This window comes from Rosa chinensis, chromosome 2 (assembly GCF_002994745.2).
Source record: "Rosa chinensis cultivar Old Blush chromosome 2, RchiOBHm-V2, whole genome shotgun sequence".
NCBI lineage: Eukaryota > Viridiplantae > Streptophyta > Magnoliopsida > Rosales > Rosaceae > Rosa > Rosa chinensis.
The window spans coordinates 6,499,707-6,569,579 of NC_037089.1; the positions used below are offsets into that span (position 1 = coordinate 6,499,707).

General features: G+C 37.9%; 7 protein-coding genes and 2 long non-coding RNA genes across 13 annotated transcripts; 2 read left to right on the top strand and 7 right to left on the bottom strand.

Moving 5' to 3' along the window:
- The first annotated feature begins 4,840 nt into the window (after nt 1-4,840).
- Nucleotides 4,841-7,799, top strand: LOC121051670. Its single transcript, XR_005806444.1, has 4 exons — nt 4,841-5,040; nt 6,416-6,493; nt 7,147-7,188; nt 7,298-7,799. It is a non-coding gene; the product is annotated as an uncharacterized LOC121051670 (long non-coding RNA).
- A 661-nt stretch (nt 7,800-8,460) lies between these two features.
- LOC112187622 (ectonucleotide pyrophosphatase/phosphodiesterase family member 3) lies at nt 8,461-10,463 on the bottom strand. The gene has a single exon (XM_024326497.2). It carries the CDS (start codon nt 10,275-10,277, stop codon nt 8,805-8,807), a length of 1,473 nt encoding a protein of 490 aa, XP_024182265.1. The 5' UTR covers nt 10,278-10,463; the 3' UTR covers nt 8,461-8,804.
- Nucleotides 10,464-14,588: 4,125 nt separating this feature from the next.
- On the top strand, nt 14,589-18,134 carry LOC112190162 (enhanced ethylene response protein 5). Its single transcript, XM_024329582.2, has 13 exons — nt 14,589-14,821; nt 14,909-15,045; nt 15,129-15,222; nt 15,351-15,440; nt 15,571-15,636; nt 15,775-15,864; nt 15,996-16,052; nt 16,337-16,398; nt 16,706-16,793; nt 17,004-17,080; nt 17,161-17,235; nt 17,335-17,440; nt 17,531-18,134. The coding sequence occupies exons 1-13, from the start codon at nt 14,654-14,656 to the stop codon at nt 17,660-17,662; spliced, it is 1,242 nt and encodes a 413-aa protein (XP_024185350.1). The 5' UTR covers nt 14,589-14,653; the 3' UTR covers nt 17,663-18,134.
- A 128-nt stretch (nt 18,135-18,262) lies between these two features.
- Nucleotides 18,263-21,827, bottom strand: LOC112190161 (glutamate-rich WD repeat-containing protein 1). Its single transcript, XM_024329581.2, has 12 exons — nt 21,570-21,827; nt 21,318-21,481; nt 20,927-21,005; nt 20,643-20,825; nt 20,426-20,524; nt 19,883-20,039; nt 19,691-19,797; nt 19,414-19,553; nt 19,236-19,308; nt 18,904-19,019; nt 18,692-18,809; nt 18,263-18,608 (listed from the first exon to the last, which is right to left on the bottom strand). Exons 1-12 carry the CDS (start codon nt 21,615-21,617, stop codon nt 18,477-18,479), a joined length of 1,416 nt encoding a protein of 471 aa, XP_024185349.1. The 5' UTR covers nt 21,618-21,827; the 3' UTR covers nt 18,263-18,476.
- A 1,596-nt stretch (nt 21,828-23,423) lies between these two features.
- On the bottom strand, nt 23,424-24,476 carry LOC121051941 (cyclic nucleotide-gated ion channel 1-like). Its single transcript, XM_040515584.1, has 2 exons — nt 24,204-24,476; nt 23,424-24,121 (listed from the first exon to the last, which is right to left on the bottom strand). Exons 1-2 carry the CDS (start codon nt 24,474-24,476, stop codon nt 23,603-23,605), a joined length of 792 nt encoding a protein of 263 aa, XP_040371518.1. The 3' UTR covers nt 23,424-23,602.
- Nucleotides 24,477-24,688: 212 nt separating this feature from the next.
- LOC112190158 (cyclic nucleotide-gated ion channel 1) lies at nt 24,689-27,685 on the bottom strand. Its single transcript, XM_024329575.2, has 6 exons — nt 27,584-27,685; nt 27,442-27,497; nt 27,261-27,333; nt 26,408-26,873; nt 26,107-26,286; nt 24,689-25,080 (listed from the first exon to the last, which is right to left on the bottom strand). Exons 3-6 carry the CDS (start codon nt 27,296-27,298, stop codon nt 24,775-24,777), a joined length of 990 nt encoding a protein of 329 aa, XP_024185343.2. The 5' UTR covers nt 27,299-27,333; nt 27,442-27,497; nt 27,584-27,685; the 3' UTR covers nt 24,689-24,774.
- A 6,700-nt stretch (nt 27,686-34,385) lies between these two features.
- On the bottom strand, nt 34,386-38,554 carry LOC112190159. 3 transcript variants are annotated; one of them, XM_040515582.1, is made up of 12 exons: nt 38,247-38,541; nt 38,082-38,138; nt 37,934-37,988; nt 37,778-37,851; nt 37,560-37,699; nt 37,357-37,480; nt 36,746-37,050; nt 36,411-36,663; nt 35,944-36,317; nt 35,620-35,742; nt 35,319-35,386; nt 34,386-35,233 (listed from the first exon to the last, which is right to left on the bottom strand). In XM_040515582.1, the coding sequence occupies exons 1-12, from the start codon at nt 38,269-38,271 to the stop codon at nt 35,230-35,232; spliced, it is 1,602 nt and encodes a 533-aa protein (XP_040371516.1). In that variant the 5' UTR covers nt 38,272-38,541; the 3' UTR covers nt 34,386-35,229. The 3 variants fall into 3 exon arrangements, with proteins under 3 accessions (XP_040371516.1, XP_024185345.1, XP_040371517.1); XM_024329577.2 differs by having other exon boundaries at nt 34,387-35,233; nt 37,560-37,690; nt 38,247-38,539; XM_040515583.1 differs by lacking the exons at nt 34,386-35,233; nt 35,319-35,386 and having other exon boundaries at nt 35,648-35,789; nt 38,247-38,554.
- A 6,620-nt stretch (nt 38,555-45,174) lies between these two features.
- LOC112190163 (GATA transcription factor 21) lies at nt 45,175-47,104 on the bottom strand. The gene is made up of 3 exons (XM_024329583.2): nt 46,650-47,104; nt 46,132-46,542; nt 45,175-45,909 (listed from the first exon to the last, which is right to left on the bottom strand). The coding sequence occupies exons 1-3, from the start codon at nt 46,878-46,880 to the stop codon at nt 45,520-45,522; spliced, it is 1,032 nt and encodes a 343-aa protein (XP_024185351.1). The 5' UTR covers nt 46,881-47,104; the 3' UTR covers nt 45,175-45,519.
- A 2,506-nt stretch (nt 47,105-49,610) lies between these two features.
- LOC121051942 lies at nt 49,611-51,548 on the bottom strand. Of its 3 annotated transcripts, none has more exons than XR_005807544.1 (3): nt 51,159-51,548; nt 50,811-50,937; nt 49,611-50,010 (listed from the first exon to the last, which is right to left on the bottom strand). It is a non-coding gene; the product is annotated as an uncharacterized LOC121051942 (long non-coding RNA). The 3 variants fall into 3 exon arrangements; XR_005807546.1 differs by having other exon boundaries at nt 49,611-50,223; XR_005807545.1 differs by having other exon boundaries at nt 50,097-50,937.
- Between the last annotated feature and the right edge of the window lie 18,325 nt (nt 51,549-69,873).

Below are 69,873 nucleotides of genomic sequence, written 5' to 3' on the forward strand. Positions count from 1 at the left end.
TACTGCCTCAACCCATGGACAAAGAAATAGGATATGTTCAAAAGATTCCTCTAAACTCTCACAAATTGGGCAAATAGGACTCTGAGCCAGCTTCCTTCGATATAGATTCAGCATAGAAGGAGCAGCCCCATTAAGAACCTTCCAAAAAAAGCATCTAATCTTAGGGAGAGTGTCTAGGCTCCAAATGAAAAGGGTGTCCACACCATTGCTCAACTACTGTTCAAATGAAAAGGGTGTCCACAAAACATTTTTTTTTTCGATGCTAGTATCCACGAAACAAACAACAGAGGCATTTTAAACATTTATGTGAGAGTCCCAAAAGGCCAAAAGTCTACATACAGACAGAGGAGGGTTGCTCCATCTACATCACAAAACTTGCGGTCACCAAACAACGGCACCAATAATATCAGTCACCGGGTTAGCGATCTTTTGTTGTAAGCAAGCACTGACAAATTGACATTTGCATGAATTGCATCCAGCAAAATTAATTCTCTAATATTTATAGGCAGAGTCTGCAATGAACCAACAAAATTGAACGTTATGGAATTGCTTACTTATGGTTGACCGTGAATTGAACGTTAACTGTAAATGTATTGGCGACATGGTGAAACAAGCTGGGTGTAATGGTATTTTTGCAGCAAAATATCTTCATACCCAGCTAGTCATCTGCCTCTCACGCCTCACAAATATCTGGTATCTGCCCTTACCGAATCTATCTTTCCCCTTACAGCTGATTAGAAGCAGAGAGAACAAAGCTATCCCGTAATCGGACAACCATCATTGTGGATCAATACCGTCGACTCCTTCGATCTCATCCTTGTTATGCAGATGAATCTTGATTTGTGTTATTGAGTTTGATTTTGTCACATAAGAACGCCCCTTCCTCAATGATAAATCGTTTGCGGTTTGGTGTTTTCTTCAGAGAGAATTTTGATGTTTTCTACATATGGAGGACGATGGATACCACTGTCACGCCCCGAATTTCAAATAAAGATATTTGAATCCGAAACGCGATAACTTAACCAACTTTTTGAAATTGCAAAGAAACTTTTTCAACTAACTCTGAGCAACAACAAAACGTCAATAAAGACTCAATCACTTAATTTGAATATCACATCAACAAGTGTTTACAAAACTCGAGAGAACTGATATACAAATGTAAACGCTCGCTTGGAGCATACCAAAAAACAGCAGTACACTAACAAAAATAGGTTCTGAACCTAACACTGCTGCCACCACGCCCTCGTACTCAACCCTAATGGTCCTCACCTGCAGGAATAACCGCTACACTATGGAATAGTGCACCAGGATTGCAAACAACAAACCCGGTAAGCTTTTTAAGCCCGTATGAGTAAACTCAAATAAAGTGACTCACGTCACGCATGCTTATAATTTCTCAACTCGTGAGAAGAATTAAAGCAACAATATTTAATTCCACAAATACATGCTTTCACCATCTTAGTCTAACAAAACAATATGCAATTATCACAACAAAAACGTCAAGTTCAAATTAAACAATAACATGCTCAATAATTTCAACCCAACTAAAAACCCACATGCTCTGTCTCTCAATTCATTTTCCAATCACTACAGATCACAACCCACAACTGTACCCACAATCAGAATTAAGCAAAATCAGTAGTCCCTGCATAGAAACTTATGGCACGTTTACTTACTTGGAATGGAAAATAATCATGAATCGGAGACAAGTGGAATGAGAGAAGAAAGGAATAGGTATTGATTCCGGAGGAATGATTCCTAAACCCATCTTCCCCCTTCGTAATCGAATTCCTGAGTATTCAAGAATCGATTCCTGATAAGGAGGTGAGACTTACATCCATTCCGATTCCTTCATGTGTTAGTAAACGCAGGAATTCTTTTACCCGGAATCATTCCGATTGCTTTATGTGTTAGTAAACGTAGGAATGTTTTTACCCTGTAATCATTCCCTTTCCTTCCAAGTAAGTAAACGTGCCCTTAGTTCAGGAGATTACAATAAAACAAACAATAGAATGAGAAGGAAAATCAATAAGGAAGTTAAACAACTCACACTAAGATCGATGATCATCCATCAACTCCAAACTAAAGTCGATGATCACCCATCAACTCCCAATAAATCATATTATCTCAACTCACACTCTAATATAAAATCAAGTCCCTCCTCAGACAACAAAAGAAAGCATACACTCGAAACTCTCTTTTAAAAACACGTACCCTTGAGTGCCATAACACAAAGTTATTCCCCAAGAAGTACAACTGCAGACAGACTAGAGCTCTAACTGAATCGTAACCTGTCACCTCGGCCGAGGTTCAGCCTTACGATATCTTTACACCCAGGTTTACCACTGTAACCTTCAGGCTTCAAACCTTTCGACCCTTAGAATAAAACCCAGGTTTACCACTTAACCTTCAGACTTCAAGCCTTTCGGCTCTCAGAATAAAAAATTTAAAGAAATCCCACACGACTCACAAATGTCACACCACAACTCCAAATCACTCTTTTATCAATATAAATCATCAAAAGTCTACATATCACAATGCCACACCATACAGATATATATATATCACGTAAATATATATATATATATACACACACGTAGTCATCCACTCAGGGATGTCACTAATACCAACTATAGTTTTATAAATTATACTTCTCGAAAATCATTTTATATCAAAACATTGTTTTAACTTACCCATGAACCGTTGTTGATCAAGTTCATATATTTTAAAACAAATAATTTGTTTCGATAAATACGATTTTTCATGCTAACAATTAAATATACTAAATTAAAACATAACTACTTTATCAACCGAAACACCGTGAGATTTACTCACCTCAAATCCAGCTGCGTCTTCAATACAGCCCAAAATCACAATCACAACAACCGTGCACCCAACCAAAACCGTCAATCACCTAATCAAAATACGATCCTAACTTAGCAATTGATTCATAACACACTTAAACAACGATCCAACGGTCGGATTCTCACGGATCACCCTTGGGATTATCCTATCAAAATTATACAAAGATCCAACGGTTGGATCTTTGCGGATTGCAAACCGAAGATAATGCGTAAAACTGAAACCCTAGCATGCATCAACTTTCTCCAAAATAACCTTATAATATATCAAAACGATCGTATCGATGCATAGATGAATAAACTGAAACATAACAGAAAAAGGAAGCTAGACGTGGCAGTGGACTGTCAACGCTTGGTCAACGGCGGCGGGTCAACGGAGGTCAACGCCGGCCAACCACCTCCGATGGCAAAGTGACCAACTACAAACTTGTTCATATTTAAGGGATGAGCAACTTCCATACCTGGAACTAAGTGAGATTTGGTCTAGATCGTGCTAGATCAAACTTGGAAGTTGGATTCATCTCGGCCGTTTGATCAAGATTCCAGATCCAACTAGAATTGCTGATTTTCAAACCTTGATCTTTCACTCCTCACGCAAAATCGTCCTACAAGGTAGGTATGAGGATGATCAGAAGGAAGAGAAGATCCCAGAACCGTGAAGAAATCGACCGGGAAGTCGCCAGAGACCGGAAACCGGTCGGGTCCCGATCGTACAACTGAGGGCCTTCGATCTCCCTCTGAGGTGTTCCACCGGTGAAACCAACACCAGGGGTCGACGACGGAGGCTGAGGCGCGTTTGTCCAAGCTGGGTTCGCCGCTGCTAGTGGCTGGAAAACGGAGATGGGTCCGGGTCGGGTCACCGTCAGGTCGCACGGAGTGAGGAGAGAGAACAAAGAGAATCTGGGGAAGAAAATGGAAATTTCGGAAGTTTTGGGATTTATGAAACAATCTCGGATTTTCTTATACTTATAAAAATTTCCCTAAATTTCAATCGCTCATAACTTTCTCATACGAACTCCGATTTCCGCGTTCCACATGTCCACGAACTTGTATCGACACTCTCTACGACTTTCGTGAAGGAATTTTTTCAGAGATACCCAACGAATAAAAATTCAACCCTTGCGCCCCCCCTAAAATGATGCTTCCTGAATAATTATTCGCCGGAAACACTTCCGCTCCACCTACGAGCCCCGAAATCGTCCGATAATCACTAAATTAAATTCCGGACAATAAATACGAATTTTCAGGGCATCACAACCACTATTTAGTCTTCCAACCTTATCTCCTTCTCGATGCACCCACCTCTCCCTTTCTCCCCTGAAAGCCCCTGTGGTTAATTCATACTTTACAGTTTCATCTTCCCTGTCATATGCGAGTTTGACGCGGTCAATCTAACGGAAACTCTGACGCCATCTCTTGGTCTACAAATGCGTTGGTTCATTGCAGCCTACTCCATATTTATTATACATACATCTAAAGTTGTACCCACTGTTCATAAGGGTCTGAAATGGAGTGACGCTTTTGCCCTCCCTTTTTTCCTTGAGTTACATCCCTGCCATGCAGTCTGAGTTAAAAGGCCCACCTTTACAGCTCTAGATATTTTCTGTCTCTCGCTCTCTACCCCGACAGCTGTACGGCTTCTGTGAGGGAGTTCAAGAACGATCCAGAGAACCATGAAGAGGATTAGTGAGAGAGAGAGAGAGAGTGGGAGAGAGGTGAAATTCAGGAAAGATAAAGAATTCATCTCATCATCTCAGCACGATGTTAGAGTAACTCCAACAGATTCCCCATATTTTGATTTTTCCCTATTTTGGAGAAAAATGAGTCTCTTTTGCTCCAACAGATTCCCTATAACTATCCATATTTTAGAGATAATGAGGAAAGAGAAAACCAAATTCCCTAAATTTACAGGAATCTCTAAAATTTAAGGAAGAATTATGGAGATTTTAGAGATTGCTGTAAAATAGAGAATCTGTTGGAGTTGGAGAAGAAAAAAAGGCTAAAACTTTGACTTTTACTTCCCTATAATAGGAAAATGATAGGGAAGTTTTTGGAGTTGATCTTAGTTGCTCTTCATCCCGAGACTGATCGGAGAGGCACACAAAGAAAGAAGTGGGAGAGGGATCTGGGTTTTGACTACAGCCCCAAATTTCTAATCGGAGAGGCACACATACTGAAGGTATTGTTTTATTGATTTCTATGTTTTTGGGTTTTCATTGGGTTTTTGGTTGTGGTTGCCTTTGAATTGATATGGGTTTTGATGTTTTAGCGGTATGGTATTGTTTGTGCTCGAGTTTGGGATTTGATTGATCGATTCGAAAAGGTTCAAGGTGAGGCTCTGATTTTGGGTGATCAATTTCAAAACTTTGGCTTTTGACTGCTATGGGTTTTGGGTGTTTTGTTTGTCCTGCAGTTTGGATTCTGGACTGTTGATTGAAAAAACTACAAGGTAGAGTTGTGATTTTTCGTTGTTTGAGAATTTTGGGTTTTGATTTCGAGAAGAAGGGGAAATTTTGGGTGGTGGGTACAAGTGATTTTGTTAGTCTCAAGTATTTATTATGTTTTGAAGGGGATGGTTTTACTGATGTTAGTGATGTGAGCCTGTGAGGGGCATAATTGCTGTTTTGCGATTGGTTTTTGCCGTTTCCTTCTTTCTTCTTTAATCATCTTTAGTATGCTATTAACTCTCCTCTTCGTCTCCAGACATAATATGACGAATCTCGGTGTTTGGATTTTGATTTGAGGAAGCTGAAAACTTATCTGGCTAATTGGTTTTCCATTCCTAATTAAAAAAATATCAATTTTTTGGTTTAATTGGTAAATTATTTTTTTCACGTCTTCAAATGCTCTGATCAATTTTCTGGTTTGGAATTTTGTGCAGCCAATTCGGATTTGGATTTGAGGTTCTCTATTAATCCTGGAAATTTCTCTTCTCAATCCTGGAAATTCCAATACTATTCATACAAACTGAACAAAATAAGCTTCATGTAGAGAACGAGAGGTCATATATGAAAGGACAGTTTGCACTAATGTTTAGTTTGAGATTGTTTTGTTGATTTTCTCACACACTGTACAACTGCATAAATTATTTCAAGCCTACCATGCTCATCTGTTTTTAACCTAGCCTTCTTAAATTATTGTGATTGGAGATCAAAATTTGTAGAATATGTGATTATTTACTATGAAACACAAACATACAAATTAGACTCAGTTCGGTTAAAAACAAGTTATGAAATAGATTGCTCATTTCGTTATGTGTACTCTTACTGTGAAATAGATTGCTCATTTCATAAGAAGTAAACTCAGCTTTAATAGGAGTTTAAAGCCTCAGATGCCGTATTCATTTTTCAACTTCCCTGATTTCCGGTTTACTTTCTGTAGAATATGATTGGTTTTGTTTATTACGTGTTTGTTTGTATTGCATTTTTTTTTCCTTTCTGAGTTGAGTGTATTACTGTGGCTATCTCTTGATGGTTTTTGTGTGTATTTTTTTTTATCAAGTAAACTCGGTCGCTGTGCTTTTTACAAGCTCTAATGTGTTGCTTTTCTCTTAGGTTGCTGATAACTTGCTTCATGAAGCCACTAGGAATCTAGAAAGTTTGATATTTTTCTCCCAGACCCTTAGAAGCAAGGTAATTCTCTCTCCCTATTGATGATCACTTCTTATTTTCAAGTGATATGTACCTTTATGTATTAGTGAATTATTATATGAAGAACAAACATCAATCAAACTCTAATCCCATTGGTTAGATACAAATATATGCCTCTTTAACACAATCAAACATAATTGAATATCTGTATGTGCTGTCTATAGATCATGGGAAGATGTACATGAACCTCAGTAATAATTTATTTAGAATTTAGATAGATTCAGTGAATGCTGGTACTACATGGTTTTGCCCTTCACAATTAATCAATCATATGATTTCAAACAGAATATTGTGATAATGATATGTTTAAGATCACACGTTTTATTAATGTGTCTCTCATTTCTATGAACATTGAAATTGTTGTTTAGTTTGTTCTGTATTAAATCATGGCATAGAAATATCGAATTATTTTGTATTCATGATTGGTATGGTTATTTTTTATGTGTTCTTGGGTGGTCTGTTTGAGTATGATCACATTTAATGTTTTTATTTTGGGTAATTTAAGAACTTTGTCTTTCAGGTTTTTGGATTTTTTTTTTTTGGGTGTTTTTATTTGCAGGTACCAAATTTTTTTTTTTCCGGCATTGTTTTATGTTTGATTCCAAATGCAACATTTTGCTATTTCTTCCCTGTAGGGATATATACTTTCACACAACAGCTGGCCTTTAAAAGATTAGGTAATCAAGATACTCTTTTTCGTTTTTATGAACTAAAGTTTGGCTTCCTATATATGATGTAATAAACTCAAAGCTGTTTTTGGCATTTCAATTTTGCGATTTTTGTCAGGTACTTCCAGTACAATAACACCATTGCGGCTGGAAGGCTTGCTGACCGAAGGGTACACATCAAGACTTTGGTTGGTAAATGTTTCCCTTGATATATTTAATGAATGACATGATCAGATTGAATTTGGTGCTGCATATTCACCTTCTTGCCTTTGCAATAGTTTACATTATTCTTTGGCTATACAAAATACTGTACTTGATGTACAGTAATAATCCCCCAGAATCTCCTGCACTGCTTTAATTTTTCAGGTAAAATGTTGCATTTGGAAAAGGAAAAAATGGACTAAAATATCATGTCACTTTTTGTGTAAGTAAAAATGGAGGCGGCAAATTTTTGGACAACCTCCACAGCTAATCATCACTAGGCTAACAACCTCTCAGCAACTGATGTCACTTTTGATATAGTCACTAGGTTAGCCTATAATAGTAACTCTAACAGTTTTCCTATAATTTTTGTATTATAGAGAACCAAAAGTCAAACTTTTAGCCTATTTTTCTTCTCCAACAACAACAGATTCCCTAATTTACAGTAATCTATAAAATCTCCATATTATTCTTTAAAATTTTGGAGTTTGCTGTAAATATAGGAAATTTGGTTTTCTCTCTCCTCACTTTCCCTAAAATAGAGATAGTTATAGGGAATCTGTTGGAGCAAAAGAGGCTTATTTTTCCCTAAAGTAGAGAAAAATCAAAATATAGGGAATCTGTTGGAGTTGCTCAAGTAGATCACTGTATTTTGGAGAAGCTGTTTTAATAGCATTTGTAATATATATTTGAACATTACCAGAACATCTATATTAATGGTAATGTTAGCTCCTGATATAGAGCATGAATGGATATATTTTTGAGAAGCTGTTTTAACAGCAGTTGTATTATATATATGAACTAAATTTTCTATCTTTCAAAACTTGCACAGTCCGTTCCAAAACCCGCAGCAACTCGCGGGCATTTATGCTAGTTACACTTATTCCCGACATTGCCGCGAGAGGAAGGGAACTCAGACGATTGCAAATGGCATAATCGCAATGCCACGTTTTTCTAGCAACATTAATAATTTGATGCAACACTTATTCTCAACATTACTCCGAGAGAAAGGGAACTCAGACAATTGCAAATGCAGATATGCCATGATAGAGATTGAAAGGAGGATCATAATTTGAGACGTTTTTAGGCAATAAAGAATATATCCATTCCAACATATATTTAAGCATTTGGACAGCATATTATTCTACCACATGATGTTCCTATACAAAAGTGTAAGTCATAATTTTAGTAGTTTACAAGTGCTGGTCCTATTGAAGGAAGCAAATAAAGAATGCCGTTGGTAACAAAATAAGTATGCTTCAGCTGCTAAGCTCATGGGCGCAAAGCCTCATAATCTTCAAAATTTCTGACCTTACAGACTCACAAGCACATAAGCATACCATTTCAAAATAGTTAAATTTTGCCAACCATTGCTTGAATTTGAAGAAGCTGACTCCACCCTGGAAATGCTTGGGAGAAAGATACTAAGCACTAGGCAAAAGAATAGACTTTGGAAATGATTCAGATCCATTGTTAGGTGCACCCTGGATATTGAGAATCTTAGTGACCAAGTTGTATATCTGGACATTTTCAAAACTAGGAACCTTGCGCCCTCTTGCAAACTGAGGACCATGGCCAATGAATATCGTCCTCATGGAAAACACAGCATTATCATAACCATGTGCTCCTCCACATTCTTGCCTCTTTGAGCTCTTCTGTTCTACCTTAAACCCCTCTTCGACCAACCCTATAACCGGAGGAATTCGATCACTAGCTGCATAATGTAACCGCCTAGGAAGCTTCTCCTTGAGATACATTTTCAATTGCTTCCCATTCTTAACCTTCCCGGAACTCAAACCTTCATTCATCTTAGCCACGATATCCGCAGTATCAACTCCTGCGGGCGGACGAATTGCAAGCAATGGAGTATACGACTGGACCCAACTCGCTGGAATTTCAATCCAAGAGGCCAGATCCTCCAGGAAAATCAACTTCTTATCACAAGTACCAACCATCCCATGATCACCCAGCATAATAATCGTCACATCCTCAAAAACCCCTCTTTTCTCCAAACCCTCAATCAACCTCCCAATCATCCTATCAATGTTGGCAACAGCCTCAGTAATCTCGGGATCATCAGGCCCAACCTGGTGGCCCTGATGATCAGGGTCCTCAAAATACAGTGTCATAAAATAAGGAATCTCACTACTAGGCAAATCAAAGAACCCTAGAGTAGTATCAACCCGCTCCTCAAAAGGAACAGAACCATTATATTGTTGACAATACTTTTCAGGGCAAGTCCAAGAACCTTTCTTTACCTCAGCACCCGGCCAGAAATACGTAGCAGCCTTCAAACCATGGTTCACCACAGTCTCCCACAGCGGCTCGCCAAGCCACCACTTGGGCTCATGGCTTCCCATATTGAAGAACTCCCCAGTGTAGGGATCCACAAAGTGGTTGTTGACGATTCCATGGTGAGCTGGGTAAAGACCTGTGACAATAGAGTAGTGATTAGGAAAAGTAAGAGTTGGGAAGACCGGAATCAGACCCGTTTCGGCTTCAGTTCCATTTGCTATGAGACGATGAATATTTGGAGTTGGGGTCTTGAATTGGTAACCAAATCTAAACCCATCTGAGGAGACCAAGATCACCACCGGATGGTTCAACTTGGCTAAAGGCCGAGCCTTTGAGTCGATTGAAGTGGTGGTGGAGGTGGGTGTGGTGGTGGTGTTTGATGAGTTCGAGAAGAAGAGGAAAGCGAAAGCTGCAGCAGCAGACAGAGCTATGCAGGTGATGAGTAATAGAAAGATGAAGATGATGGTGGGTTTGTGAGAAGGGTTTGAAGTTGAAGAGGTCGAGTCTGTGTTGAAGGAGAGCAGAGCCGCAGATGGGTTTGGTGGGTCATCGTCCTGGGTCGGAATCGGGGAGGGTTTCATGGGTAATGTATCGGAACCCATCTGGAAAAACAGTGATTGTTGAGATGGATTCGGAGGATTGAGGAATCTGAGAGGTGGGTTGGTCTCAGATTGAGAAAGAGAAAAGGGAAGGTGCAGTTTTGAGTGAGATTCAAGGGTGAAAGGTTGGGTCTTGGTGGAACAGTCTGGTGAAAGTTAGCTTTCAACTTTGGTGTGCAGTGGGTGGTGGGGACTTGGTTTGAGCTCGAAGCTTAGTGGAAGAAGACTCATACGACACGGCGTTTTGTAAATTGGCCAGAACGTCGTGTGCTTTAGTACTCAAACTCAAAGTTTAAGAAATTAATGAGTATAACACCATGTTATGCGAATCTCCAACTACTCAACATTACATCACTTGTTCTTGATTGTTTTTCCATGATGAATTGAAAGTAGTGATTAGTAGAATGATACTAGGGTGAGAACCCGCGCGATGCTGCGGGGTAGATTTTCTACATAAGCTCTTTATGTTCCGTATAAAAAAATCGGATTACAATTGATTAGAGAAACATCAACCTGACCTCTTATGGAACTATAAAATGAGAGAGCACAAAATAAAATGCAACTATAACTGGGAAAAATGCTCTGGAAGCAAGCACATGATCCTGGAAAATTTAAGCAGCAATCATAAAGTAGCTAAACAAACTAAACCAAAATGGGGCAAATATATAGATGGACTCAAAGCAGATTAAAGTATCTGCGGAAACCTTTATATGACAAAGATGACCAAACTGAATAATAAAAAATATAATGTGACAAAGATGACCAAACTGAATAATAAAAAATATAATAGCAGTAAGAGTAAAGTATCTGCGGAAACCTTTATATGAAACAAAATTGTTTAGAAGTTGCATTTTGTATGCAGCCTTTGTACAAAAGATGGTGGGTTTGATTTCATTACAAAAGATCGCCATGTAGGAGGTACAAAACAGATCATGGCTTCATCGGTCTTCAATTCACACAGTTCAAAAGTGCATAAACCATTGTCTTATCAAAACAATGGTTGTTGTCATTCTGGCACAAAGTATTTCTAGGTAGCAAGCAAAAAGTATGTGCATGGCTTCATTGATCTCCTATCGGTATTCTTCTAAAGATGGTCCTTCAGTGGTTAATCTTGCTTGGCATGCACTTGCTGCGATTTTGGGGTGTCTTTGCTATTCTCGTGTGCACTTGTATTTTGAAGAATTGAGGAATGGATAGAATGTTGGTTAGTAACAATTACACAGTACACAAAGAAAAAGAAAACAGCACTTGGCTATCTGTAGGTGATAATTAGCTACAAAATTGAGAAGAAAAACACCAGTTCTCTACAAATAACAACTCTAAACCTATTTAGTCAAGGCTGAAAATACCAATACGCTTATCAAAACCTAATCGCTTAGATAATGTTACTTATAGATAACTTAAAATATTAAAAAAGGTAGGAGATATATAATCCTAGTTATTTCTGAAAAACAATGCAAGTCTAGTTCAAAATAGAGGAATAACATTGCCTAATGCAGTGGAAGTGCTCATTTTCAACATAAACCACACTTCAGCAGATTAATCAGAGAAAATGAAAAACTTACCTTCAACACAGATATTGTAAGAGAAAAGTTACTTGAAGCAGGAATAATAGTAGTAAGTGAAACCTGCAAGAAGAATAAATCATCACAAATTTCACTTGAAGCCAAAGAAAGAAAAATAAAAATAAGAAAAGAAAACCATTTTATAAGGATGAGGTAAACAGCATAAAAGATTGAGGCTCCCAAATTCATAAAGAGTTCCACTTGGAGGAGAATTTTATAGGGAAGTCAGAAGTTTAAGTAATCCAAAAAGAAATACAGCTAATGGAAACAATACTTAGGGATTGACATGGTAGTCTACCCCTTCAGGTTATTGGCACATCTTGTTTTAAGTTAGTTGGTCCAAGTCTCAATTTTAGGAAAGCCTTGACTGCAATGTCCATATGGGTGGCTCAAGCATGAAATTATTATAGAAAATATTTAATCATATAGAGCTATATAACAGAACACGAAAGTAATCGATTAAATCACACCACAGTATTAGATAGAGTGAGAGCTCTAATAGGATTACTTGTTCAAACCACAAAACAACCCCAAAATATTGTTCCTTCCGATTGTTCATTAACATGCACGTCGACAGATCTAATGGCTGCATCGTTTTAGTTCGGGGTGACTAATTATTTGATCAAGACAATACTATTTATGCTGTATTAACTATGAATGTGCTTGTGTATCTTGCATTTTAATTTTGGATTGATGATGAGTTGCTATCTGATATACTTATAGTTGATATAAACATCCTGATTGCTTAATTATGCAATTTTCTTTTCTCAAAAAAAAAAAAAAAAAAAAGGACTGCGATAGATTTTTTTTTGGGGGGTGGAAGGAAAGAGAGAATGTTTGAAAACAACTGTTTTTCCCGCTCAACCTAACTTATGGATTATTACTGTAAGGGTTTTTGTCTATTTACCCCATTTCTATGGATTTTTTTCCCACTAACCCCATTAAGTTTTTTTAATTCCCTCTTACCTAATATACTATAAGGGAGTCTTCCCTAATACCCTATTAAGATTTTTTTTTTGTTTTTAATTTTTTTTAATACCATTTTACCCCTCACCCCTTTGTTACTTAGAGAGAGAGAAAATGGAAAAGAGAGAAACCATAGGAGACTTCGCCGGAGCTGGTCATCGGTCGCCTGATTCCGACCAACTTTCGCCGGATTCTGGTCACCGGCCGCCGCCCACCAGATTTTTCTGAAAACCTCTATTGCCCCCCAATCGACGTCAATTGCCCCCCAATAGACGTCTATTGCCCCCTAATAGAACTTTCGGTAGCCGGAATGAGAACTAATATTTCCAAGATTAGACAAATAAAACTTTGATTAAAGAAAAAAATGAGGTAACTACATCAATTCAAAATATATATTGCCCCCCAATAGATGCGTATTGCCCCCCCCAATAGAACTTTTGGTAGCTGAAATTGGAACCAATATTTCTAAAATTAGATAAATAAAACTTTAATTAAGGAAAAAAAGAAGAGATTATATCAATTTAAAAACATCTATCGCCCTTCACTAGACGTCTATTGCTCCCCAATAGACATTCAATTTTTTCTTCTTTCCTCCTGCACCATTACTTAAAAAAAAAAAAAATTTGATCAACCCAGAAAATGCTCTGGGCACCCATCTCTTCCCACATGGCAGTCACCGGCGGAGAACCTCTTATGCACAAGTACAGCTTCTCCTTCTCTTGGTACAATCTGATGTACCACCGTGTCAGACTTCCCTCCCAAGCTCCCTTAACTCTATTACTTTTCGTCTCGAATTTGGTAAACCTCTTCACCACCGCGATCACTGTAATCCAATCCAATCAAATCAAAATTCAACCACCGCATGAACAAAATTCACAAATGAAATCGCATCCACTGTCTTATTCTAGCCAACGAATTTCATATCACAAATCCATTGTAATGCGAAAAGATAAAAAGCGAAACAGATTTGAATTGGAAACCAAGCGGTGAAGAAAATTGTACCTTAGATCCGATCAGTGGGTGAAAGGATCCAATCGAGTGGCTAGGGCACCAACGAACTCACTGAGTTCTGCTTCACCTCTGACGTCCAATTCTCCATCGCCTCTGCTGGATTTTGCTGCAGATATAGTCAAGTTGATCGGACTCGGAGCTTTTGTAATCAATGTCCTCGTTGTTGTCGTCGACGGAATCCGGCAGGGTTGAGGGAGAAGGGCAGAGAGAGAGAGTGAGAGAGCTGTGAATCGTGACGGGAGAAAGAGGGAGAGAAAATCGCATGGCAGTGGTGTAGTTTATTAATTAAACTGAGGACATATTTGTCATTTCTCTTTAAATTGTGTTAATGAGAATAAAAATCTCTAGCGAGGCTAAGTGAGATAATTTTCCCTCATTTTGATGCTTTGGGTCAAAGACCCTTACTGTAACACTTTTAGTTTCAAGTTAAGTGAAACACTTGGTCACTATTTTTAGTACTATAAGTACTTTTAGAAATATAGTTTACCAAATACTCAACTACTTTATTTAACTGTCACACATTTAATTTTTTTTTTTGATGTGTATCACACATTCTTTTTCTTCTTATAAGTCCAAGTGTACAACCATACAAATGTGGGGGCGTGGGGTTGAGCCTCCCAGCTAGACTGGGTTCCAAAAAAAAAGGTTCCAAAAAAAAAAAACAAAAAGCACAGCCGTACAAATCTGGCTCATTAAGAAGACGCAAACGACAAGTCGTTTAGTATATTGGTCTAAACGGCGGCGCTTAGAACCGAGAATCAAAAGTAAAAAGTAGAAAGGTGTGTGCTTTGGAGCTAGTGACTGGTCTGAGCTGAGAGAGAGAGAGAGGGAGAGGCGATGGCGTACTTGAGCATGGGGGAGGCGCACAGAAGAATCAACGACTACCTGAACCGCTTCTGCGACGCCGTTTCGAACCAGGACGGCGATTTACTCAAGCGCCTTCTTTCTCTCTCCTCCAACAACCCCTCCATTCTCTCCCTCGCCGACGCCCTCAACGTTTTCCAGGTCCGCCATTCACATCAATCTATCCCTAAATTTCATTCAATTAGGGTTAGGGTTTTGATTTTTGTTGTTGTTGTGATTCTGCCACAGGACGCGAATAGATTGATTAAGCAGAACGATAACTATGCTCAATTCGGTGAAATTCTGGTTCATCTGTTCCGTGCTTTTCAGAGTTTCCGAGTCGGAAGCTTCGTTGATTCGTACCAGGCGTTTGAGAAAGCTGCAAAGTAATGATCTTTGGGATTGGTTTTGTAGTGAGTGTGGTTTTGTGTTTGGTGTTTTGACTATTGGTGATGGTGTATATATGCAGTGCTTTTATTCAGGAGTTTAGGAACTGGGACTCCGCTTGGGCTTTACAAGCATTGTATGTGATGGTTTATGAAATCAGGGTTCTAGCTGAGAGGGTAAGGTCACTCCAATTTTGTTTTGAAAAAAAAAAATGTAATGAGATTGATTGGTGTGTGGTTTGTTTTGTTATTGGTTGTGAATATGTTGGGGAGAGGAATTGAGAGTGTTGTGTTTATGTTTGTAGGCTGATAAGGAATTGGCGACGAATGGGAAATCCCCGGAGAAGTTGAAGGGAGCTGGCTCTTTCCTTATGAAAGTATTTGGGGTTCTTGCTGTAAGATTTCTTACTTTTTAGATTGTTTTTATCTCGCTTATCTTGCTAAAAGTTTTTGCCGATTGATTAAAGCTCCATTTGTTTGATCATACTACTACTGCTAATTCTTCAAGGGTGCATCTGATTATAGGGTAAAGGCCCAAAACGTGTAGGAGCATTATACGTGACTTGCCAGTTGTTTAAAGTTTACTTTAAGGTAACATTTCAAACATACTTAGCTCATGCTATTTTTTAAGTTTGACCTGAATTAGCTATAAGGGGATGTTTTTGAATCTGAAGAAAGCACAAGTAGCCTGAGTTGGATGATGATAATGTATCTTTTACTATGTTGCAGCTTGGTACAGTTCACCTTTGTCGCAGTGTGATAAGGAGTATTGAAACTGCACGTATATTCGATTTTGAGGAATTCCCCAAGAGAGATAAGGTCAGAAATGGCTATGATTGACCTGATGCAATTTTCACCCCTTTTCATTTCTTCTTCCCCCTCCCTTTTCAAATTTGTTCTCACTTTACATTTCTTTATGTTTGTTCTCACTGCTGTGCTACGGTATGCAGGTTACCTATATGTATTATACAGGCCGTCTAGAGGTTTTCAATGAAAATTTTCCTGCTGTAAGTAACCTGGTTTTTTATGTTATTGATATCAAATTTTGGTTTTATTTAGTTATTTAAGTTGCAATTTTGGTTTTGTTTTGGGGGTCAGTGGGTCACCCACTGGAGTGGTGTATGCTTGAATTTAAGGACACCGGATCGGCAGTTCTGTCCTATGCCTTAGTTTTAAGTCAGGAGATGTGCCACTTACCTGCATTATACTTGTATCTATGCATGCAAAATCTCTAGGACAGAAAATTTAGGTTTTGCCTATATTGACTCTATCAACTTCTATTACCTGGCAGGCTGATGATAAATTGTCATATGCCTTGAAGCATTGCAACCCTCGGAATGAAGCAAATATAAGGTTCGGTTCAGTTGTGCTTGCTGCATATATTTTTGCATCAGAATTAGACTTTAAGGGGTATATTATAGGGGCGGGAGGATTAAAAAATAACTACTTTTGTCGTGCGCGTACATTCTACATCCTGTATAATCTTTTTGTTTGAATGACATTGACACTAGCATTTGATTTTGATAATTGAACAAGCTGTTCCTCCATGTCCCTACACATTATAAAACATTCTGGCATGAGAAGTCAAACATGAGATTTACTAGAGCCTGCAGATCTTGTTATTGTTTTGCTCATGTTTCTGTTGTTTGTATCTGCTTAGGATGATATTGAAATATTTGATACCTGTCAAGCTTTCAATTGGCATCATACCAACCGATTGGCTTCTGCAAAAGTATAACTTGGTGGAGGTATGACACCCCCTTCGACTTGTTTGTTATTTCCTTTACCTACAAATGAGATCTTCTAGTGTCACTTAGAGTTGCACGCCTACAGAAAATCTGTTTACCAGGGATCTCAGAGGGGATGAATGTGAAGCAAACAGTTTCAGAACCAAAACTTATAGTGCTATGCTTTCCATTCGTTCATCTGACTTGTTGACAATGTTCTTGCTTTTGCAGTATAGCAATGTTGTGCAAGCTCTAAGAAGAGGTGACCTCCGACTTCTTCGGCATGCTCTTCAAGAGCATGAAGACAGGTAGGGTTTGCTTTCATTGTGAAAAGCTGTAGATTGTACTGCATTTTCTGTGAGTTGCTAAATTGTTTGAATTATATCAGGTTCTTGAGATCTGGCGTATATCTCGTCCTAGAGAAGCTAGAACTTCAGGTCTATCAGAGACTGTTGAAAAAAATGTAAGTTCCCGTGCAGCTCTATTAATTTGCCCTCTGAGGCTCTGACAGTATAATTTCTCTGGAGATTCAATTTATGATGACAATATCTTCATTGTGCAGTTACATTATCCAAAAGCAAAAGGACCCGAGCAAAGCTCACCAGCTGAAGTTGGAAGTAATTGTCAAAGCATTGAAATGGCTTGAAATGGACATTGATGTGGATGAGGTACTTGCTTGGCTGTCCCTTTCAATCTTGTTTCATTTCCAATTTCCGTTGTTGATAGGCTATCTAATCAGTGTCTGGTGCTATTTGTAGGTGGAGTGCATAATGGCAATACTAATATACAAAAGTCTGGTAAAGGGATACTTTGCACACAAGAGTAAAGTTGTGGTTTTAAGCAAGCAAGATCCTTTCCCCAAGTTAAATGGAAAGCCTGTCAATTCGTAGAGAAAATTGACAAAAGTTATGACTGTGACATGGTATGCAATTGTGATGGGCTGGCCAGTTGACATTAAGGGGGTGCTGCATCAAACCAGATCAATCTTTTTCAAAGGGGATTGTTTTTACCGGCCTTGTATTGAGTCACATATGAGGCAGCTTATAAGCCATGATGAGAATGGAAGGAGTCTCTTATCTTGGGGGATTGTTTTTACCGTCCTTGTATCAAGTCACGTATGAGGCAGCTTATATGTTATGATGACAGTGGTAGGAGTCTCTTATCTTTACCGCCTTGGTAATTTCAGGGAGTTCGTTTTCTGACAGCTCACAGCAATGTGGTTCGTTATTCACTTTAATGTGTAAGGAATATCCTTCATGTTCAAAGATGAATAGAAGTGAATGTGTCCTCTTTTTTCTTGGATTATCCTCAATGGCTCGTCTGAGTTATCTAAAATTTCTACATCTCGCATCTTGGTTTCCTTGATTGTTCATTGTTTTTGACACACGCATCAGTAAAAGGATTTATAATTACTTTTATATATATAGCATCTGTTTTAACCACATACAGCAGGGCACCAGTAGAAAATGAGATTGAACTTGACAGACAACTACATTTAAAAAACTTCCAGTAACACAAAAGCTTTAGGCAAAGAGTGTAGATGTTACTCCATACACAACCAAACCCCCAAAATGGGAAGAACGAAAGAAAAGGGTAAACAAGAGTGTATTGCTCAGCATAACGCATTCATGCCATCCCATTATTGGAACGTGATCCGATGCATCTACTCTTCGCTGTGGACAATGCATACTGATATCAAAACTTTCAAGGACCATCGGAGGGAAGGGTGGTCTGTATGTTTGAAGGCATCAGAATATTATAACCATCTGCTGCAGTTGATACGATCATGCCAGGAATTTGTGAATGCCAATGAAGTTCTTTCAAGTCTTTTTGTCCCTGTACAATAAAATAACAATTCAGTTGAATTGAATGAACACTAGATTCTTCTTGGAGTACAACATTATGACGGTAATATTTACCTGATGAACAAATAGAAGTTGTGGAGGTAAATCTTTTGGAGCATTCACTTCCTCTTTCGTTTTAGCTTTAAATTCTGCCTCCTCTTCCTCGTCATTTTCTAAAGAAAGGTCCCATATTCTGTCGATAAAAACCAAATATTTTTGAGTTCAAACATAAAGAGCAGAAAACAATAGGCTTCTATTAGGTCATTTGAGTCTTTAATATTGCTTACGTTAGCTGATTGTCAGCAGATGACACTGCCAAAGTAGAAGCTTCGTGTGGACTCCATTCGATGGATGTAATAGGGTGTTTATGGTATTCAAAATGTGCCACTACAGAATCTCCTCCCTGCGTGCAGATAGAGGAATAGAAGGATATATCATTTTTAGCATTATCAACAAGGGGTCGGTGAACATGTGAGATAAACCCAAAAGATACACCGACGGCATAGTTTAACACTCATTGTAAATCACATACGAAAAGGTCAGATAAATAAAAAGTTGTATTTAGCATGCAAAGGAACATTATAGACAGTGACAGAGAACTAATTCCAACTAGACATACCTTAAGCAATCTAAGGTCACGGATGGAAAAGGTACCATCATCACTTCCGGATGCTAACATACAGCTAGCCAGCCTAAATCCAAAAGTAAAGAAGTACCGGGGTCATCATACCATAGGAAGCACTACCAAAGCCAAATAACCCACAAAATAAATAAATAGAGAATTAAGGTTTAAGCACCTGTTCCAAGAAATAACATTCACATCTGCATTATGCGCCTTAAAAGAAGCTGCAGGTGACTTCCCTAAACGGGTATCCCATATTGCTATATTCCCATCCACGGAACAAGAGGCAAAAACATCAGCTTCTGTAGGGCTCCACTGCACAGATGAGAGTTACCAGAATGTCATCAGAATATTAGAAAATATGAAGGAAAACAGGCAAATTACGTTGTAAGATTGAATCCATATGCTGAAAACAACAGATCCAACTATAGCTTCCCATCTTAGCTACATACCTGCAGATCTTCCACGCTTGCAATATGCCCAATATACGGAGTGGTATCAACATTCCATGTTCCACCAGATGTAGGTTCCCACAAATGTATATTACTCTTGCAGTCCCCTTTGAAGCACATTAATAAACATTAACAAATCGTCTAAAATAAATAAATTTAAAAAGAACAAAAAAAAAAAAATTGTATTTTCACCAGATAGAAGCCTTCCAGTTACAAGAGGACTCCAGTCGAGAGCGAATCCTTCATCTTTATGCCCAAACTTAAACAATGGAGCTTGGTTAGAAGGTCCTTGACTAACTTCTGATTCTGATTCTGCTAAAGCATTCAGATGAGAACTGAAGTCCCAGACCTGCAAGAGTAACAAGATTGAGTCACATTCAAAGTAAACTCTAAAGGCTATTAACTGTAAGCTTAATATAGACCCAATCAAAAATTCAAATTTCACTTCTCAATCCATCTGGAACTTGTATAAACTGTGGTTGCCTTCTCACTCTTTTATAATATACATCTACAGTCAGTAATAAATTTAGCATGCAATCATTATTTGATTCTGCTTCCTCAGGTATGAACTTCATGAGTCAAAATATTTGACAACAGAGTAAACGTTGAAAGAAGAGTAAGTCTTTCTATACACTTGAAATTATGATATATGAAAAACTCAACATATACACGCGCGCGTACAATTGAAACTGTAACTAAGAAACTCATCATGGATATAAGGACACAAAGTCTGACCTGCACATGACCAGTATCTCCCCAAGATGCACATATATGAGGACTTTGTGTCATGGCACGTATACGATTCACACATCCTTCATGAGTTACCTTGCGCAACTGTACATAACAACAAGAACATTGGAAATGCTCAAAGATGAGATCAAAATTAAGCAAAGTAAAAGTGAGAATTGAATCGGCAAGTATGCGATTTTGCGAAAAGAAGAAAAAAAATTGCCTGCAAAATTGGTGCGCCAGATCCTTCAAGCTCCTCCTCATCACTATCTTCGTCACTATCACTATCCTCACTATCCATATTCGACTCATCATCTCCAGATTTAGTTGGCACTGGTTCGCGCTTTTTCCCAGAAATGTTGGATACCTTAAATATGCTAAGAGAGTTCCAAGAAGCTTTCTCTGCCTGCAGAAGAACATATTTCCACCATCAAAACTGATGAGATTGATAGTTGAAGGAAAGAGTGATATACAAGCGATTAATAATTATTAACACATAAAGCTCACCTGAGTCCCAGCAACAAAGTACACCGTATGAGGGAACTCTGTCCTCACCAACCCCAATGTATCTCGTACAATATCAAAGCTACCAAAAAGTAATTCACTCTTAGTAATCAATTTAAATCCTAAAATTCTAAAAAAAATGGATGAACTGTCAATCCCTAAATCATTAGCTGCAGATCAAGTATACAAATTCGACTTTGCAAGTAACAATGAGAGTAATCAAAGACAGCAACACTAATAGCAGCTAAAAAAGCACAACAATTTAAGCTAGGATGAAAGTAGCTCTACAAAATCAAACTAATCATGATCAAATCACCCAAACCCAATCTTCAAAATTTCAACTTTAAGCTTTTCCTGTAATTAAAAATAAGAAAAAAGTAAAGTGAGAGGTAACCTTAGACAAGGCCAACCAATATGGAAGGCATGAAGAGAGTTGTAAGCTGAAGGGTCACACTGGAGCTCTTCTCCTTCCTCCAATTTGTCCACACCTGGCTGCCACACCTTCGCTGGCATTGATGGCCCTGAAGACGAAGAAGACCCATCTCCCTTCTTGGAGCCCTATACAAAAATCCAATTCACTTCAATCGCAAAAGATAAACCCTGATTCACTGAACAAAAAATTAAAAGGCAGTGGATTGAAGCTGACCTTGTTCTTTCTTTTGGCTTTCTTAGGGTTCTTAATGCTTCGAACCATTTCTAATCTTTTGGGTTTTGCAGAAACAAAGAGACTGGTGCTAGCAAAGCAGAATGAGGAGGGGTTTTTGGGGCCTAGGGTTTTAGCTTTTTTATTTTTATTTTCAATTCGTTTTTTATTTTTTTTTTAAGAGTTTGGGCTTATTGGGCTTCAACATTGGGTGGGCCGTCGACTTCTTAATTTGAGCTTCATCATGGGTCGATTCTTCTTGCTTGAGTCTGATTGTTTATGTGGCTTGGGCCTTAGGGGCCATTTTCAAAAACATTTACCATGAGTGCACACCGACTTTACGGTCCCTCTTTATTTTACCCGCTTGGGTTTAAGATTTAAATTTGAGTGTTTTTATTAGGGTCTCCAAATCTGCTCACGTAACCTCATTCTATTATGAATTATTAAATAACATATAACTTACTATAAAATTATTATTAAGGACAATAATTATACCAAAAAAAAATATTAGCTTAAAATGAGCTAGCAATTAGAAAAACTATATAAATATTTAAATAATTAATCTTGAGGTACATAAAATAAACATTAAGAAAAAATGATTAATTTTTTTTTACAGAGCTAAAAAATAAAAAATAAAAGAAGTTAAAAAAAACCACAAAATAGTTCATGTTATTTTCTTATTGATTAGAAATTAATTTTTAAAACTCAATACCTTGCTTTTGAATTTTTTTATTGAAAAAAGATTTATTTATGTTGTCTGATTAAGGAATGAATATGTAATTAAGATTTATAGAGTAATTAAATCATTGAATTGACTAAGTTTTTATTTTAAAGATAATAGTTTTTTTTTTTTTTTTTGCAAATTATATGAGTGAGGTTATTTGAGGAAATTTAGTGAGTAAATTTAGTATTTGAAAATTTGATAGGAGGTGTAATGAGCATAGGAGGTTAAGTGAGTAAATTTGAAAGTTCCAATAGAAAGGTGAAAAAGATGTGATGCATAATACGTGAGCATCGTATTTTGATTTAGAGATTTGAGTACCTTTTGTATATGTGAAAACAAAAATGCTTTTGAAACATTGTACATACATATAAGAGCTTAAGCTAATTTCATTTTACATCCCTAAAATTTACATGTTAAATCGGTTGTGACCCTGCAATTTTAATTTCATCACATGTACATTTGATCAAGAGATAATATCATTTTACCTCTCTAACATTTACATGTTAAATCAGTTGTAGCCCTGCACTTTTAATTTCATCACATGTACCCCTATGCTCTCCAATTTAATCAATTATGTCCAATAATTCATTTTTTTGTCAAGTATTTTGTAAAATTGAAAATGTGGCTCTAATGGACTCCCTTGTATGATGATGATTCACTAATGTGGCATGCAAAATTATATTGTATGTGACTACAATTTCAAAATACATCACACAATAGTTGACAAAAAACCCAAGGGTTAGACAAGATTGATTGAAATTGGTAAGTACATGCGTACTCGTGATGAAATTAAAAGTGTAGGGGCACAAATGATTTAGGGTGTAAAGATCAGAGAGGTAAACTGAAATTTGCCCTTTAATCAATCATGTTCAATAATTCTTTTTTTTTTTGTCAAGTATTTTGTAAATTGAAAATGTGGCTCTAATGGACTCCCTTGTATAGTTGTATGATAACGATGCACTAATGTGACATGCAAAATTATATTGCATGTGACTACAATTTCAAAATACATCACACAATAGTTGGCAAAAAAGTCAAGGGTTAGACAAAATTGATTGGTAAGTACATGGGCACGCGTGATGAAATTAAAAGTGTAGGGGCACAAATGATTTATGATGTAAAGATCAGGGAGGTAAAATGAAATTTACCCTACATATAATATAATACATGCACAGTTGGTTGCTAGGTGGGATTTGGATTTTTGAGGGATTAACAGTGCTAGAAAACCCTCCAATGATTACTAGCTAGGATTTGGAGAAAACCAAAGAATAATACATAAAATGATAAGTAGTTTAGAGTATTAGACTATAGTCTACTTTCTCTCTGTCTTAATAAGCCTTTCATGACGTAGGCGCCATTTTGCTTGTAAGGAAGAAGCTGCCAAATTCTGCCATTGCTCTAACTGAGAATTATTCAATTGATGGAGATTCTTACTAGAAAAGTACCACCAGAATTTAGCGACAACGCTCTTCAAGTCGTTGGCCCTCAAAACAAATCCTTCGACTTTTGTTTGAGTCTTGAGAGTCCTAGTTGAGATAGGAAACTCAGAAAATGAGGCAAATTTCGTTGTGGCCCAATTTAGTAGCTCTTCTCCATAAAAATCACCTCTTGCAAGACACTTAATAATTGATGAACCATTGTTGGTACTTCCGGCGACATTGGCATTGGTACTAGTTGTGTAGGACCATGCAGTGCCGCTTGTGACGAAGAACATCTTCTCAAGTGGTTCCCCATCACGAATGATATAGCTGTCTTCGTTATATGTTACCAGCTTAAGATGCTCACATATTGCCTTGAGTATTCGTGCATCCATACTTTTGAACATTGACACCTGTGAAAAAATTATTATTTTTTAGATATCCACCTACGTAGCAAACAAAGACTGTATTGATTTTGAAAGAGAAAATACTTACTTTCTTTAACGAAGTCAAACCAAGATGACTCACGATATCCCTTCGATCTTTTATGGGAAGGTTACAGAGGAAATTGTCTGTATTAACAACATTGTTCTTTGCAAGTTTTTGTTGTACATTTTTCACAATCACCGTCTTTAGATTTTTAGGGAGTGCGTTTTTAGACAACCACAAATCTATCTCCGGATTCATCATTTGCATCTTCTGTCTTAGTTTACGATGTTTTGATCTTTTCTTTAACACCTGCATGCATGTATATGATGTGTATTGCATAACTTTCCATCATATATAGAAACAAGTAACAGTTATACACATATACAAGTACACATTACTTTGTACTGATATATAAAAAGAATAATTCGAACCAACCTTCAGTCTTCCATTGAAATATATTAAAAATAGCACGATGCCACTTATAGATAAGAAAATCGAAAATATGATCTCCGAAGCAGGAAGACTAGTGTCAAGATTTGAACCAAAAGAACTGCAAAAAAAATTAGAGGGTCTCAAGTATTAATATGTTCTTACATATATATGAGACATCAATCAGTCTCTATAAACACATATACATTTACATATGCTTATATAAGTGTACAAACCTCAGATTTCGCAGTCCCCACCAAAAACCTTGCAACAACTTTAGGGAAAGCTTGGTTGATTTTGTCAAACCAGATTGAATAGCGGAATTGTAAATACCAAAATCCACTATTGTGTTTGAAGAACTTTTTGAGCATGATTTATTAATTAGGGATTTTGTATTTTCCACAGTATTAGAAGATTTTAAATCATCACAGTAAGGATCATATTTTCCAATGGCATCCATCCAACAAGTCACTATACGGTCAACAGCAAGATAGTACCACGCTGCTCCAAATAGCTGAAGAACCGACAATGCAGTTAATGGTTAGGTTTCTGAAAATTATGAAATGAAAGTAATTATAACAGATTTCATGTATTAGAAAAAAAAATCATTTATTAAATGATCGAAGGTTCTATTAGTGTTCGTGTTAGAATTTGTGGATTTGATAGCACTTTTGAAGTTTTGATAGTAGTGGGCTAGGATTGTGTGTTTAGAGCAAAGTATTTAGAAGCTAGAAGTTGGGAGAAAATGTTATTAGGACAACTATGTTAGGATCGAGAAGCAATTGAAATAGAGGAGGGAGTGATAGCCATACTTTGAAACTTGCTTCTTGTTCTTCTTGTTCTTTCTTCCTTCATTGATTGCTTGGTTACATTACATATTTATAGACCTTAATGGATCATTCTAGACCTTGCTAGACTTGTTAGATATTCTAGACCTTAGTTACACTTCCATGACCAATCTAGAGCTAGCCTTACTATTCTTACATGATAGTACGTTATAGAGACTTCCTACACTTACTTACATGGTAAGTCTAGAAACTTCTTGCACTAACTACCATGATTATACTAGATCATGTTCTAGATTACTCTAGCAACTCTTAGATTTCTCTTGATTACTCTAGACTTCTCTAAATTGATGTAGATTATCTTAGATGCTTCAATGTGCATTAACTTTCAACAGTTCGGCTCGGAGCTGTTGTCGTTGCATTTCTTTCTTTCTTTTCTAAGTTGATCTGAAGGGGAGTGAGAATCAAACTTCTCATTCAACAGTTCGGTGGGGAAAACTACTATACCAGTAGCTAGTTGGTATAGGTGAGCTTGAATAACAATGGCAGCTGGTAGGTTTGTTAAAACTGAAATCACATATCCAACCACTTAACATCGAGAAATTACTAGCTATGATATTGTAATTTTTCCAGTGATGAAGGAAGTCTTAAGTTTGAACAGATAAAAGAAAAACTATAAAAGAACAATATATCTTTTCACTTGTAACTAGCTAAGTTAGGAAACGATCTGAGTGTAATGTAGATTTGAAACTTACATGAGCAGCAAGGATGAAGGGAAAAAAATCCAATGTAGCTTTAAGCCAACTTCCTTTTACAGTTGCTATATTAGGTTGTTGCCCGAGCGAACCATAGATGCGATAAACTCGTACTGTGTATTGAATTAGAGTAAAAAGAAGAAGAACAGAATCAACACCTCTGGCAGTGAGTAGTGTTACCTGTATATAGAACAATTACATCCGTTTAAGGTGTAAAACATGTAATTAAATATCTACAATATTTAGCTGTCCATATCTAACATGTCACATTTTAATTTAAACGCAGTAGGATTTATCTTACCTGTGGAAGGGGAAGAGCAACAAAAATATGAACAAGGAGAAGGGGTGACACTGATCTCTTTCCATTCAAAGAAACAGTACTCATCATTCCCCAGGCCTCAAGTATCTTAGCATTCCGAATTCGCCATAAACAAAAGATAATGTCCAATGCATATGATATATCTGTAGCTGATCGTAGAGTAACGTATGCTAACTTCAACTTTCGGTCCACCATCACACACTTCTTGTCGTCGTTGATGAGAAAGATGTAAGAAAACAAAGGATCAAGTAAGACGGCAAATGCACATGATATTACAAATATCCTATTGTCCCACATCGAGAGGAATGCTGGCTTATGAAGCTTAACATCCTCCGTTTTTTCTAAGAGGGTAACAAGTTCCTCCATTGTTGGCCATTTCGGACTAGTACTTCTTGTTTCTCTTGCGGCAGAACTGCCGTCCTCAGAAATATTTCGATCCGGACCAATGCTGAATAAGACACGACCGACAAGAAAATAAAAGTTTCACACACAAATTAATCAACCGAAACATCAATTTGAATCTAAATCAAGGAATCGAACTTACTATGAGTCCCAACAAGTTAAGTCTGTACTACTCAACCTAAGTTTGCGTCTAAAATTGGACCTAGTCCAATAAGATTTCTCTCCAAAAGTGGATGGGGCTCTCTAAAGTATAAATTTCCCTACTCTGATTAAAAACTAAATTTTCTGTTACAGAGTATTTTAACTATGTCACTATCTACAGAAGATTTGTGATGGCAATTGTCACTAAACTCATCTTAATTAGTTTCCTTGCAACTGTACGTGAATTATTTTGGCCAAAAATTGCAGTCTGGTTATGATAAGAACAACTAACCTTATCGCAACTGAGCCATCAGTATGGGAGTCCTCCATAGCTCAAGCTTAATTATGTCACAGTATCTTTTGAACTACATACATTAAAGAATCGTCAAAATATGAAGAACTGAGAGTTAGCTAGAGAGATAAATATTATCAGATTTTAATTGTAGTTTCAGTGTGAAGCGCTACGTACTGACCTGATATTCAATGATTCAATCTGATTAGGAGGCTCTATTCAGCTAGACAAATCGAGCTGCGCATATGGAATATGAAGAAAATGAACAATAAAGGGCAGAAACTATATGAATCAACCAAATTAAACAGAGATCGATCGTGTACTTATAACTTGACCGGTGGCTGGTGGTCCTTCAATTCCTCATTTTCTGCAAATTAATGTATACTAGTTTGATCGATTTCTAGAAAGGGTGGTCCAGAATGTAGAAAAACATAGTACAATAGCCCATAAGCGACTAGCTTACTCATTCCTTCTGTATATATATGCAATTATGTATCTACGTAGTTGTTCTCTTTATCAAAGAGATTTGCTTTAGGGAAAGAAGATCTAGCTAGCTAGTATGGGAGGCTGGCTGCCACCTGGCGGAAAGATGAGAAAGTGATTAAGGTATGTTGGAAATTAAGGTTATGAAATGCGGGTTAAATGAGATGAGTAAGATGCTATTTACTATTTCGACCAGAAGAATGCTTTCTGCTTTCGTTGAAGTAAGAACTGTTAAAGTAGCTAGCTAGATAGATCCTAAAGAGGTTCGGTGCTACTTGCAGGCCGTGTTGTGCCCCAAAAGTTTACAAGGTGAATTGGCATCCACCCATTATTGGTTGGTTCAAAGTTAACACGGATGGTGCTTGGAAGCAAGGGGAGGATCGTTCAGGTTATGGTGGAGTTTTTCGTGATTTCCATGGGGAGGTTGTTGGTGCTTTTTCATCATCCCTTGACATTCCTAGTTCCATTGCTGCGGAGGTTATGGCAGTGATAAAGGCAATCGAGCTTGCATGGGTTCGTGATTGAAAGCATATTTGGCTTGAAGTTGACTCGTCCCTAATTCTAAATTTTCTCCGCTCTCCCCAAATGGTACCTTGGCAATTACATGTGGCATGGAAAAATTGTGTGCATCGCATTTCAATGATTCAATTTCGTTGTTCACATATTTTTCGTGAAGGAAACCAGGTGGCTGATGCATTAATTGACCAATTTTGGCGCTTCAGGTACGAGCTTTACTTGGTTTGATTCATCTCCAAGCTTCGTTAATCAATTTTGTAAAAGAGATAAGTTGGGTCTCCCTAGTCTTCGATCGTTTTAGATGATTTCTTTTATTTTGAAAGGTAGGATGTTGTCTGTCATTTCTCATCCGTAGTATTTTACATCTAGAAGGTGTAGGATATGTCCTGTTCTCTTACTTGTATTTCCCTTTATTTTTAATACATCTTTTTCCTCACATTCGCGAAAAAAAGCAAGCTAGCTAGATCCTTCCTTAAAGCAAGAACTCTAGATATGTACGTAAATCAGACAATTAGTATACAAAATAAATGGAACGTGAGAATTAATGAAAGAATATTGAACTTGACAACTTAATGGAACAAGGGTAAACCCAAAAGTGGAAAGAGAGAAAAATAAGTTACATGGTTTCAACAATATATAAGCGTGATGAATTTATTGAGACTTGTCTTGATCAGCCCTTCATGGCGTAGGCGTCAATTTGCTTGTAAGGAAGAAGCCGCCAAATTCTGCCTCCGCTCCAAATGATAATCGTCTATTTGAAATAGAGGCTCTTGCTAGAAAAATACACTAGATTTCATGGTCTCGGAATTTTTTCTTTTTCCTACATGTTTTTACGAAGATGGGGCATGTAAAATTTACAATGTTAAGTTATGCATCGATAAGTGTGGATACAAATATTAGACCCTATAAAATGCATGCTAATTATCCTTATCGCGATCGATTGAGTCATTCTTGGAGTCTCTCTCTCTCTCTCTCTCTCTCTCTCTCTCTCTCTCTCTCTCTCTCTCTCTATATATATATATATATATATATATATTTATATATATGCTCAAACAAAACTGATGAGAGAAGAACATTCACAAGGTAAAAAACTAAAAACGAATTCTACCTCGATCGAGTATGTTAGTTCAGGAGGCGATTCCTCATTTCATGCAAACATGCAAGTTTGATTTCTGGAGACCTGGTGCTCGAAAAAGTACAATGCATGACTGAGAAATGTCAAGTTTATACAACATCATTTGATTCTCTTCGAGTTTCCAGAAATAATTTATTACAACACAATAACAATGTATACTATGCAAGTATGCATTAAAGAAAATTAATTCAACAAGATACATTGTTTCATTAAAAAAAAAAATGGTAGTCTAAATTTAAACCCAGCACGTTGGTACAATGTTGTAGTCGCCAATATCAATTGCTTCCTCTTCGATGAACCAACCTGTTGGTACAATCTCGCTGTAATCCCCAACATCAATCGCTTCCTCTTCAACCCAGCACGTTGGTACAATGTTGTAGTCGCCCATATCAATTGCTTCCTCTTCTATGAACCAACCTGTTGGTACAATCTTGGTGTAATCCCCAACATCAATCGCTTCTTCTTCGATGAACCAACCCGTTGGTACAATCTTACTATAATCGCCAATATCAGCTATTTCCTCTTTGATAATGTGATTCTTCTTCAGGTTGGAATTTCTTGATGAATATGCATTAATGCAAAAGTTCTTTGTCTCGGCGATGCATTTCATTCTCTCTTCACTTGAGTAGGGCATTTGTAATTGCACTCCTAGTTGAAACGAAACAAAAGCATCTATGCAAGCATACTCCACTTGAAGGCGATTGAGTCGTTCATTACCCCAAAGACTCCTTGTAATTTTCTTATCCTTCTCCATCTCCTTGTTCAGAAACTCCATCGCCAACTTCTTCAATCCCATGGACTTGTAGCTATTGTCTTTGTATTTGTTTGCAGCCATATGAGCGACATCCATAGCACATCTAACGTGTAATCCTTGACGAGCCAAACGAGTCACATCCTCTCGAACTTCCTTAGCAACGAAAGTCACGTTTTCATCACCGAGGAATTTGATGAGCGATTGAGGAGTGCTTTTGGAGTGGGACAATTGACAAACAAGGCAATGGCGACCCACACATAGTTGAAGAACTGCAACTTCATAATCTCGAGTTTCGTGGTCCCATTGCCATTCAGTATCAAGGCCCACAAGAAACTTGTCACCATGAGCGCGATAAGTATTATCAATTAATCCACTTATCCACAGAAGATGCGTCTGAAGTCACCATAGTTATGATGCGATCTTCGTAGAATTTGATGGTGTAGAACTTAGTCAACTTACACTTGTCTCTAAAAGCCATTGAGAACAAATTGTATGTATGGTAGTGAAAGTGTGGAAGTGTTTAATTGTATGAGAAGTAGAGCAGTCTCAGTCGTCTTATATAGAAGGCTGTTGCATATTAGCTATGTTAAGGATTCCTAAGTCTTGAGGGTTTCCTAAGTCAGCCCAACTTGGTGCATTGTAGGATATCCTAATCCTACAAGGATAATTAAGGGCAATCCAATTGTATGAAAGAAATTTGGACAACTATTTGTGTGATATTAGCCTCTAGGGTAGTTTGATGTTAGCCTCTAGGGTAGTTACGATTCCTACGTCAGCCCAACAGGTAGGATCGATATTTCACTAATATGGGGATACAGACAATTCAAAAATAACTTGAGTATTTGTCTTGCAGAAATTACCTACGAGCTCGTCAACCGAGCATCAACATTCGTGGACACCACGTTTGAAATTGTCCGTTAGAAAGGCGTTTGAATTAACCTGGCAAACCTCAGCTCAAACCAAACTAATTAATGAGAGATGTACCTTCACAAGTTAAAAAGGAATCGACTTCAATCAAGTATGTGAGTTCAGGAGGCCTATTCCTCATTTTATGCAGAGGTGCAAGTTTGATTTCGGGAGACTGGGTGGTCCAAAAAGTACAGTTACTGAGAAATGTCAAGTTTATTCGACGTCTTGTTGTATAATATATACTTGCCTAATTAATTACCTAATTGTTCTCTTTAGCAATAGGAGGTTAGCTTTGGGGAAAGCAGATTTATTATCTACAAACACACACACACATGTATGGGAGGCCGATAAGCACAGAGAGAGCAAGGCAACTCGGAAATCAAAGTTTACAAAAGAAAGTTGCTATACGGGTCAAATGAAGTGAGGATTTTTTTTTTGGCTGAAAGATGAGTGAAAGAGAGGAGTAACCTCCCTAACACTCTAATGAATTAATCAAATGAAGTGAGGATTAATTTTAATGCTCTTAATTATTATTGTTTTTACAAGAGGATGGTATTGTTTCGACCCAGTCAAAGGGTTTTTTTCTGCTTTCTCGTACGTCCACTCTAGAGGACGGGTAAATGATCGTGTACGTATTTGACAAGGATGCAAATCTGGTTTTTGAGTGCGGTTTTGAATCTTTAGTGGCACTAATTGTTTGATTAGTTCTACAAATTTAGATTCATCATATTCAATAATCAAAGCCATGCATGGTACGTTGAAAACAACTTATTTCTCTGGCCAACCATGCAAAGAGAATCAAAATTATAAAGAAGGTTAAAAGCAACGTAGCTGAAGGCCAGACCATATTGATGAAGGCTAGGCATACATGCATGGAGTGAAATATAAGCACAGGATTAGGGGTCGTATACTATATATTGAAGCTCCTTCTTCAATAAGGTTTCTCTACAAGTTGTGTTTGTGAGAAATTCGTACGATAGAATCATAGAATCACCTTTCATTAAGATATTTAAGGGGTAATTATAGAAAGAGTGTAGCTTTGTGCTCTCTCCCCCAAAGCATGATGGAACCATATGACCCTGTTTGTGTCGCTTTTAAGAAAGAAAGAGTAAGACGACCACTTGTGGAAAAGAAGATTGCAGATTGAATTTGATTGGATTGCAGTCATAGCACTACTATAAAAAGGCCATCGAATCATTATCATAGCACCAATCCTGGTCACCATAGTTATAAACATCCGATTGAATTTGATTCTTGAAAAAAAGGAGATATCGAGCTGGACTTCATAGTTCATTCACTGTGTCGACACATTTTACATTCTTGCATGTACGTCAAGCAAGCCTGAGATACAGAAAAGGGAAGGAGAAAGACACAGAGGACCCAACGAAACCAGTGGCATATATGGACATCCAAGTTGGCGTTTGGACAACGTCAAGGAGGTCGTCGTCGTCAGCAAACTTGGAAAGAGGGTTCAGAGAGAGAGAGAGAGCTGATAATGTTCCAATTAAACGGATCAATAACTAAGTGCGATGAGACTTTGTCTACTTTTGTAAGAAGCAACAAATTCCACATGGAATAAAGGCAAAGGGATCTGGTGCCATAAAACCAACTGTGATCCATGCATTCAAAGTTATACTGTGCAGTTTTTTAGTTCGTTGTGAGATTCTAATTTGTAGTTGTATATGAAGTCTCTTTTTTTTTTTGGATAATGTATATGAAGTCTCTAAATACACACACACACACTCCGTCTCCGCTACGGACGTCCGTACCTTTTCTTAGGTACAGATTTCCATTTTTTTCCTATTTTTCGATCACATATTCACATCTTAACCGTTCAGTTTTGAAGTCTTAATGTATAGATCATCTCTGCAAAATTTTAGCCAAAATGATGATCGTTAAGGCATTCAAAACTGCAATTTACAACAATAAATACGAACGGTTCCGGTTCGTTCATGTAAATTGCAGTTTTGGATGCCTTAACGATCATCAATTTGGCTGAAAATTTTCATAAGTGATCTATACATTAGAGCCTAAAAACTGAACGGTTAAGATGTGAATATGTGATCGAAAAGTGGAAAAAAAACTGGAAATCCGTTCCATAAGCTTAGGAACGGACCTCTGTTCTTGAGCAAAGTTCTATATATATATATCAGTTTTCTCCTGACTCGATCGATCTCCATGTATGTTAATTAAATTTGCAGGAGTAATTAGTGCCAGCTAGTTAACAAGTTCGATCTTTGGGTGTGTGTGTACGTTAATGGTCAGTGTCTACAGTACTATATATATTGTCTCATAGATAAGCTAGCTTGAGACGATATGTTCAACCAGCATCCGAGTGAAGTAGCAATTGACTTAAGGTCAGGTTCTTTATTTATTAAATAATCATGCAACTGTGAAGCTAGAAAAGTTATGCATGCTAGAATTTTATAAGACGTCAACTGTGAAGCTAGCTAGATCTTAGATTTAAATGGTTGTGTAACAGTGTAAGTATATGATGTCTCTTTATCAGTAGTTCATGTCGAAATTTAACGAGGGAGTCCGACAAAGAATATGGAGGCGAACTTGGATCAAGTACAATGTGGCAAATATTATTAGAAAAAATATCTAATCCAAATGATTCTGAGCCAACGAGATATTTTCCGATATGGGAAGATAAGATATTTATAATAACTTGTGCATTTGCTGTCCTCTTTAATCCTTTGTTCATTTACCTTCCTGTAATTTATCCTAAACAACTGTGCTTCAAATGAGATGTGAGCTTGAAATATAATATAGTTTATTGACTATCTTATCCTCATATAGAAATAATTTGTTTATTAATATTTATAGTATGTGAGGGCATATATGGTACTTCAAAAATTTAACCATTCCCTCAAGAATTGGCTTAATTATATAAGATATATATATATATATATATATATATATATAAAACAATTAGCCATTGATCTGTTTTACGCCGTACATGGATATTTTTGTTTTTTTTTGTTTTTGGCAAATTTGTGGCAAACGTAATGCTAAAATAACAGTTAAGGCACGCATGCTTGAGTGGTTATCTATTATACGTCATATTTATCTATTTCTTCCCATTTCACAGTTATATAGAAGCCTTTTCAGCTCAATTTGATTATGTCTTATTCAATTTTTTTTTGGTTACAATCGGGGCCTAAAAGACCCAAACAAAAACAACAAAAAGGCTAAGAATTAGAGCAGGAGCTCCTCCTTGCTCTAGAAACAGCAGAGATGTCATCAAGATAGGCCTGAGCAGCATGAAATTGGGGGGGGGGGGGGGGGGGGGGGGGGTGGTGTCAAAGATGATGGTACCAAGCTCATGATTGATGTTGTCCTTATCCAAGCAGTCAGCAGCCATATTGCACTCTCTGAAGATGTCAGAAAGGTGAGCATTTTCCATAGCATCTATAATATTTGAGCAGCCCTTGAGGAGAGAACCAAGGGGATGGAGGGAGAATTCAGATTTTTGCATTAGCTGCACAAGGATGGCAGAATCAGACTCGACTTCAAGGTGAGAGATATGGAGGTTCCAGGCTAGTTTAAGACCATAGAGTAAGCCCCAAGCTTCAGCATCAAGGATTTCCCCAGTTCCCAAATTCACTAGGAATCCAGTGATCCAATTGCCAAGCTGATCTCTGATAACACCACCAGCACCAATTTGTATGTCAGCCCAAACCTGGGTAAGCTAGGCCCTCTCCTACGACGATGCAGATAATTCCAAATTTACTTGAATTTTTGTCTTGCAAAAACTAGCTATGAGCTCGTCAACTGGGCATCAACATTCGTGGATCACCAGGTTCGAAATTGTCCGCAAAAGAGGTAGTGGAAAGCGTATCAGCATCATAAGTTCTACTCTAAATTCTGTCGACTAGAGATTTTGGTAATTAACCCTTTATTTCTGCTTCACATGACTGATTGATACACGTCGGGTTGATTATGGATTATGAGATTAGTACATTATGAAATAATGAATTGAAAAGTAAATGATAAGTACGTACGATTGCTCGTATTGGGTATAAAGTGCGTCACTCATTCATCTCAAAATGGAACTCAAAAAAGGAATAGAAAAAAAATATTGATAATTAATATGAATTATCAACAAATGGTTCCAACTCTTCTGACCCGAATTTGGATGATAACCAACAAGTATCCACAAGCTAATTTCACCTGCAACGTAAAACAGTCATTCAAACAATTATAGAATTGGCAGAGAAAGGAGAATAAATAAGCATGATGAGCTTCTAATGCTTACATATTTTTCCTTTGTCTAGTGAGAAGAACAAGTGTTCCAAATCCAATCATAATTGCAACTTTTATTGCCTGAGAGATAAAATAATTGAGGTATCAGCACTATTTTCATAATGAATAGTTTGCACTCTTATTCTTTGTACGCTAATCCTCTTAATCTGAACTCTTATAAGAGTATAAATAAATAATTATCAACCTAGTTTTTCAGTAAATTTATGCAGTTGGAAGTCATATAAGAACTAGACACTCTTCATTAAAGAACTATAACGAAGTGGTCTCTTTGGTATTTGTGAGAGAAATATAACCTGTCCAACCGCCACCCCAGAAGTCTCTGTTTCTTCTGATTTCTGAACCTTATGTAGTTCTTTTGGTCTGTGATTCTTCTCATTTCTGTTCACTTCTTTACTATTACCGCTATCCACGTTATCCTACGCAATGATTAGAATACTGTCATAACACCTGTTCCACTACATGACTTTCATTTAAAAGAAGTCACGTTATTAATTTCAAATAGAATTAGAAAATCATTCTCATGTTTTAATTTGAATCTAGATGAATCAAAATATTTATCAAAAAATGGTTCAACAATGTAACAAGTAATCATAGGGTACTTAAGGAAATTCAGATACCTGCTGGTCTTCTGCATTTTTTGAGGAAGACAAACTCTTTTTATCTTGATGGATACTTGGCTTCATCATACTGCAACTTCCCAGAAAATCCATCACCTTTTTACCACTAGTTGTTATACAAAATTGTATTGCATCATCTGGGAATATCCATCCACTAGAGCTTTGAAAGGGATTGTGCCTATCTTCGCAGTTTGCTATTGAAGTACATATTTGGGCTGCAAGTCCTTGAATGTCGGACATTTGAGAATTTCTGGAAGAGATTTCTAGCTGATGAGTCTCCTCTATAACTGGACTGCCACCAGAATCTCTTTTTCCATGGAGCATCTTACTAGGTTGGTGTCTATGATCATGAAGTACCCTCTCTGAAATTTTAACTGTTTCAGAAGATGTTGTACTGAAATCTGTGAGAAGCTTACCCTCATTTATGTAAACTTCTTGATGTAATGGTTAGAATTGACTCTTTATACCTGTGTCGTGTGATGATTTAGTCCCACCTAAAGCTCCAAGTGAAATATTTTCTTCACCGCTTTCACCACATGTCGTGTCATGTTGCAACTGTTCTGGAGGTAAAGGATTCACTGCTCGTTTTGATATCGACTCTGAAGTTTCTGTACCGACTTTCTTGTCTTCTTTTAAGTCCTGGTTTTTTGGAAGATTGCCTGTTATAGTTTTGTTTGATTGAACTTTCATTGGTGCTGGTTTGATGGGAGGCTTCTCATCCTGTTGTTCAAGCAAACGTTACGCATTATTACTATGAGAAACAAGTTAATCACTTGCTTAGCCTATAAATAGACATATATACCTCCGCTAAACCAGTTTCAAAGGCACTTATCATGTTCTTTACGCTAGGAGTTTTCTTCAGCAGGCTCTGCTGCTTTTCGAGTTTGCAATGCTTTTCTTCCTGAAGCTTAGGAAGGTTATCAACAACTGGTTGTGAGCCTCTTAATAACCTTGCAGGTTCATCAGCACAAATGGCTTTGGCAGGAATCTTAGTATGAAATGGTTGGGCAGCGATGTTATCAACCAACTCCCTGCGACTCAATTCAGTTGGAGACAAATTAACACTTTGCTGCACAGTGATGTCTGATGAAGTCTCTTCATTCCTATCTGCATCACTCTAAAACAGGTTCAATGATCGTTAACGAACTCACGAACAGTACATTTCAATTTTCATTTTCGACACTACCATTTAAGACCAAGTAATCATCCAGACAAACTTGACTACCTATCTTGCAATGCTTATGGCTTCAATTTCAGGAAATGGAGCCATCAGAATATCTAGAAAAAGTCATTTCACTAATGGTAATCCACATTGACGGCTAAATACTAATTCTCTCTGCTAACTGTTGCTCCACTGTTACATTTTCTACTTAGAAGTTTCTATATTTTCTTGCCAGGATAACAAACTCAAACCTGATATCACATTGTGAAGACTCAAAGATGATGCAACATTGATCCGGGCACCAGGAGTACTTTGCACACTAATAGGACTGCTATGAATGAACTCCCCATGCTTCTTTTTCACAGCAGATTCTCGCTGCAAGCCAATTTAAACTAACTTGAGTACAAACTGAAATTAGTCATTGAAAAATAAGAACAGAATCACAAAAGAGTACCATCACACGGATTTGATTGCGCTCTTCTTCATTGAGTAAAAACTGCAATTTCATATGCAGAAACCCACCGCCTTTGAGGGGGAAGAAGTCATCCCAAAGACCCTTTTCAACTATGGACCTAGTCTCAATACCTGTAAGTCCTAGATATCATCATGTACCCATCTGCTACAGTTTAGAGTTTGTAATAAGTCGTATGTATAGGAAATGTTTCGACAAACCTGTTTCTGATATCTGATTCCCTTCAGAATCTTGGAGAATAACAAGCATGTTGTCCCGAAGAGTCGTCAATGGGCTGAACATGAACACAAACTGGATTAGATACCAAGTCAAGAATATTAGCATTTAAGATCAAGATGAGGGACGGTGATCATTACAAGGACAAGTCTCTACTCTCCCAAATTTGGTACTCTGATCTTGACCCCAAAGATACTGCATGTGAATACAGGAACCCTTTGTCACATTATTGGTTTTTTGAGACGGATATTAAAAAGAAAACTGACTTCAGAGGAAACAGTTGTTCACCCTTTATCGACATTGAAGAAGATGATGATGAAAATGGAAGGTCCATGAATTCAAGAACTGAAAAGATTCAATAATCATATGAAATGGTAAGTTATATTAATTACATATAAGTTATAATGCCAAGCCCATGTTTGAAATGTAATTGAAGACTATAGCCGTTGGTACCTGAAACCAAGATGGTTCCCGGCATTTTAGGCAAAATTTGCAATGGAAGTTGACCGTTTGAAACCAGCAGGGTCAGTCTGCAAACTTCTAATTTTGGATGAATGGTTCAAGTCTTCGCGAGGGAGATGGGGATTGGATAGAAATTGTGGATGTAGTTAGAGGAGGGAGTCCGACGACTACAGTGGTAGGGTCTTCTATTAAATTCTCAAACTCAGTGCCCAAAAGGCAAAATGACAAAAAGTTCATTTCCGTCTGGCTCTTACTGTCTGCATAATTGTTGTCCCAACGAACAACTGGCATGTGATTTAAGAGATGAGTTATTGTTCATTTGCGTAATAACTGCACGAGTTTGACGATGCTGATCACATTATATAGATTTCTGTGACAGTAATATAGTTTGAATATGGGCAGAAAGGAGCTGATGGCAAAATCTGAGTTTGCAACTCACTTTTGTATATTTCATCAAAATTCCTCATTCCATGCTATGCATTCATTGAAAAAAAATTTATATAATATTTCGTCAACAGATTTCCTCAACAAGGCTGTGGATCCACATGTGAATCTACTGCAAATATATACCGTAGTCGAAACTAACAAGAATTCAAAGTCACTGAAAATTAACCTACTTCAATATCAATTTCCCAGATAAGAAAACCTAGGTTCTGTGGTTTATACTTCGAAACAACATCTCTCTGTAGAGAATTCTGTCAGTAAAGAGTAGCACCAATTAAAAGCTTGGTATGGATTTTGCACAGGAAAAATGTTTAAAGCTTGATCTTTTCTTCCATCATTTCGTTTCTTCTCTTCAAGATCCTTGATATTTAACTTTCTTTTACTATCCAGCATCCACTTGAAAAGTTTGTGTTGCTGATCTTCAGGGATAGGCAGCCGCACCTTCACAAATCCCATGTCTCAGAAGTTGTAGTAGTTGTGGGAGGAGGAGCTGGAGGAGAAGAGGGCACTTCTTCAACTACAGCTTTGTGCTTTTTAATGCTTATTTCCTTAGCTTTCTTCTTATTCACGGTTGCTATGTCTCTCTTCTTAGCCCCAATAAACATGTAACCTGCAAGAGGTCAGGTGCAAGTCAGTTAAATCCCTTGTCTTTCCTGTCAATTAAGTTCGAGTCCTATTATCATATTGACTCCATAAGGAACAAAAAACTGAGGTTAAGTTACGAATTCGACTACAACTTTTGTTAGTCACATATTGTGACAATATCATGTACTACAGACATCAATCATAATGATAACATCTTCATCAATACGAACTTATTTGCCCAAACATTGCTAGGCTAAGAAATGACCAATTTTGAGGAAAAGAGGGGAGAAAACCAAGGAAAAGGGATGGGTCTATTGATGGAATCCAGATTAACCATCTGATAATTAACCAGTTTGCAGTCTCATATCATCAAGGTAAAGAGGGATGGAAACTTGGAAAGTGGCTATGGTCCAGAATGGGGATAGTATTTAATAACCCCCTGATTATCAAGGTGGGGAGGGGACTGATCATTCCTAAGGGTGGATGAACCAGGGGAGCCAGTCCACCCAGTCATATGGCTCAAATGACAGAGAAACTCACAAGACATGCGAAAAAGAAGGATACAAAAGATTTTCCACACCAAGATGACTATCTTTGTAACAATCACAAGAACCTCTTGTTTCATGCAATTGAAGCGATGTCAATCTATAAAGATGCTTTAACAATCCCCTTTTCCCATCCCCCTTGTAACAGCTAGGGAAAAAGCTAAGATGATTAGATTCAGTAGAGAAAAACCCCAAAGAATCAAAATAGATGTATACTGCTGTCAAATCACAGGACAGTGAAGCATGCCAGGCAGTTTGGCACCGGAAACACGGAACAACAATTGCCTAGATACCAAATAACATGAAATGAAATTCCGCATCACTGGTATGAGATAATATTTGAATATTAATTGGAGTGTCGATACTACCGCCATCACCAGGCAGAATAATAGTTCTTCGCCTATAACGAAAACCTTTCAAGTCATTGTTCAGCACAGATTCTCTGATTAAGGATTTCACATTCAATGTCATGTTACTTCAGCTTAGATTTTGAGAATCAGATTTCTAGCTTTTGGTTTAATTTTACACATCCATGGTTTGTATATGTGCTAAAAAATACACTATTCCATCTTATAGCTCCCACCACTCTTCCATTGGATATAAATGTAAAGTTCAGATCTTTCTAACAATAACATTACACACCAATGAAAACTGAAAACAAACCTACCCATCAAACATGCATAGCTTACAGTAACAGTTAAATCTCAGCTCTGGGTAAATTGATCAAACAAAAAGTGAATAGTACTGAAAGAAACACATCCCACATCACAAAATTGAAGCTTGTGCTTAAACAACCAAAACGCCCTACCCAACATTGCTCAAAGATTCAAACTTTAATCAAAACCCTAGTGATTTTACAAAAACCCAGAACCCAGAATTGAATTAAAGAGAGAGGCTAACCTCCGAGAGCGAGATTGGAGATCATGAGGACTCGCCAAATGAACTTGAAGCGCTTGATGTGGTGTTCGGTTGGTGGCTCCGCCATGTGTGAAAGTAGAGGTCTTTTATTTCTGGTTTGACTATTTGGGGAAGGAATCCATGAATCCCAGTTGAACTTCTCTCTTTTCGTCGTTTGATTTACCAGGCGAAATTACCAGGTGAAAGGAGACGTGTGGAGTGGGACGACGTGTCGTTGGATTCAAGGGTCAAAGTCAATATCTCACTAACTTGCTCGAATTTCCACGTTTTTTCTGACAAGTATTTAATTCTTATTTTCATGTTTTCGTTCTTTTTTATTGTCTCTCACCCTCACCAAAGATTCGTATCTCTCAAGAAAAGTTGTCAGTGATTTTCTTTTTGTTCCTTGTTTGAAATTGGGTTCTCTTGGATATGCAAAAATGTAGTAATACTTTTTTTTTTTTAATAGGAATTGATTGCATTAATAATCAAGCCATAGAAATAGGTCAGAGTTCACAGAATTTATATAAGTAAACTAATCGATAATCAGAAACCTATCTAAGCAGAGCTAAACTCATTAATAACTAAGGGACGCTTGCTGAAAGCAAGCCTAACTAAGCAAGACAAACGTCGCTTTCTAAGGCAAAATCAATCATCTAGTCTACTTTGCCAACACGCAATTGTGGTACAAAAACAAACTAGAAACATCTTAGGAAAGCATATAGAGATTTAAACCCTACCTGAAACAAGACTTGCATCCAGAATGTCTATTGATAAGAGAACCTAGACAAGGGCCAACTCTTTCCCCTTAGGGTCGGAATTAACTCCATCTGCAGCAGCTAACAACCTCGGCATCAGGTTGGTCTTCTTGCTGTTCCTCTTGGTCTTCTTACCTTGGTCACCATCCCTCTTAACCATTTTACTCTTTCCTGCAGTACCATACGACATTTTGTTGAGACTTCCTACAGGACGACCACGCTTTCGCTTTGGTTGCTCATTAGCACCAACATGTGCTTCAATAAGGCCCATAGTCACTGCATCTAGAGTTCTCTTACCCACAGCCAAACTGAGACGAAGCTTTTTAGGGGAGATGGTTACCTCATCATCTTCTCTATGACAACGCACCCCCTTAATAGGTGGTACTTCTTGCCGTGGCTCCTTAAGCTCCCTGATCTACACCTGCCTTCTAGCCCGGCGCATATTCACCACATGTTGCGGCAGAAAAGCTTCAGGAATGGACCAGGGAACCTGGGCTTGGAAAACTAGGGTTTGGCCATTTGCCAAAACCCTAGTTGTAGTAGCACTTGTTTCCGGCCCTCCACGCATCACCACCAAGGCTGATGGCGGCTCCACCGTCCCCACTGGTCCCTGCTCATCCTCCATCAACTCAGGCCCGGAGCATGGCAATCCCACATGGGTAACGAACCCACAATGACTACATCGCCCAAACAACTTGTCGTATTTGAACTGCACCATAAATTGGACCTCGTCCTCAACCTAGAAGCGACGCCTGAGCAGCAATGGCGTCGTATAGGCGATCTCTACTCTGATACGCAACACCCTGGTCCAGAAAGCTGTCCGGTCGAACTTCATGAACTCCCCGATCGTGCTGCCTATCAGGCGCATGATCCTTTCAGATCTAAACGTCGGAGGAACTCCCATCAATGTCATCCAATCCGATGACTTCTGCAATGGTACTAACAGCACCGGGCTCACTCCATCATACTCTGCCAAAGCGATCGGCCCTTCCAAACCCTAGTCCTGTCCATTGGATCTGAAAATGAAATCAGGACACGATCATCTTCTCCAGCTTCTTCGACACGAAGAGTTCCATTAACCCTCCACGCAGACCTGGACTTTCCCATGAACGACCGTCGTGTATACTCCCTTGCAGTCAATAGTTTTCCAAGCATGAAAACTTCCGGTTGTTGCAGTCCCTTGGATGGATGCAGGTCAATAGGCCGTTTCCCTTCTGCAATAGCAAGGGAGGAGGCAAGTCTTGCTGCCATTGCAACAATAGAGGCCATTCTTTGTTGAAAAGTTTTTTCTCACAGACACAAACCCTAACCCTAGGAGAGAGTTTGCGGCTTCTCGATTTTTACCAATATTTTATTATATGTAGTAATACTTCATATAGTCTACAACTACAAATTTTCTTTGTAAAAAGCCAGTTATTACCATTATTAAATATTATCTCCTTAGAAATAATCGATCATGTAAAAGAGGTTGGCAAATTTTATATATGTTGCATATTTTAAACAGGTTCCCCTCTCTTACTTTCTCCTGTAATTAAAACCAAAGATTTGGTGGTCGATACTATATTAAGTTCCCAAATTCCTTGAGATTAGTGACCGAAACATCTTATTAGTTACGTGTGTAATCCCTTGAAAGGGTCGCTGAATCTGTTTATATTGCGTAATGTTGCGTAAATCCCTTGAAATTTAAGCACAATGTGGTGCAAGAAGCCTCCTTCTTTATTATTATTATTATTATTATTATTTTTTGCTTTAATACTAAAAAGAAACCTTATAGTTAGATTTCATATAGAGGCCGGATGGTACAAAGTTTATGCTTGGCTTGGTTAATTGATTATCACTTTGCATATACAAAATGTTGGTCATAAGTACAACATCAAACAAAAACATGTCCTTTGTCCATAAATCATAAATTGCCAAATGATTTGGCCGACCAGATCTATTATGCATGCACCCCAGAGTAGAGGTGGCAAACGGGCCGGACCTACCCATTTTAAGCGGGCCTAGTCGTGCTTCGTGCCGTGTATGGGCCGGCCCATTTATTATCGTGCCGGGCTCGTGCCGGCTCATTTACTTAAATATTAAGCCCGGCCCGGCCCGGCCCATGGCCCGAGCCCATATAGTGCCGGGCCGTGCTCGTGCCGGGTCAATAACGGGCCGTGCTCGTGCCTACCCACTATAAAGTACGATTTTAAAATCTTAATTTGAACAAATAAAAATTAATTTTATTTAACTATTTAGACAATTAAAATAAATTAAGTTCTACAACGTTTTTCTTAATCTTAGCTTTTTAAAATTAGATTTCTAATAATTTTTTATATTCCACTATAAGAAAGAAAGAAAAAGAAAACTCAAAAAACAATATTATTATTGTGAGATTAATCTTTATTAATATAATGAAGATTTAGTATCTATTATTCTTTCCTTCATTCTATAGTTGTATTATTATGAGATTAGTCTTTATTAATAAACATATATTGAATATTTAGAAAAAATACTTATGTCAAAACAAGGATATAATGTTTTTTTTCATTATTTCGACAATATAAAATAAAGCATTGGTGAAATTGTCATAAGATTTTAAATGAAAATGTCTCATATTCAAATCTCATCATTGTAGTTTTTTTATATTTTTAAAAACAAAATGAATTTTTGTGTGTTGTAACGGGCCGGCCCACAATATGTCGTGCTCGGGCCTTGCCGGGCCGAGCCAATGGGCCAATATTCTTAGGCCCAGCCCGACCCGTTATTTTAACGTGCTCGAGTCGTGCCGGGTCACTAACGGGCTTGGACCGTGCCGGGCCGCTTTTAAGCTTGCTGGGCCCGTGCCGTGCTCGTGCTTAGTGGCCCGTTTGCCACCTCTACCCCAGAGAAAACTCGAAGCCGAACTCCTGAGTTTTAACTAATCTTATCCCTTTGAAGTACTTGAATGTAACTAGATAGGCTGCTGCAGGCACGTCACTGCAGCTACAGTAATACAAGTTCAGTCGCTCTCTCCTGGTACTGCTGCCATTTCAAGACTAGAAGCTAAGCTGGCTTTATTAGCTCCTCTATCAGGTTCAAATCCAGATCACAATAATGTCTGCTCAGAGACAATAAGAGTATAGCTCACAGATGTCTAGGTGACCTTTCCCACCTGCAAAAGCTGTTATCGTTTTACTCTGAATCATCACCATCATCATTGCTAGCCAGTAAGGCCTTCTGAAGCTTTTTCAGATAAAAAAAAAAAGATCGACAAAAAAAGGCTGTAAAAAGTCCAGTTGTTGCTTTCTGTTATATCGATCAAAACCCTAAAGTAGTGATATCCCTAAGAAAAAGGATCCCAACTCTCCTTATGTATCAATTTGCTCCATGGGTCTTCAAGTTTTAATGGAACTTGTACTTATATCTCTGTGTGTATGTGTGCTGGACAATCTGCACCCTTCAATAATTGTTCCCTACTCTGCACATGCAGCAGCACTATTACTGATCATGTGACTCAAATTTTGTTGCCACTCTACAGTACAAAAGTTGGCAGCTTGGCATCTTAGTTACTCATTGAGTCTAATATGAATAATTTCGCTAATGAACCAAGAACCCTAGCCAGCTAGGTTATATATATATATATATATATATATATATATATATATATATATATATATAGACACACACACACACCATTGACATTGGAAAGCAAAGAAGAAGAAGAAGACAAGCTCAAGATGAAGCGGTAGTACCAGTACTGCGTGGCAAACCTTTATATATGATGGCAAAACACCATAAAACATATATCGATGAACAAGCAGTCAACCATAATATGGTTAATAATCAACTTGTCCAAAATATTACAGAAATTTAGCTCACATAACTCCTAGGATCACAACATAGTTAAACTTTTATTTTTGTCTTTTATTGAACTTCATTCCTCACTGATTTTGTTCCTTTCTCTCACTCTCTATCTAACTTGAACTTGCTCGATCTAGTTCTAATTTAGCTAAAATAGTACTACAAAAGATAGTGGAACTGATTAGGGAAAGAATTACGGTCGAAACTCGACTCTCAACCTTGAACCAGTCCACAAGATAAGGCCATTAGCAGGATCGCAGCTTCCTTCTCGTCTTGAGGGAAAACTCGTTGAAAAGTGGTGGTGGTAGTAGTAGTAGCAGTAGTAGGAGGAGCAGCGCCTGAATTCTGATTCATGCTGCTAATTGAGAAATCTTTGTAACGAAGCTTGGTCTTCGATTTGCCTCGAGGTGAAGGGGAGGTAGTAAGTTTGTGGCACCTTTTCTTGAATGGAATAGTTTTGTTGTCTTTAAGTTTCACCTTATTCGTCTTGATCATAGATGGCGCCGCCTCCACCACCAGGGTTGTGCCGTTTGCTGCTGCCGCGGCTGCGGCCATGGCCCGCCTTGCTTTCCTTTGCCGAATTCCGCAGGCGTTACAAAGTGACTAGTAATCCAACATAATTTTATAAGTGAAATGAAAAAAGGGAAATCAATATGAATTAAAATAATTGGGATCGCAAAACTTCTCCCTTTTCAGTGAAGCTAGAAATTAAACTAACAAGATTTAACTCTAGTTTCTTTTAGAAACTTCTGAGTACGAGAAAACATTTAATAACAAGGAAGGTACACCTAGTCAGAGATGAACATAAAGAAATTAATTAGTTACCTTAGGACCTCTGGGTCCACTTCTCCACAGAGGTGTCTTGGTTGTGTTGCAATCGGAGCAAACCCTAATCGGGTTCGTGTTGTTTGAGCTGTCGGTTCCTAAAGGTGATGATGGATGCAGCTTCTGCTCTTCAAAGTTGTGTGATGATGAGAAGTTAACTCGTGCAGTACTATCATTAGTAGCAACAGTAGTATTACTGCTAATTGTTTGATCCGGGTTGGTCATCTTCCTCATGATCCTCATCTTCGAAGACATCCACTTAACCGAAATATTCTCAGCACGAGTACTTCGACTTTCATGATTTCTGTGATCATCAGCTCCATGCTTGGAAATCAGAGTACCTTTCTCACCTTCATTTCCAAGGGTCTGATCGTGATCACATGATCCGCCATACGAAACAATGTGATCAGCCTAAAAATTACAAGAAAATGATCAAGTGATTAGTAAGGGATGGACAACATAAACCTGGAAAACGAAAAGAGCTGTAATGGATTATGGATCACATGAAATAAATTCACCTCTAGTAGCTGGAATTGAAAGTTTTGCTGTTCTCTATAGTAGTGATCAGATATTGGTCCTTGGACTTGAGCTGGACTTAAGAATATGGGACTAGAAAGAGAGGAAGTAGTGGAGGAAAAAGAAGATTGAGGTTCTAGATAATTGAAGAGGTCATGGTGATGATGATCATACTGATCTTGATCATGATCATGGCTTCCAATAGTGCTGAGCTCAAGAAAAGGTGGAGCCATTGATGAGATCAGCAAAGAACAGTAGTCAATGATCTTATGAACTCCAGTAAAGATGGAAGATCAAAGCAGACATAGAAAGAGAAAAGAGAGAGATCAGAGAGAGAGGCGAAAGGGCCTAAGCAGTAGAGTAGTGAGAGGGTTTTAAAGAAGAAGGGAGGGGTTGGACTGGCAACTGGCAATTGGGGCAACAGAGAGAGAAAGACATGGCTAGAGATTTAATAATAAGACATTCACGTGACTTCTAGACAGCCAAACAAAATGAGTTAAAAAAGACAAGCCAAAAGGAGATGTGTGGAATGCTACTACACAGACCCCATATTGATCAAAACCCTATCTGCTGCCAAAACTTTCACCCCACAATCAGGCTCCCAGTTACAAAATTCATAGTGGTACACACTCGAGATTCGATTGGAGCCACACAAATTTATAGGATTACATATCCCCACACTACAAATCGTCGCTAAACCAATCATCTCAATAAATAACATACAGATTAATTTAATTGTTTTTGTAAAATCAACAGTATGTATGAACCCTAGCTTACTACCCATCCAATTAAGGCTTTCATCTTCTCCTGGGATGAAGTTTGAGTAAAAATTATAATCAACTTGACAAAATATCGATCTTCATTAGACTCAAGGTTTTCTAAATATATTAACTGTTAAAGATAAACGATTGTCTGACATAATATTAAAATCTTGTTTGCAATTAAAAAGTCACAACTTCATATATATACTTAATTCTCTACGCTGATAGGATGAAACTAGTTACATTAATTATAGTAACTTAGTTTCTGAGTTCGGTGGTTATCTAACAATTATAAGTTTGTTGCATGAGTCAATAGATTTTTGAGATATCATCAGGTATATAATATAACACATCCATAAATTGAGTACCAGAACCCTCCATTCAAGTATGGTTTCACTTACCTTAATTATAAGCAATGTATTGTTGTGATTCATATTCATATTGTGGCAATACAACATATATACGTACTTTTTCTTTTTTTTTGAGAACAGACATATATACGTACTACATTGTTAAAAGAAAATAACTATAGTATTATTGTGTGGGATATATTTCTATAACTCAACAGTGATAAGAGATGACGTGCATTAATTAAGGAGGGATAGACTACCACCAACTAGCGATGGATGGGACTCCCGATCAGGATGTGTTTATCTTACTCTATAGTTTCTTTGTATTATGATACTTAAAACGAACTTATTCGATGATCGTTAGCTCATCGGGCAGATCTAAGAGTTTAGGGTTTATGTAATAATTGCATATATGGAGATGAAGTATGTCCTTCTCAATCCTCACCTTAGTATTGCCAAAAGGCAATGAATGCTTTTGCAGGCAAGGGACCAAACCCCTCCCCACACCTCAACCATATATATCCTACTCAGTACTGATCCTACTTCAATATCTCATTTTTGAAACGGCGCAGTAAACTTAGGTAGCCAGTAGAGCAAACTACACTAGGGTTTTGATTGAGTTGCCTAGTAAATACATGGATGACCACCCAGCCTGCTCGCCAGTTTGGAACTTTGCTATGGTTATAGACTTATAATTACCTTTTACCTTTAATTTCCTTAGTCAACCCTAAGCAGCTCATGTGAATGATCAAACAGCTTGCTAGCTAGTAATCCCGGTTGCTCTGTTCATGCAAAGCAATTATTCAACCTCTCTGTGCACATAAGTATATTTTCTCTTCTGCGCACAAACACATGTTTTTGCATATACACCAACATCAATCCTTCTGCAATTATTCATTCAACAGGTATTATATATAGTTCAACATGTAATTAATTGCCCCGGTACTCTAGCTAACAGCATCCTGATCGATTATATATGGTGAGGTATTTAAAGATGCATTAAAATGATTATCGATCGATTACTGTTAGTTTCGATTTTGATGTTGAAGCTCTATCAATTAATTTTGGAGAAAAACTTGGATAGTTCCGTTTTTCGGGTGTTAACAGCCGGTTTTGCGTTCCTATCTCTCTTATAACGGCAAATAGTCTCATTCGTTAAACTGTGAAGTTAAAAAGGTAGGCCCTCCCGCCTCCGTGCATTAAGCCATTAATAATTGTATGCTCATGTTTTTCCCCCGGGCAGCTGCTCCAAATCTCTGTCATATTTACGTACGTATAACAACCTGCTGCGTTTCACTAAGTTGGAAAGAGATCTTTCAGCGTTGTCGATAGGTAGGGAAACCACGAAGACAAAAGAAAAGAGAAATACAAGTTATTTATTTGTACGTATACTGTATTACTGTTATTCATGTTACATCTTCAGTCACACCTCTATGTGTCGTTTATCTTGTTCCTTAATTTGTTATGTTAGTCTAAAGTCTATACATCGAGAAATAATGTTACTATGTAGATAGTTTTGCTTGAGCACGACTTTATATATGGATATACTTGGAGTAAGAAATGCATGCCATCAATTTATCAACAAAAAAAGAACTGTATGTATGTAGTGGTTGGACTATCAAGATCTACGTACTGTTGTACAATAACATGCCAAAAGCAAGGGAGAGGATACACACACAAAAAAAAAAAACAAACAAACAAACAAATAGTATATGTCCTGCTTAAAAATTTGGAAACTCTTTTTTAGTGGTAGTATCTTATATTTTTTGTAAGAGTTCCTTTTTGTAAATAGAAAATTAAAGGAATTTTCAATTACCGATAATTTCTCTATAATAGAAACTCACATGCGTGGTCCAATTTGAATCTTAGACTCAAATTCCTGCAAACAAAATATGTACGTGTACACGTATGCTTAAACTATAAATTATTATATAAGAGTTTTACAAAATTAAAATATAGGCATTTGTATATCTATCAATCTTCTCTTAATCAGTTTATAAGGGTTATTTCATCAAATATATTGACCTACGAACATCAATGTGAAACTCAAGAAGTCAATATTAATTGGATCAATTCATCTTACCAATTAATCATATGGATAAAGTCTCCCTTTCCAATCAACCCTATATCGATGGGCAGTAGCATTAACTCAAGTAACATGTAGAGAATCTTTGTTTTGTTAGGTACGTGTGAACTGCATCTAGCCACCTACTATCTGAATTAATAGTTCAGCCGAAACATATTCATTATTCCTGTAAAGGCAATCAGAACAAATCAAACAAAGAAAAGGAAAATACATATAGGAGTTTCTAGTCAGTCAGATCGAGTATGATAATACCATATATCACCAAATCGAATGGATCAAACTTGGATCAGAGCTCAGAAGCACATAATATTTTATGATCACGAGGCAAGCTACGTATGCAGTTTATGGTTCACTCCTGTACATGTTGGCCCCGTTGAGGCTGCAACACGTTGATTGGGACTTTTGTCAAGAAAATTATCTTTTGTCCTTTGGCACAAATATAGTGTGCGTCCAAATTTGTGTAGTTTTCATATTACTGTGCCTCAGTATTTGAGGGACCATGATATATATCAGCATGCATGAGGTCCATGACTACCATATATTGACATTTGGATCATATAATATCATATATACAAGACAGTTTTTCTTCGATAGCAAAGGCCCCAACCTCACTCTCTGCAGATCTCGATCTCTTGCCCTAGCTAGATACGTTATGGGCGATATGTACACAGTGGCGGTACCAGGGTCCAAGACTTGTTTATGCTAATTTGAAGTACACTAATTTTTTTTTTTTTTTTTAGGTGGAATCATGTTTGATTGTTCGGTCCAAATTGAGAATCTTTCAGTAGGTTTTTACCCCCGATTGTTCTACTCTTACTTCACTTGCAGACAATCAGTACATAATTGTATTGGCCTTCAAAATATGGGAAAATTTATGTTTCCCCTCCTAATTCATCTTGATTCTAGTTCCTACTTACCAATTCCAAAGATTGTACATATATACTCCTTTCAAGAAAAGTCACTAACCTTGCTATGAGCTTTAAACCAGGACTCTCGGTCGAATTGAAGATTATCAGGATTCACGGAGTCGCCATAAAAGAAATTGGGAACCATCACGAAAAATCCAGCTGCAGCAACTTTATCCGCAGGTTTCCTTTTTCAAAAGACAATGTGAAGTAATAAGTAATGAATACAGTGCATTACTGAACTCAAAGTTGTATGGTAAACTTGGAATAAGACCCCAACTGACCATCTTGATACCAAATTTCTCAAAACGAACATACTTGCAACATTCAAACATATACCTTATTCTCAGATTTCCAAAGAAAAATTGACCATTTATTGATTACTAGAGTAGAGAAAAAGAAGGCATACCATTGAATAAGAAAAAGGACGGACGAATCACAATGTAGAATTGAAGAAAAGATAACCGTACCTTAGACCAAAGAAAAGAAATCAACAACAAACCCATTTAACCCATTAAACCAATCAAGAGGCTTAGCTAAAAAGAAAAGAAAGACCTTTTGGTTTTGGAGCAACTCAGAAAACAAAGCAAGCTTGGATGGGGAAAGCTAGAGAAGATGACTGCAAGTCTGCAATGAAAATCCATACAGGAAGAAGACCTCAACTCAATATCACGAAGAGAAGAACTGCCTGCATCTCATCAACCTGCTGGCTGCTGTGCGACCAAGAGGCGACTAGGCGAGGCCGAGAGGGAGGTTGCAGACAAGTTGTTGTTTTTTTTTCTTTTTTTTTCTTTGGGCTAAAGGTAGATATATATATATATATATATATATATATATATTTATATTTATATACTTAGGGGTTTTTGGCCCAAAATATTGTCTAGACTTGAGCCCATATAGCCTTCTATTTGGTTCCACCCCTGTATGTACACACATAAATATATGATATTATATATATATATATATATATATATATATATATGATCTCCAAATGCCAAATTAGATATCATTTCTAATTAAAAAATAATAATAATAAAAAGAACACGTACCTCCTGATCAACTTGCAATGCCTATCAATGATTTAAACTTCACGTCTTTTAGGTTTTTTATTTTCAATATTATTTTTATACAAAATCAACTAAACCGGAAACATAAGTTTCCAAACAAATGTAGTTTATTAGATGAAAATGATGATTTAAGTTACCTGGTAAGTGAGTGACCAACTATTTTTGATATGATGGGTATTTTACAAACTCTTAAGAATAACTTAAAATATGAACGGCGCGCGCGCGTGTGTAGGGAGGATCAAGAGATGACGTCCTTAAACTCTTAAAGTGAAGATGTTTTTATTTTTAGGATGTATTTTAATAATCACAACCACTCATTCTTTAGTTACCTACACACATATGAATCCTACAAAAAATTAGCCATGCCAAATGTTAGGATTATGAGTGTTAGTTAGTTAATTAGTGTTAGTTAGTTAATTAGGGTTAATTAGTTAATTAGTTGGGTTAATTAGGTACTAATTCTGTTATCAGTTTGCATGAGCTGTCTTCATGTGAGCTATAGATAGTATACACATGTCAATCATCTGTGGTCTTTCAGCTACTATATATAGTTCTACTGTACCTATCTTCATAATCGTTGGAATAGATCACCTTCTTCATTTTACATTTCTCTCTCTAGCTTAGCTTTGCTTCTGTAGCTTTCACCAAATCGAAAAACGTTTAATCATTTGATTAAAACAATGTTCGTTTTAATTTTATCTAATAGATTACATTTGTTTACACAATTTTGAATGATAAAATGATTATGGATTTGGTTGATTTTTTGTAGACATCATTATTGCCTAGGAATCTAAAGGATCAACGGTTAAGATCATTGAATTAGGTCACATACTTGTATAAAATAATAAAAATCATCAAATTCTTAAAGTAAAGAGATCCTCTCTAGAACAGGGCTCTATATATATATATATATATATATATATATATATATATATTAACCGATGAGATGAGAGGTTCATCTCTATTTATTTGATAACAGGTAGGTAAATAACGTAATGAGGAAACATAAAAAATGTAGAAAAAGAGATAGCTAGCTAGCACTCTTTTGAGAAGATTATCTAGCTCCTAGCCCATTTCTCTGTATCCCCATCGGTCCTACCCTGAGGTGCTGCCGTGGTCCATAGTTACACCTGTAAATGGACCGGATTTTGATCCGCATCCGTCCGGATTTGTGGTTACTGAACAGGTTTGGATTGAAAATTTGATTTGTTGATTCGTTAATAATCCGGACCCATTAATCCGTTTATTTAACGGATCAAACACAGATTTAAGTTGATCCGATCCATCAATGATCTGGTCCGTTTTTATGATAATTAAATATTATTTTTGTATTAATAAAATATTATTTTCCAAAACATTAACTATAAAATATTAAGAATACTTATTACTTTTAAATATAAAATAAGGAATATAAAATATTTTATAATATTTAATGAATGTTATGATAAAAGTTTAATATTATTATGAAAATTCAAAAATATTCGTTATTATAAACGAATCGGATTAGCGGATCGGGTATTCGTTAATCCAGCGGATACAGATATATATGGATTGAGCTATCAACGATCCACGGGGTTAATGGATTGGGTCGAATTGAAAAATTTTTTATAAATAAAAGGTTTCGGATTTAGGTCGATCCGCTTCAAATTCGGTCCATTTATAGGTCTATCCATGGTATGTCGGCATGATCACCTACACATGATCAATTTTTTTTTCCCTGTTTAAACAGAATTGAAATTCAAACTCATTCACCAAGTGTAAAAGTGAAAGCTTTGGTACGTATTAAACTATGGCATAATCCAAAGCAGAGCTTGCATGTCCTTGTCAACCAAATTTTTGAAGGGTACTGTGGTGTAATAATTCTTTTTTTAAATCGAAGACAACCATATTACATATGTACTTCAAAGTCCAGACCACGGCTTGCAGATATGTAGTGAATCATCTGTGTTGTGCCTTTAGGTCAAAGTTATATAGGTTGGCTTATTTCTTCTGTAGGGGGTATGTCACATATTCTATATTAACCCAAAATAGAAGGTTGAAGAAAATGATGAGCAAAATCAATCAACTTTTACTTACCACAAATATGCATACATACATACATACATATATACACACATATATATATATACATATATATATATATATATATATATATAACTAAGTTAATTTATCGACTCAATCCAATTCTTTTCAAGAATTGTAAATCAGTCCAACTATTAATTTTTTTGGTTAACTAAATTTTTTTTTTTTGAAGTAAATGTTCATTACATTAGATGACCAGCCAAAAAGCCAAAATCTACAGACAATTAATGATAGAAAAACAATCTCCTATCTAAGCACTGAAACTCATTATAAGTCAAGTTCAGCCCACTATTGAAGCGAACCCATAAATAAAGAACAGCTTTGTGTCTTTTGAGGAAAAAATCATCTTCTAGTCCTCCATCCGCCAGGCACTCAATTGTGGTATGAAAAGAAAGTTACTTCCCAGCAAACAAATAGGAGTCAATTTCTCATCTATAAGCCACTTCCTCCAGTCCAACACAAGATAATTACCAATTCCGTAGAACCATAATCTGAATTATGACTGGCACTTTAAAGACCTTAAAAAAGCCTAAACAATCCAAGTAGGTCAAATTCTCAGGTCAGCCCCACCCGACGCCCTAAGTAATGAATGAGGGTGGCAAGAGCCCCTCCTTGGCAGCCCATAATTTAGACCTAGGTTTAGAGCCCAACAACCCAAGTTTGAGCCAAGGCCTAAAAGCCCAAGCCCAAACCCAAGCTAACCAGACAGTAGCCCTAGCCCTCAGTAGCTAAGCTGCCGCTGCCACCATCCCTTCCGGCGGCTGACTGCCACCGAGCCTGATCATGGTAGATTCAAGCCACAAACCAAACACCATCTCCTAGTATCTGCACAAACAGCCCGGTGTTGGGTCATAATTCATATACATATTTGTGTCATAAAACATGGAAATTACTTGTTCTAAAGTCCAATTTAATGTTTACTAATATTTGTAGAAAATCTTGACAAGAGGAGAAAAAAGTGAAATTTCGGCAAATTTTTCGTGCATCACCACTTTTGGCAGCATAAGTGGCGGCGCACCACCATGACACCACCACTCATGGTGGTGCCATGTATTTTCAAGCCATATTCAAGGAGGAGAAAAGAGGATGAGTACCATAACATCTATTTCATTACATCCATTCACCATCATTCTATCTAACCAAATTCCAAACCTTTTGGTTCTAATTCAACCAAACACTCTCTATTACCCAAAAGTCCACTATCATCATCACGTTAATATCTATCATGTTTTAGGCTTAATCATCATCCCTCACTCATCATTTCCTACTCTAATCTACACCATCACTCCCATACTTTTTTCCCTTATTTTTGGGATCTATTACCACTCTCATACTCCACCTCTTTGCGTAATTTAAAAACCTAGCTGCTATCTTGACTTTTCAACACCATTTTCACATCCCTCTCCATCTATTTAAGCACCAATTCTTCACAAGAAAGAGACATCACCCATACCACCCCATTACATCTTCTTTCTCTCTATCTCCACCACAAAACCTCCATCTCCACCTCCCAAAATCCAAACTCATATTATCCATACTACTCTATCTCCTCCATCACCACTACCATTTCTCATCCTCTACCTCCATTAACACCACCACTACTACATCATTTCTCCACTCTCTTTTCTGTCATCATTTTCTCCATCTACTCCACCTATTCATACAATACATAATACAAGCTTCACTATCTTTCATCATCAAATCTTTAAGAGCAAGAAGGAGAGGGAATCACCACCACCACCATCACCACCAAGATGTGAGCTTGGGGACCATCCGACATACCACTAAGCCAACTTTATCCCTTTTACTCTAGATTATATTTTGGTGTTTAATTTGATTATGAAGTTAGTATATGTAATTATGGGTGAGTAGTACTTTGTTGGGGCTAGGGTTGAAAGCCCTTGCCAAACTTGTATGAATTGATGTTTTAATTTACATTTGAGGCTATTTGTGATTTTCATCTTCATATGCTAATTCAAGAAGTGAATGCATTCATTCAAACTTAACTACTTTGAATGTGTTGTGTTTGTCATCTCATGAGAAAATGTTTAGGGAGTAGTTAACCTTGAGTATTGATATCATCCTCTATGTGCATGTGAAGGTTGTGAAATCATCTAGATCTAAGATTAGTTTGCTTGCATGATTATCTAAACTCAAACCTTTATGCATGTAGGAACAATGAATTGAGACTTAACCGGTAATAGGATTTATTCTTAGGTAGTTAATTCTAGATTTATCCGGTTGGAATTGATAACATTAAAGGAGTTTAAGTTTTTGTAGTCTTATGTGGATGCAAAGAGGGTAATTGGGAAACTAGAATAGCAGCACTTGTATTTGAACTTTAATACTTGCAAGGGAGGTTAGTGGTAGACAATCCAACTCCTAACTTCATCAATTATATTACTAGTTTAGTTTAGAGTAGTTTTGTTTACATTTGAGCATTTATTTTAAGTTGGTTCACCACTCTATCCAACAAACAATTTCACTACCACCACAATGCACATACTCACCATGAGCCTAAATTTCCTTGTAAATTTAGGTTTGTGATTGTACATTTGCATATTCTAGCTCTCCTTAGGTTAACACCCTAGCTAGTGAAAAGAATCTAATTCTCGTAGGTTCGATAACCTTTCTTAAATTCCTATACTATTACTTGTACCCCTTATACTTTAGGGTGGCTATTTGGCTAACACCAGACACCGACTAAACTGAGCTCGAAACTTCAATCAGAGGCGGCAAGTCACCAAAGAGTGCAGAGCACTACCGCTCGTGCTCCAAGCCCAGGCAAAAACTAGAGATCGGGAGAATCTGATCCCCTCCAACGCCGATTGATCAAGTACCCAAATCCAATTCCGCCCACCACCGAACACGCTTTTCCCGAAAGAAAAACCAGAGCAGAAACGTCGTCTTAATCCTCCGGCGAAATTCTCCCATCGTTGGAGTCGGTAAGCACAACGGATCCGGCAGGAATGCGGCGTCACTGCTAGACTCGAAACTCGAGTTTTTGCTTTTTGTTGGTCAACTATTTGTTGTGTAGGTTGTAGGCAAATATAGTCTGTTAGATAATGGTGAAACGATAAATTTTTATTTTTATCAAAGTGAAACGATAAATATGGTAATTAGATGGCTAAATAATTTTTAATTCAACATTTATTTTTTAATCCTAACTATTCTTGTAGGATATAAAATATGGATGATTCTAGTCAAATGAGGAGGTTTTTATATTAATACATAGGTAGGTAGGTAGATAGATAGATAGATAGATAGATATTGATAAAGAGAGGGGGGAGGTTGTTCTAATATGTAACCAATCAAGTAAAAGCTTAAAATGTAGTGTGGGAGTCATCCTCTAAGTTTTTTCATCATACAAGTAAAACCGATAACTAAATTGAACCTACCTACATCATAGGAGAGTCTATCAAAAGCACGATGGCGTAATCGAAACTGTGCCTTGTCTACGATTGGCCCAAGAATGTTGAGGGTAGTGTTGTGTAGTGACACCACTAACTAAATTGAACCTACCTACATCACAAAAAACTTGATCATCATTCATAAGTTTTATATCTTCTATGGAATTGTGGTATATGGAGTTTGGCTCACATCTAGGAAATTTCGAAGCCAAAATAGACATTGATGGATGACAACCCACAAAAGAGAGCCTCGTCTTTGGTGTTGTTTGCCCTGATCTGCTTTGAGCTGAATCTATCATATCTTTCCTCAAACACCAACTTGTAAACCCCGAATGTGTTCTTTAGCCATTGTCACTCATGAGTCTTCAAACATGCCATAAGTCTCCGTTCATTTTTTTTTTTGAAGGGTCTGGAACCTAACCTAACTAGAAAACTCAGCCCTACGCTTGAATATCATTAATAAAATAAGGATGATTGTACATCAAGGGGGAGATATAACCTTCACCTCATAGAATGCATGCCGGATAATCACATGACCCTCATCTAACCAATAATCATCTAAATAAAATAAACTAGTAAGATGTGTCAATCTATGGGCAGCATAGTTTGCTTTCACGATAAATAGGTTGTATCTAAATAGAAGAAATATCGCTCATATAAGCTTTACAATCTGCCAAGATGTAACCTACCTGAATGTAAGTCTCCGTTCATTGATTTGAGAAGATATGCCTAAACACAACAACTTTTCTGGCGCAACAAATTGTGGCACTGAATCAGGGTCGTTAGCATCGAACGATAGAATATCTCCGGCACCCTGAACAACTTGGTCCTTATAATTAAAATGTTGCATCAGTCAACTATTTACTCTTAATCTTATGCATCTCCAATTTGTTTGTCCACCTTTAATGGCTGAAACCTGGTAACCACATAATTGTCAGAATTTAAAACTGGGTCAATAGACAGGACAACCTTCATGACATATGGCGAAGCGCAATTAAAGAAAGGGAGACGAATGACCTCTTCTTAAACCATTTCAGTCTCTAACACAAGCTAGTTCAATAGTTTTGATCACCGTCATTATCTCTGCCGCAACTGAGCTAAGAATGTCTAAATTAGAGACAAAAGCACCGAGAACAACACCTAATTTATAATCCCGGAAAATGACACCAATACCACCACAACTAATTGATTCATGCTTCCTAGCTCCATTAAAATTAATCTTGATACCTAGGGTTTTAATCAAGTAATTATTATGTTTGGTCCGGTGCTTTAAGGGGCGCGTTGTATATATAATAGAGCTCAAGGTGAATTTGGGTGACCAAAAGAAAACAGTTGGCCTTCTACTATGAGGACTTGGATTCCTGAAGTTTCTAGAATCTGATTAATTAGGCTTTTGTCTGGAACTACCACCTCATTATTCCACAATCCAGTGATTAGAAGGTAAAGGCTTGAAAAAACTCAATTTCTACAGAGAAGGTCGATCATGTTTTCATCTCTCCCTTCGCTTTAACAAAAGAAAAGCTGCCAACAATTGCTAGTTCTGAGCACAATTGCATCCATCGGAAGTTCGACGGTGGCATGATGGCATCTATATTCAAACTCGCAAGGAATGTAATAACTAACTCACTATTTTTTATTTTTTTTCGTTGGGATATTTAATTAATATAAAACTGCAATAACTACGCAATTCAGCAATCAATACGTACAAATTTCACAATAGAATACATTATGACTGCAAAATAAACCGCAGTTTTGAGAGGCTATTAGGTAGATAATAAAAGGATTAAATATTGTTTAGTCCTTGAGTATTTGACCAGAAAACACTTCAGTCCCTGACCTTTTAATTCACATGTTTAGTCTCTGTACTCCAAAGTTTAGGACCAATAGGTCATTTTCGTTACTCGCCGTCCAAAACCTCAGTTACTCTCTGTCAAAATATCTATTATACCCTCAAATTACATTTTTGTTTTACATTTTTTTTTTCACTTACTCGATAAGTTAGACTTCTCTCTCAAGTCTCAGCCCATCAAATCTCTCTCATCTCAGACCTCGCCGCCCCAAAATCGAGCCACCATGGGCAGTAGGGAGGTACACGTGGAGCAATTGTTTGGAGCTTTGATTCGAACCCGAAATCGAGGCTGAGAGACAAGATGATCCAACATGGGTAAACATCTTCACCTTTGAAAATTGCTGGAACATCCCCCTTCAACTCGGAGCCCTCACTGGCCCAAACAAACACCAAATTCAGTATCTCCCCACTCTCCTTGTTCCTATGAATCTACAAAATCACAATTTCACAATCCCAATTTTAAAATCAGATCAGAACAAAAAATTAAGCAGAGCGACTTCTAGATAAATAGGATTAGACCCATCATTAAAACCAGGCTTTAAAAATCAAGGGTTCTCAGCAAAAGATGCAAAAACAGAATTTGAAAAACAAGAAAAAGAGAGGGTGATAACGTTTATGGAAGAGGAAACAGTGCTCTAAAAGCAAAGTTGGAGAAACCCATTTTCGATTTTGGTTGTTGGACTCAAACAAAGCCTCTAGTCAAGGAGATGAACAATAGTATGAAAGTGAAGACGATGGCGGGGATTCGACCGGTGGGCTTGGGGCTGTTTTCCTGTGGCGGCTGAGTAAAGACGACAGCAGAGATTCGATCATGGGCTCTGTCTTTGGCTGAGATTTGGTTTCCGATGAACTCTCTGGGGATGGCTTGGAAGGTGTGATAGAGAGAAGCTTGGGATTAGAGAGAGGTGTGTGAGGCAGATGGAGGGTTTCAATCTGGGCGTAGAGGACAACAGCAAGAGAGAGGAGGAAGAAGAGGGCACGTGCTAAATAGCTTAGGAGCAGCGAGTAGGTGAAGGAGATAAGAGACAAGGAAGAAGAAAAGATAAACAAAGAAAAATAATAATAATAATAAATATATATATTAATAAATAAATAAAGGAAGTGAGGGTAAAATAGACATTTTAGCAGGGAAATGATTGTCGTGTCATCTACTGAACGGAGATTTTGGATGGAGAGTAACGGAAATGACCTATTGGTCCGAAATTTTGGAGTACAAGAATTAAATGTGTGAAATTAGAATGCCAAAACTGAAGTATTTTTTTTATAAAAAGCTCAAGAACTAAACAATATTTAACCACGTGGTGTGGTGTGTTGGTCGAACGGCCTAGTCTGAAACCCTCAGGTCTAGCGTTCGAATCTCAGCTCCATCCCGTGGCTAGCAGATTTGAGGGACCTTTTGGGTTCGTGCGTCTGCGGTGCAGTGGATTAGTCTGGCTTTGCCTGACTTTCGCTGCAATATCGGTGCAGGAGTCTTGAAGCTGGGATACCACTGCATGGGTGTGTGCGTTACTAACAACTAACTACCTGATAAAAAAAACAAAAAAGTAAACACTATTTAATTCATAATAAAATCTTGTAGTGATTATAAGTGACAAAAATACAGCAATCATTCATATAGAGTTGCACGTGATCGCTAATATAATTCAGCTTGAAACTTTATAATAAAGTGCACACTCGTAAATGCGAGTGTATTCGACATAAAAATTTAGATACGTTCTACCTAAAGTTAAGAGGAAACGAATTGGTGTGTGCTCATCCCAATAAATTTGAGGGCACAGTCGCGTGATGGTTTTTTCTTCCAAATTGAAAATACCCATATCCAACGGTACTGTGTCATCATGAACTTGCCCCCAGCCAACTATTTACCAAATCGTTCGTGTAATATATACAATTTGGTTGACACCCAGGTTGCTTTGAAGCCGAAACAGACACTGACTGACTGTTGTTACCTAAGAACAGTGCATCGTCTCCAATACTTTTTACCTCAACTTCGCCCACAACAGATCCATTTTTGTCGTCCGACATCAACTTGCAAACAATAAATTTTTCCGTCCTCCACAACTCATCCTTACTAGTACTAGTTACTCATTTAAATGTCTTCGAACACATAGTAAGTCTCCCTTAATTAGTTGATTCGACAAGATATGCTGGAACTTCATGATCATATCCGGATAAATAAGATGCTTGCTGTGGGGAACCTGTGGAGCTTTTAACATCGAATGTAATCACTTGAGGTTGATGTCGATTGAGGAGAAAAAAATTAGAACATACAAAGGCATAGCCTCGCCCTTTATAAAATATAGCATCAGTAAACGTATATTCGCCAACCGGCCCAGTCCAAGACTTTCGTCCTAGCTCCTGTGACTAAAGCAAGCTCCGAACACACATTCCCGCATAACAGTACCACCACATAATTGTCCGGATTCAAAGTCGGATCAGCAGATAAAACAACCTTCAACATGTTAAATCTTTGCGCATTTTTGGGTTGTATATTATCTCTCAACGGATAATGTGGGAGAGCGATGGATGCTTGCCTCTTCTGATCTGATCGAAGGGAAAGGGTTCGGGAGAGTTATACACATACGTAATTGTGGGTGTTTTGGCAATTTGTAGAACTCGTCTAACGGATCATGAACAACTCTGGCCAACCAACCATGACCAGCGCCGGAATAGTGACTCTTGATCCCATAATGATTAGTACTGGGAATCTGGAACTGGAAATTGTTGTAGATTTTTTCTTCAGAAAAACTGTACAGTGCTCCTCGTTTGTGCGTTTCTTCGGATTGTTCTTTAAGGATCATGAGCATGGGAATTACTTTATGAGATAGCTGTGGCGAATGTTTATAGTAGTCTTTTGCAAGAGATCTCCATCCCTTGCAGACGGCAGCAAAACGAACACGGTCAGTGGATTCAAACAACTTATCGAGAATAAAAAACATCACATCCGAAGGAAGACTTGCAGCCCATTCTACTGAGTCCAGTAAAACGATGTCGTTACTAGAACTATTCTCAAGCTAACAGCAGCCATGTTAATCGATCCTCTTGACAATATTGAGAAATCGATAGAACAAGGACCGAGAGAGAGAGAGAGAGAGAGAGGACGCAGTGGCATGTTGTAATATTTTAATTGGATTGAGGGTAAAATGGTCATTTTCTGTTAAAATTGGCAAGTGAGAACAAAAATCTCTTGCTGGGGTAAGTGAGATAATTTTCCCTCATTTTGAGGCTTTGGGTCAAGGACTCTTTTTCTTTCCTTTCCTGCACCAACCAAACACAGGAAGAAAATTCTTGAATGTTTTCCCTACTTTACCAAACACTGGAAAGAAAACTTGACAAGAAATTTAATTTCCCATCCCCATGGTAAAGACCATGGAATTGATTTCTCTTCTGTGAACCAAATGTCTAAAATTACTACTCTATGTAATTAGGGAAATTATAACATGGTTCTGGACATGTATACATGGTGGTCTGAATTAATGTTGTTGGTTCATATGACTTGTAATTATTTCTTATTGATCTCTTGATCATAGTCGGTGAGGAGAAAGTAACAATAAGGGATTGAATGGCGTTTAGCTCAAACTAGAAATGCCAACACACCATATGAATGGTGTGAGTTATGGGATCAAAATCTTCTCTTATTTCACTCCCAATTCTAATTTAATTAAGGTCTAATTTATATGCTTAGATTATGTGGGTACTTTAATTGGGAGGGAGGGACAAAATGGTAAAAGATGCATGAGGGGTAGAACAGTAATAAACACAACATTAGGGGCAAAATAGTAAATCAATGGTTGATGGCAACTTCGTAATAAGCAAACAAACAGGGGCAAATTGGTAAATCAATATGGGAGTTTTTGTTCATGGGGAGATAGGGCTTTAGTATAGGTAATGGTGCTCCATCTCCATGACTCCATGAGTATATATAGCTAGGGGCTTGTAGGTGTGGGAATTTTCTTATTTAGGCCTTGTTTATTTTAGGGTTCTTGACACAAAAGGACCAAATTTGAGAAATTATCCATCAGCCTATAAATAAAAGACTTCCTCATCGGTCCATTAAATCCAAAGGGTGCGGCTATTGCCACTTTACCATTTTCTACAAACATTTGAATTATTAAAAGACGATATTACCCAAGTGTAAAATGACTGATAAATACACTAATTCTCTAAAATCCAATATGTAAGAAAAAATAAATATATATGTTTAAGGAAAACTGAATTGGGAGAGAATTGAGTCGTACTTTCATTGATAATAGGGGTCTCTTTATATAGAGGATTTCAAACATAGAGATAGAGTTGTACATGGAAACATAATCATACATTGATTGGATATCTCCTAAGATTCTCCGAGAATATCTCTAATATAAATCATATTTCAACTAGAGCAAGTAGCATCTAGTTTGGGCCAGACACATATTCTATATTTACTTGAACACTCCCCCTTGTGTCGCCCAAACGTGGTGCTTCTCTCGTTGCCTTATTAAAAACCTTGCCGAGTAACAAAAACCTAATGGGACAAAAATAACCTCGGTCGAAGGGAAAAAGAGCACAACACACCCTTCACGTTTCGAGACCATACATGTAGACACCTCCCCCTGATGTCTGCATCTCCCCCTAACGACTACGGTCATTGGAGTTCGGATAGCTTCCGCAAACGATGCTATCAACATGTTTCTCGAAAGTGGAATTTAGGCAATGACTTAGTGAGCAAGTCTGCCATATTGTCCTTAGATCGAACCTAACTCACTTTGATCTTGAGGAGAGTTTGTTGTTGTTGATTATACTTGGTGTGGTCGCTTTTGATGTAGCCTTGCTTCAAAACAAGCAGCATTATCTTATATGCTCATAGGCTCATCTGTGGTAGACTTCAAACCACAATTGTTCGAACATGCGTAACTATGGATCCACTCCATATACATTCACGAATCACTTCGTGAAGAGCAATAATCTCTGCATTGTTCGAAGATATAGCGACTAGGGTCTGTTCTGTAGACCTCCAAGATATCACGGTCTTTACCCATGGTGAACACTTAACCAGTTTGGGAATGACCTTTGTATGGGTCAGAGAGATACCCAATATCAGCAAAACCTTCCAAAATACATGTCATTTTGGGATGGGGATAGAGGACGCAGGCCAGTGTTGGCGGTGTTCCTGATGTGTGATGGGTCCGAATCCATCATCTCTCTGTAGGGATAGAACAAGCCCATATCAATCGTACATCTCAAGTACTGAAAGATATCTTTTACACCAATCTTAATGGCGTCGCGTTGACGCAGAGCTATATCTTAGCTAACAAGCTTACTGCAAATGAGATGTCCGGTCTTGTGCATTTAGCTAATTAAGTACAATAATGCGCCTATTGTACTAAGTAAGGCACTTCTGCCTCTGGCACATCTTCGTCATCATCCTTTCTACGAAGAGGATCCTTTTCAGGATCAAGACTACGGACGATCATGGGGGTGCTTGAAGGCTTGACCTTGTCAAAATGCTTAAGCATCTATCGACACAATGCTCAAGTTTCAAACTGAGACATAATCGTGTTCTCCCAAAATCCTTCATCTCAAACTCGGATTTCAAATGTTCAGCGGTTTCCCTTAACTCTTCAAGAGCATCCAATGAAGATCATGTCCAACATGAACCGCGATAGAATCCTAAACTTGTTATAGAAACGCGTGGGCATATCCCTTCCCAATCAAGTAGTCACTTTATTGAGCGTTTCAATTTTATTATAAACGCACTCCGTGGTTTAGAGCCACTTGACTTGGGTAGATGAAGTTCACCATGATCCTTCATGTTTATTTCGTATCTAGATCCCCATATAGATATGTAGTGACCACATTTGTAAGCTGCATGTTTAGTTATTCGGAAACTACCAAACTGACAAGGTAGTGGAGTACAATGACATCCATTACGAGAGAATATGTCTCATCGTAGTCGATTGCAGGGCGTTTTGTGAGAAGGCTTGCGCCATAAGGCGAGATTGCCATCTCTTTTTCTCATCACGCTTTCTAACGAAGATCCATTAGTCAATAGGTTTTATGTTAAAAGGTGTTGGCATCACTGGATCGAAAACCTTCCTCTTCGTTAGAGAATCCAACTTAACCTGGATTGCATCTTTCCATTTAGGCCAAATCTCTCTACGTTAGCATTCATTCATCAACGGAGCGTGGTTCGATATCATCTGACTCAACAAACTCATGCGCAACGAAATGTGCAACTACATCATCAATTATGATGGATTTTCTATCCCACGTCTCATGTACACTAGTGTAATTTTCATAGAGTTCTGATGTTGAGGCGTCCCCCAACGATAACCATAACCCGAAAGATACTCATGAGACGGATTTTGAGTCTTGATGATCAAAGGAATGGGTTGTGCCAAAGTATCCTTCGAACTAACGGGCCTCCCACGCATCCTAGCTGGGGCTATGGCCTGTACCGCCAAAGTGCCACTCTCTTTGGCGTTGGTGCCATGCTTACCTCCGTATAGGGTGGCGCTACGTCCTCACTTCCTTGCAGACATATTTGTAGCAGATGTGTGATCTCGTCACTTTAGTAGGGATGGAGATGAGACATAGTGGGGATAGGCCACGACAATCCTGTCGTTCATGCTGAACATCCGTGTTCTTATCTCCCCCTAACGACTGGAAGACTGTCTCATCAAAGTGACAACCTGAAAATCTAGCGGTTAGGAGATCGCCTTGCAAGGGCATTAAGTGCTGGACGATTGTTGGAGTCTCAAATCCAACGTAGTTGCCCATTCGTCTGTATAGACCCATCATAGAGCATTGTGGCGGCGCAATTGGCACATAAATGGCACACTCAAAGATGCGTAAGTACAATACTGGTACCCAGTCACTAGCTATAATGCAGAGGTAGATTGAGTGGCAGTGGGTCGTAGACGAATTAGCATAGCTGCATGCGATATTGCATCACCCCAAGCGGATATAAGGAGATTGGTGTGCATTACCAATGTCCGGACTACCATCGTAGACATTTCCGTGAGACCATTTGGGTGTGTTCATGGGAATGTGATGTCCAACATCGGTTCCAATGCAATAACCATCGAAGGTCTTCGATGTAAACTCACTAGCATCGTCAAGTCCAATTGACGGAATAGGATGATCCGGGGAGTGAGCTCGTTGTCATATGATATTTGCTAGGAGTATAGCATAAGCAGCATTACAAGTAGACAATGGCAAAACACGTAACCAGCGTGTTTGCGTATCAACCAATATCATGAGATATTTAAACATCCGCAAGTTAGTTGAATCAGTCCATAAAATCCCCAGGGATTCTATGTAAGAACATAACGAGTATTTTCATATCCTTTGCATAGGACTGTCTCATTCCTAATTTCCCTAAGGAACGGGCTTTGTAAAACGAGCGAGAGGCTTTAGAAGCAACCAATGAGAATTTTGGTTGGGCATGAGCGTCTGAAACGCTATTTGAAGCAAGTTGGTGATTGCAGCATCACCTAGGGCCCCATCACCATGATGGACGCCATCCATGGCGTCATGGATAGGGACTGCGCCAGCCCTAGGCTGGTGGTGGACGGAGGCGGTGCCCTAGGCAGCTATGTCGGTCACACTTAGTCAGAAATCAACTTTTGATTCATGCTTCGTTTCGCTCGAAAGAAATTATGTCCATGTGAAGTCTTTAGTAGACGGATCATCATATCATGACTAGGATGATCTATCATGTCGTGACAAAGCCAATATGTGTCTAAATCCAAGAGATCTTCTCTCATAACTTTATTGGATTAATAGCTCGAATAGTGACATAGAATCCACTAGAGAGACACATAAACTTCTCTAAGATGCGCCTTTGTTCGCAATCATTAGAGATATTGCAAAGGAACTCATTTCCGTTCACTACATGCGTTTTTGCATGGAATCCGTTAGCTATTCATAGGTGTGATTTTCCCTATGAGCGTAGAGAGTTTATGTGACAGTAATCAAGGTGCCGTTTAGCAAGGGAACTTGGGCTATTCCATGTCCTTGAATTATTATTGATGGCCCAGCCATCATAGTCACAAAGTCATATGCTAAGAATCAAAATAGAGTCATAATGAAAAGAACTCGAAATTTTATTCATAACCCAACGGAGTTACATCATTGTCTCTTTGACAAAAGAAAACAACTGAAAACCTAATCCAAAATGCTAGCTAATGCAAAACAATGGTAGTCGTCTAACTTCTCTCGGTAGTTCCAAAATAAATGTGACCAGGTGAGTAGAGAGATGTCGATGGAGCAAGGCTCGCTTAAGTGCCACTAATCTCATAACCTTCCTTGACATCACACTTAATTTGGGTGAGCCTACTTTGAAGAATGGCTAAACCATGGGCATTTACTGCAAAAATATATGGCAATTGCCTATTACGTCTCTTGGAAAAATAAAGACATAAACAGAATTGGCTATCTATTGATCCCAACTAGATTTGTAGTCTTCAACCCTTTACTCTAGATCATCTTCTTGTTTCACATAGTGAGCTTCTCTTGCTTCATAATATGCTTTGTAGGCGGTGACAATTTCTTCACGAGCTCTATAAATGTGTGTCCAATGACCGGATACTCCACATCGAGAACATACATCTCTGTGCTCAGACTCCATTGATTGAGGCGTTTTGAAAGCGTCATTAGGATGGCTCTTAGTGTTGGTGGCGCCACCAACATGGCCAGAGGCATTGCCTCTCTCTCTCTTTCCACGTTGACCTCTTCGGTTCCGTATTCGCCTATTTTGGCCGTTACCTTCCCAATTAGAGCGTTATATGGACCAGAACGTCCAGAAATATCCCTAAGATTAGGGGCGCGACTATAATTGGATTCCGGAATATGCTCTGTTTTCACGGATCTTGAATTATAGTTCTTCACAAGGATGTTTTCATGCTTTTCAGCTACATTCATAGCTCCAACAAGCTCATGAAACCTTGTGATCCGTCCTGCAGTAATATCGATTCGATAGTTCTTAGCAACCATCAATGCAGAGACGGGGAAGGTAGAGAGAGTCCTCTCAATCAACATCGCATCTGTGATATCTTTTCCATAGAAGTCCATTAAGGATTTAATGCGAAGTGCTTCCGAGTTGTAGTCAATAACTGACTGAAATCACAGAAGCGGAGGCTATGTCATCTCACTTCTAGGTCAGGAAGCAAGGAGTCACGGACGTTGCCAAATCTTTCTTCTAGTGAGACCCACAACCTTCTGGGGTCTTCTTCATTCATATACTCGTACTGGAGCGAATCATCCATATGACGAGTCATTAGGATGATGGCTTTCGCCTTATTTGCCTCTAAGGCTGCTCTATTTGCTTCCAAAGCTTGAGCTTGCTAATAGGGGTCTCTTTATATAGAGGATTACAAACATAGAGATAGAGTTGTACATTGGAACATAATCGTACATTGATTGGATATCTCCTAAGATTCTCCGAGAATATCTCTATTTCAACTAGAGCAAGTAACATCTAGTTTGGGCCAGACACATATTCTGGATTTACTTGAACAGTATTATTATTATTTTTTGAATAAATGGTAATTCCATTGATAATAGCGCATGCCAAGAAGGCCATTACATACCCATCCGCTGACACATAACAATGGCCAGACAAGACTTCGTGGAGGAGCCACGGTGATACATAGGATAGACCAACTATATTAGAAATTATCGCCCACTTATTAAAGTGAGCCTATAACTATGCCAGACATTTACATAGTTTATAGGCTAAACATAAAGAAAACCCTATATCTTCTCCTTGCCCATTAGACTAGGGCTTGGAGGCTTACCTGAATACAGAACACCCAGGACATCTTCAGCAGGAACCTTTTTTGCTTTGGGAGGATTTTTATTTTTGGCTCCCAATGGCCTACCTCTCTTCTTCTTTCCCCCATGCAACTCAACTTGTGAAGGTTTAGGCATCATGACCTTTGCCGGCACAAGCATATCACCTGGGGTCTCCACCAGTCTTAGAGATTTGGCATTGAATTTAGTAGGGAATGCAGGCATTTTTACCTTTTTGGAGGGAGCAATAGGGCTTGTGTTGCCCTCCAGTAAATCAGACATCAAGAATTGCAGCTTTTTTGGAGATGGGAAGGGCCGATCTCTCTTGGTAGGTTGGTCAGTTACAACCGATACCAAGGCCAATGCATTGTCTTCATTAGCTTGTGGTTTTTCTGCATGACGAAGAACAATAGGTTTACGTACCTTACTTGTCTCAACACCTCCAAAAAGAGATCTTCCTACCGTTGGAAGAATGGGGGTGGTATGCCCTTGGAAGTGAAACAAACCATCCTTGAACTGATTTTCCTGAAACCATAAAAAGGGACTATTGAGCGCAAGCTTCCTTGCCGCAGGTGTAGGAGCCACCATGACTGCCGGGCAGTGATTTCAGTCTTGCAGACGTCCTCCTTATGAGACACACAAAAGCATATGCTGCATTTGCCCACAAGATTCTCAAAAAAGAAGTGGACCTCCTGCTCAACCCCTTTGCCAAACTTTAGGATTTTTTGCATGAAGAAGGGTTTCGAAATTGCATGAGAAACCCTAACCCTAATTTCACGATTTGCATCAAAAAGCTTCTGATCCAGATGAAGAAACTTACCTGCAACAGAGGCGACATTGGCAATAGTGTTCCTCTGCTCATATGCTAGCGGCATATTGGTGATGCGAACCCAAAAGAAAAGATCCTCCATCTCTACAGATTGCAGAGGTGCAACTCCATCG

Bases quoted from the DNA above. Each gene is read 5' to 3' on its own strand.
- LOC112190159 (XM_040515582.1), bottom strand. From the start codon at position 38,271: ATGCCGGGAACCATCTTGGTTTCAG. The intron at 37,989-38,081 runs GTGAACAACTGT...ATTCACATGCAG, and splicing joins TTCTTCAATGTCGATAAAGG to TATCTTTGGGGTCAAGATCA. The intron at 37,852-37,933 runs GTAATGATCACC...GTTCATGTTCAG, and splicing joins GAGAGTAGAGACTTGTCCTT to CCCATTGACGACTCTTCGGG.
- LOC112190158 (XM_024329575.2), bottom strand. From the start codon at position 27,298: ATGGAGGACTCCCATACTGATGGCTCAGTTGCGATAAG. The intron at 26,287-26,407 runs GTAAGATAAATC...TTCTATATACAG, and splicing joins TTGCTCTTCCCCTTCCACAG to GTAACACTACTCACTGCCAG. The intron at 25,081-26,106 runs GTAAGTTTCAAA...TCGGTTCTTCAG, and splicing joins CCTTCATCCTTGCTGCTCAT to CTATTTGGAGCAGCGTGGTA.
- LOC121051941 (XM_040515584.1), bottom strand. From the start codon at position 24,476: ATGCAATACACATCATATACATGCATGCAGGTGTTAAAGAAAAGATCA. The intron at 24,122-24,203 runs GTAAGTATTTTC...ATTTTTTCACAG, and splicing joins GTTTGACTTCGTTAAAGAAA to GTGTCAATGTTCAAAAGTAT.
- LOC112190161 (XM_024329581.2), bottom strand. From the start codon at position 21,617: ATGGTTCGAAGCATTAAGAACCCTAAGAAAGCCAAAAGAAAGAACAAG. The intron at 21,482-21,569 runs GTCAGCTTCAAT...ATTTTTGTATAG, and splicing joins AAGCCAAAAGAAAGAACAAG to GGCTCCAAGAAGGGAGATGG. The intron at 19,798-19,882 runs GTGAAAATACAA...TGTGCTTCAAAG, and splicing joins AACTGGAAGGCTTCTATCTG to GGGACTGCAAGAGTAATATA.
- LOC112190162 (XM_024329582.2), top strand. From the start codon at position 14,654: ATGGCGTACTTGAGCATGGGGGAGGCGCACAGAAGAATCAACGACTAC. The intron at 15,637-15,774 runs GTAACATTTCAA...ACTATGTTGCAG, and splicing joins TGTTTAAAGTTTACTTTAAG to CTTGGTACAGTTCACCTTTG. The intron at 16,794-17,003 runs GTATGACACCCC...TTGCTTTTGCAG, and splicing joins AAAAGTATAACTTGGTGGAG to TATAGCAATGTTGTGCAAGC.
- LOC112190163 (XM_024329583.2), bottom strand. From the start codon at position 46,880: ATGGCTCCACCTTTTCTTGAGCTCAGCACTATTGGAAGCCATGATCAT. The intron at 46,543-46,649 runs GTGAATTTATTT...TGTAATTTTTAG, and splicing joins TTCAATTCCAGCTACTAGAG to GCTGATCACATTGTTTCGTA. The intron at 45,910-46,131 runs GTAACTAATTAA...TTGGATTACTAG, and splicing joins GTGGACCCAGAGGTCCTAAG to TCACTTTGTAACGCCTGCGG.
- LOC112187622 (XM_024326497.2), bottom strand. From the start codon at position 10,277: ATGGGTTCCGATACATTACCCATGAAACCCTCCCCGATTCCGACCCAG.